This window comes from Brachionichthys hirsutus, chromosome 2 (assembly GCF_040956055.1).
Source record: "Brachionichthys hirsutus isolate HB-005 chromosome 2, CSIRO-AGI_Bhir_v1, whole genome shotgun sequence".
Classification (NCBI taxonomy): Eukaryota; Metazoa; Chordata; class Actinopteri; order Lophiiformes; family Brachionichthyidae; genus Brachionichthys; species Brachionichthys hirsutus.
Genome location: NC_090898.1, coordinates 2,237,711 through 2,298,715, shown reverse-complemented (window position 1 = coordinate 2,298,715; position 61,005 = coordinate 2,237,711). Strand labels below are relative to the sequence as shown.

General features: G+C 44.3%; 1 protein-coding gene across 3 annotated transcripts; it reads left to right on the top strand.

Annotated features, from left to right (window-relative positions):
- Positions 1-381: 381 nt before the first annotated feature.
- Positions 382-47,833, top strand: LOC137900086 (solute carrier family 41 member 1). Of its 3 annotated transcripts, XM_068744148.1 has the most exons (12): positions 18,418-18,469; positions 18,545-18,663; positions 19,140-20,014; positions 31,377-31,484; positions 31,893-31,964; positions 32,139-32,283; positions 36,477-36,623; positions 38,408-38,552; positions 38,626-38,705; positions 43,065-43,199; positions 45,347-45,495; positions 46,622-47,828. In XM_068744148.1, the coding sequence occupies exons 3-12, from the start codon at positions 20,009-20,011 to the stop codon at positions 46,793-46,795; spliced, it is 1,161 nt and encodes a 386-aa protein (XP_068600249.1). In that variant the 5' UTR covers positions 18,418-18,469; positions 18,545-18,663; positions 19,140-20,008; the 3' UTR covers positions 46,796-47,828. The 3 variants fall into 3 exon arrangements, with proteins under 3 accessions (XP_068600241.1, XP_068600257.1, XP_068600249.1); XM_068744140.1 differs by lacking the exons at positions 18,418-18,469; positions 18,545-18,663; positions 19,140-20,014 and adding exons at positions 382-432; positions 2,452-2,773 and having other exon boundaries at positions 46,622-47,833; XM_068744156.1 differs by lacking the exons at positions 18,418-18,469; positions 18,545-18,663; positions 19,140-20,014 and adding an exon at positions 388-432 and having other exon boundaries at positions 46,622-47,826.
- The last annotated feature ends 13,172 nt before the right edge of the window (positions 47,834-61,005 follow it).

Sequence of the window (61,005 nt, the reverse complement as noted above, 5' to 3'; positions counted from 1 at the left end):
TCGGTGATCTTCCTCTCTTTTTTCTTCCTTCTTTTCTGTGCACCAGATTTGTGGCAACTATGCAAATTCCTGCTGTGCACGTAGCCAGAGTTGCCAGAGAGGGATCAAACCATTTTCTTCTAAGACAGGGGTCGATGTGCAAAAAGGGAAAACATTTATATTTACAAAAAATAATGAGTTTTAATTGGCACGTATATTTTGAATAAAAAATTAAGTTAAATGTAATATTCAACAATTCCATTAAAAATAACGAGGGGAATATTAGGTAAAGTAAATTAACGGTCCCTCATGGACCCCTATGATTCTGAGGCCTGGACAACATACCCGGTTGTCTGCCCCTGTCAATGGGCTTCCGTGCATGACCTAGTAAGGAAGGATACATACAGTTATTTTTGGGAGCTGGACACTCTGCTTCTTGTTCTGGACACAGAGGTAGGGGCAACAAATCAGTGTGTGTATTATGGGTGTAAGGTTGTTGTCAGCGACTTAAAGACAGCACTAATGTAGTTTCATGCATTAATTAATCTGTGCAGTTTGAAAGTGATGTTATCAGTTATAGCTACCTCTGATTTCTGTAGTGATTCTTGCACAAATGGTTTGATTGTTACCCTCGCCGAAGGGGAGGCGAGGGTATTGCAATTGGGTGCGTTTGTCTGTCTGTTTGTCTGTCCGAGCGCATAATTCAAAAACTAGTAACCCAATCGACTTTTAGGTTCCAAGCAAGGTTCTGTCCGTGGCTTGGTCCTCCCCGAGAATGGCATTGATCCGGATCTGGATCCAGATTCTAGAATTATTTTTACATCTGGAATCGTGCCTGTGCTGTAAACTGCCACTTTAAGAGGGAGGAACACGAATGGCATGATGGGAAAAAGAGTCCAGAAGGACTCTTGTAGTACGTTCCGGAGCAGCAAGCTAGAGCAGGTTTGGCTTCTCTGATCCGGAAGCCCTGTTTACTGTCTCACAAGATCGAATAGTCTATTGGAGGTGGGGGTCTGCAATCTCTGATTGTCGTTTTCTAGTTAGATTTGGGTTAGCTCCCTGAGAGACAAAAAAATAACTCATCAGGACTGTTTTTCATGTGTTGCAATTGCACACTTCTCTTTAACTACCAATAATAAACCTTCCAGCTCTCTACTACAGTAGCTATTGTCAGTATAATAAATACTTTCAGGATCCTTGACCATTGACCTTTCCAATCCTTAAACAGTGAGTTTATAATATTAGAGAGTTTGAAAAATGCGTATTCATTATCCTACTTAATTATAATAAACAAAATTGTAAAAAGTTGCTATTGGATTCATGAACTCAAATTACTCTCAGGTTCGTGCAGCTGCTCGCTTTCTCTGCTTAGGGGGCGTTGCAATACCAGGGGGGAGGGCGCGTATAACCCTGCGAGGAGCGTGCTTTTCTTTTGCCGGTGTACGAGACTAAAGTGTAATTGCACTTCCACTACAGTAGGTGGCAGTGGCGCGCTCATTGTCAGAGTGTGCACAAGGAGTATTAGCTCTGTGGTGAATGATTGTTTTTTCACCACGCACACAGCAAAGAGCGGGAGTTATGACGTAACGAGCAGTCAGTCAGTGAACGAACGAACCCCACAAGACTCAAGAGATGGCATGGAAAAATATTTAACAGTGATGTTTAAAACCGGGCGGCCCGGTGTCGCAGTGGTAAGCACTGTTGCCTCACAGCGAGATGGTCGCAGGTTCGTCTGCGACTTGTGGCCATTCTGTGAGGAGTTTGCATGTTCTCCTCATGTCTGCGTGGGTTCTCTCTGGGTTCTCCGGCTTCCTCTCACCACCAAAAACATGCAGCCTAGGCCGATTGGTTATGCTAAATTGCCCCTAGGTGTGAGTGCGTGTGTGGCTGATTGTCTGTCTCTGTGTTGCCCTGCGATGGACTGGCGGCTTGTCCAGGGTGTACCCCGCCTCTCGCCCATTGACTGCTGAGATTGGATCCAGCTTGGCCCGCGACCCGATGACGGAATAAGTGGTTGGGTAGTGAATGAATGAATGTTTAAAACCAATTTAAAAGCAATATTAATGAAGTTATTCTTTGTTGTAAGTTGATCTATATTTCTTTATTGTAACAGAAAATAATTGAGAATCACTGGGTTTTCTAGTGTTACGCAGTCATTGGTATTCTGGTATTGGTATGTAAACATGTTCTCCTTCGTTGGAGATGCATGTCAACAGTAGATAGCCATTCATTTTATGGTTCTGTGTCTATGTCCTTCCTTCATCTATTACATTACATTGTAATATGCGCCGATCACACCACCCAAAAACAGCCATGCTGCCCCCAACAGGGGTGTAGGTCCTCATTACAGTCGAGGAGAGACTATTTGGACGTGTATATACACATTTTGGTATAGAATGAGTTAAATGTGTGACTAAACAATCTCTGATCCACCAAATCCTCAGATTAAACAAATGACCAAATTTTTGTCAGAGCCACAACAGCCATCATGCTCGCAGAGGAAAACACCCCACGGCAGACTCGCCAAAGAAAAAAGAGCAAGCCGTCACGCTCCAAGGGGAAGTGCCCAGATCCCAGTGCCCACAAGGAAGGCCGCATAGGCGGCGAAGATGACTTTCTTTTACCACCAGTATGCCAGCCTACTCTGAAAAAGCCGGCTGAAGTGAAGCCAAAGGTTGCTGTTGCCAAAGCTGAGGAGGAATCGTCTATTGCCATCTGTCTTCAGATACTGGTTCCCTACCTGCTGGCTGGGATGGGGATGGTGATGGCTGGAATGGTTCTTGACAATGTCCAGGTGAGTCCACAGCCAAATTTCAAGATTTACTAAAAATCTGATCACGTTCACATAAGTCACATGTGTCAAAGTCAAGGCCTAGGGGCCAAATGTGGCCCTCCAAGTCATTTTTTGTGGCCCGCGAGACCTGTGTGCAGACATTTGTTTTTGTAAAATGCTGCATCTATCACACATGTTCTTAACAGCCCACATGTGTTGGTTGTTCTGCCCCTCTCAACTGTGACAAGAGTTTTGAACAAAGTTAATGCCATAACTTGTGCTGGATGATATTTTTGCTGAGCGCCATATGTAGCGGGATACATATGCTGCTCAGGATCAGCACTGGACAGCTCCATATAGCTCCATACAGCTCCATAGACAACTACCTATGGAGCTGTCCATTGCTGATCATCAAAGTGCTGTCTTGCCCGCAGCATTGACTCGGGGAATGACTTCGGGTTTTTTTTGGTTTGTGCATGTCCATGACAATACACGGTGATGGTTTTTTGGTTTTGCTTTGATTTTGAATCGAATATCTTTGTTCCTGCGTGATGATTGCATTGGAATGGAACTTTTCCACATCATTAGATGTGTTAATTTATTTCCATCACAAACTTTGGTTCATACTTATGATTTTTCTCATTTACAGAATGGCTTTATCTTTAAAAAAAGTGATATCAAAACTGAATATTTTATTGTAATTACTGTGGCGGCCAAACATGCTGGCCCCAGGACTGTCAGGCGGCGTTCAACGCTCTTCGCGGGTTACTGGTGGAGTCGCCAGTCCTCGCACCACCGCATTACATGCTGTTATTTAACAGCATGTAATGGAGTAGTTAAATTTATTTTACATTAAATGACATTACACTTAGTTAAATTTTGTACAGTGTTACAGTTTACATTTGGCCTTTGGAGGGCAAAAATAATGCTAATGTGGCCCTTGGAGAAAATTAGTTTGACACCCCTGACATAAGTGATCGTGTCAACTTAATACTGGATATAAATCTTTCCATAAATAAAAAAGCCCATTTGACTCACTTCTCCTGGCCTCTGTCACTGGAAACACAAGTTAAAGGTCTCTATCACAAAACCTGTACCATTTAAATTTGGTCACAATTAACTCAGGATTTTTGAATAAATGTAATAATTACACAAGATTAAGGCCATGTACACACGTAGCTGGGTTTAAAAAATCTTTCCCGCTCCGCTTAGAAAAAAATTGTCCTCGTTTAAAAAATAAAACTCCATCCACATGTAACCGCATCAGTCTGTTGTTAAGCACATTCATAAGCATGCCAGGCCATGTGGCGGCATCCTTTTATATGGCTCCAGGCTCGTTCGTATGGACCGACAAGGAGGAATAATTGCTCCTAAACCTTTATTTTAGAATATAAAGTCAACAAGAAACAAGAAAATGTTGGGAGTCTTGCCAAAGCAAGTACCGTATTTTCCGGATTATAAGTCGCGGTTTTTTTCATAGTTTGGTCGGGGGTGCGACTTATAAATCGGAGCGACTTATATATGCTTTTTTTTACAAAATCTGTGAGCGCAGAGACAGTAGCCTACACATTTCTATAACAGGTGTTACAGGGAACTCTGTGACCCGTCAGAATCTGTCGCGGTTTCTGGAGGTTCAGAGTTATCTGTCACACCTGTTATCTAAAAACACCAATTAGACACCAATTAGAAGGGCTGAATGAAAATGGCGCCGAAAAGAAAGTCATATTCCTCGGCTTACAAGCTTCAGATAGTGAAATATGGAGCAGAAAACGGCAATCGAGCAGCAGAAAGAAAGTTTGGAGTGAGCGAAAAACTTGTAAGGGACTGGCGAAAAGCGGAGGTTACGCTTACTGAAATGAAGAAAACAAAGAAAGCTAATCGCGGGCAACAAGCTAGGTGGCCGCAGTTGGAGGAACGAGTTCACGCATGGGTGCTTGAACAACGTGCTGCTGGGAGAGGTTTGTCAACGGTGCAGTTGCGTCTCCACGCCCAGGTGGTTGCCAAGGAGGTGAATATAAACGGCTTTGCGGGAGGACCTTCTTGGTGTTACCGCTTCATGCAACGCAAACGCCTCTCTATCAGAGCAAGGACGACACTGTCCCAAAAACTGCCAGCGGACTTTTAAGCCAAGGTTGACAGTTTCCGCGCGTTCATTGAAAAGCATGTAAGTGATCATAACGTGACACCGGATTATATTATTAACATGGACGAGGTCCCCCTCACTTTTGACATCCCCATGGGCCGAAGTGTTGCAGAGAAAGGGCAAAAAAGTGTGAATATCGTTACAACTGGTCATGAGAGATCACACTTCACAGTGGTGCTGGCATGTTGTGGAGACGGATCAAAACTGCCACCGATGGTCATTTTCAAACGAAAAACCATGCCAAAAATCCAATCCTCCTCAGTTGAAGTCGCCGTGAACGAGAAAGGGTGGATTGATCAAGAAATGATGAACTTGTGGCTTACAAAGTGCTACAATAAGCGACCGGATGGCTTCTTTAGAGCACGCAAAGCTCTGCTTGTGATGGATAGCATGAGAGCGCACATCACACCACAGTTAAAAAATAAATTAAAAGTTTTCAACTCCATACCTGCCATCATCCCTGGAGGCTTAACCAAAATACTCCAGCCACTTGATATCTCCGTGAATAGGAGCTTTAAGTCAATTTTGCGTAACCTGTGGGAGCAGTGGATGACGGATGGAGAGCACAGCTTCACGGCAACCGGGAGAATGCGCCATGCAACTTTCCTGGAAGTCATTGAATGGATCGACAAAGCATGGGCTTCAGTGACAACCGCAACCATCCTGTCGGGATTCAGAAGGGCTGGAATAATTGGAACTGCAACTGACGACGAGTCTGATGTAAGCGACGTAGAAGAGGAAGCGGCGTCTTGTCTACCTGCCGAGTTGGGGGAGTTGTTCAAAAGTGACACCGAGGATGAAGATTTCCTTGGATTTCGTGATTCGGAGTAAAACCTGATATTTTGGTAAACTTGTTAGCATGTTCTTTGTGCTATATGTTGTTTGGTGTTGGATTTTATCAAATACATTTTCCCCAAAAATGCGACTTATCCTCCAGTGCGACCAATATATGTTTTTTTCTTCTTAATTATGCATTTTTTGGCTGGTGCGACCTACAATCCGGAGCGACGTATAATCCAAAAAATACGGTATATGGATATATTGACTATGCTTTTGGAGCAATATCCTGCAGAACCCTCAAATTACTCATTATGGAGGGGGAGAGCTAATGCGGCCTATCCTCACAACAAAAATTAAGACAATTAGGAGTAACTATCGCCTGCGTGTCGACAGCGGACGCAGGACCGGGTATGACTGGGTCTTTACTTCGAGTTGTGTGAACAAATATCGGGTGGTTCTCCCGCCACCACAACCATGCAGTCTGGCATTGAAACAAATGACTTGGATGATGGCTTTCCTCTTCCCTCGCCATCTACATCCACCTCGTTCACCATGGAGCCATTCGATACTGACATGGACGGTGCATGAGAATAGTGTGACGCCCGCAGTGAAACAGCGGAGAGACGTGCTTCGGGTATGTATTTTTAATGAATCATTATTCTAAATATTGGCTGTTTGGCTGAACACAGTATGTAAACCAAAACAATAAATTGCTAATTTGTTGCCATAATGTCACATGCAAGAGGTTAAAATAAAATTACACTGTTTTACAATAAGTATAAATGCTGTGATTTTGATTATTATTAAAGACTAAACTGAAGGGGCACCGGCATGATCGTTTAAAGAGAAAGCTGCCAGCTGAGACCAAGTTACTTAATGCAGTTGAAGAGGACCAATGTGTAAAGAAGAAATGCGTGAACTTTTAAGAAACATCAGAAAAACAAGCAACTGATAGTTTTGCTAAAATTACAACTACACTCAATATGCTCAGTTCATTCATTGCAGAAGGTTTTTCCTCTTCTAAGACAAGTTATGCAGCCTCCTCTGGTACAACCTTCAATTACATGCCTTGCAAAAAGAGAGGGCACATTAATTTGCACACGTCTCTACAATGAAAAAAGAATAACCCCCCTATAAACTAAAAAAAATTATTTCCAGATATCACCTCTAAAATATTTTACTTCACAGAAATTAAATGTAGTGACTTTTTAGGACCTGATTATTTTATGTTTATGCTTCACTTGAACCAACCTGAATTTATTTTGTTGCTATGATCCAAATTATTTTCTTAGGATTTTAGTTACTGAACCAAACTAATAAATTTAAATTTAACCAAACTAATTTATTCACTTTTAACTGAATTAACATGTTTATATTGACACCAGTTAATTATTTTATGTATTGTAACGTCGGTGCGAACCATGAATCAGGAGAGGAGGATTCTTTACCAGGCTTTATTCCAGCACTGAACAGAACAATTAACAGGGCCACTGTTTCGGCTGAAACCCACGCCAACTCTCACTCACGGACCGTTCTCCGCGGTAATTAACTCTCTCTCTTTTCCGTGTGCACATAACAAAATCCCTTAAAGGAACAGCGCAACAATAACACCAACCATAACCCCCTAGGGATCATTACACTGCCCCCCCAACAATACCGTATTGGCCCGAATATAACACGATGTTTTTTGCATTGAAATTAGGCTGGAAAAGTCGGGTCGTGTTATATTCGGGGTCTAGACGTTATACCCATTCTGAACGCTAGATGGCGCCAGATATCGTTACAACGAATGGTGAACTGAACTACCCAGGCTAAAGCAAACGGCAATCATTATTTTATTGCAATGTTTTTCCTTATTCATATGTTGTGAGATGTGTCTGTGTGGATGTGTGTGTGTGTGTGTGTGTTTGCGCATGTCCAGCTGGGGTGTGTCCCGCCAGAGCGAGCGAGTGTGTGAAAGAGAAAGAGAGAGAGCGCAACTAGGAGACAGAGATATGCGAGCAATAGGAGGAAACGGAGTTTTGTTTAACAGCGCAAGTAAAATAAAGCAGCTTCAGTGATTCAGCACGTCTGGCCGGCGTCCATCTTGTATTGCTGCGCTTCAGCCTTCGTCCCCAGCGTGGTCTGGAAGTTAACCCCGGAGGCGCTGGAGAACAACGATCTCCCCAGTTAGACTTCACTTTGATGGTTCATGCAGTTATTGCAATTTTGTTGTTTTATCACAGTAGATTGGTTTATTTACATTTTAAAAACCAGAAGCCATTCATTTACAAATGTGATTGCACTTTAGTTCACATATTTAAATGTTCAGATATTAAGATGTGAGACAGTTTTTGCATGATTTGAATGTGGCAAAATAACATGCTTTTTCTCTCGAATTTATTGTTATAATCATTTGTTTCAGATGTACTGTAATTATTTTCTGTATAAAAATTGAAATTGGTGTTCAAAAAGTATTTTCTCAAACTTGAGTCTTGAAAAAGAGGGGGTCGTATTATATCCGGGGTCGTGTTATATTCGGGCCAATACGGTAAGTTCCTCGTCCTCGAGGGAACAACGAAGTCTCTGAAACGGGGGGGTAGTCTCCTTCTCCGCCTTGGCCTCACGGGATTCCGAGGGACAACAGGAACTGCCGGGGAAGGAGAGTAAACACTGGGCGAGGACGACTGCTGTGGAGAGTTCACCTGCTCCGGGGGTTGGGGAGGATGAGGCCGCTCCCGTCGCTCTGCGAAGGGGGGAAGCGTTGGACCCTTGTAAGGGGCTAACCTGTCTCTGTGGATGACCACCCTCCTGCCTCTAGGTGGCAGCTGCACCCGGTAAACCACCTGCCCCACTCGCTCCAGCACACAACAGGGCCCCACCCAGCTACTGTCCAGTTTAGGACAGCGTTCTTTCTTCCTCCTCGGGCTGTACACCCACACCAGCTCCCCAGCGAGGAAGTGCCTCCCTTTAGTGGTGGTGTCGTAGTTCCTTTTCTGGCAGAGCCCAGCCTTTGCCAATTGGTCCCGCGCGAAGGCATCCATCCGGTCCTGCAGTTTCCGGGCGTAGTTCGGACCCGGTGGTGCCTCCGGCGCATCAGGGGGCTTCCCGAAAGCCAGCTCAGTAGGGGTCCTCAGCTCTCTCCCCAGCATGAGCAGGGCAGGCGTGCACATGGTGGACACCTGGACTGCAGACCGGTAGGCCATGAGGACGAGGGGAAGATGGGTGTCCCAGTCCCGCTGATGCTCGGCTGTGAGGTTGGCTAACTGCTGGGCCAGAGTCCGATTAAACCGCTCCACCAGGCCATCGCTCTGGGGGTGGAGCGGGGTGGTGCGGGTCTTTTGGATGCCAAGGTGCTCGCACATGGCAGCAAACACCTTGGACTCAAAGTTCCGCCCTTGGTCTCTGTGAAGTGTCGCCGGTGTTCCAAACCAGCTGAACATCCCCTCCACCAGCGTGTCGGCCACTGTCACCGCCTCCTGATCTGGAATCGCATATGCCTCGGGCCACTTGGTGAAATAATCCATGGCCGCGAGGACATAGCGATTTCCTTTCTCTGAGCAGGGAAATGGGCCCATCACATCCACAGCCACTCTCTCCATCGGTGCTCCTGCTGGTTGTTGCTGCAGCTGAGCACGAGACTGGTCCGGGGGGCCTTTGTGGGAAGAGCAGGAGTCACAGCTGCGGCAGAAGTCTTCCACATCTCGGCGTTGCTGGCCCCAGTAGTAGCCCTGGCGTGCACGCCGCAGGGTCTTGGAGATGCCGAAATGACCGGAGCCAGTGCCTCCATGACAGGCCTCCAGCACCGCTGACCTCAACGACCTGGGCACCACAATCTGCCACATTACCTCCCCTGTAGCAGGCGCCTTCCAGGCCCGTTGCAGCACGCCCTCGCTCAGCCGCAGAGCATCAAACTTGGCCCGCAGACCTTTGGTGAAGATGGAGAGCCCAGTGATCTCATCTGCATGGGGGCGCTGCTCCCTCTCCAACCACTGCAGGACCGGTAGCAGGTCGCCGTCTCGTTCCTGCTCCACTCTCCACGCCGCCAGATCCACAACCTGCAGCATCCTGCAAGAGAGCTTTGCAGCATTATCTGTGTCTGTGAGCTCCCTCTCCCTCTCCTCCCGCTTGTCACAGTAGCGGCAGCCGGTGGCAGCACATGGGCGGCGAGACAGCGCATCTGCGTTGCCATGGCATGAACCTGCTCTGTGCACCACAGTGAAATTGAAGGCCTGGAACTCCTCAAGCCACCGAGCCACCTGCCTCTCTGGCTCCCTAAAAGTCATCAGCCACTGAAGGGCCGCGTGGTCAGTCCTAATGACAAACGGCGTGCCACACAGATAGTATTTGAAGTGTTTTATCGCCGTCACCACTGCCAGGAGCTCGCGTCTTGTCACGCAGTAGCACCGTTCAGACTTATTCGGGACCCGGCTGAAGTATGCCACCACCCTCTCACCGCCAGGCCCAACCTGCGACAGCACCGCCCCCAGCCCCACATTACTGGCGTCTGTGTCCAAAACAAAAGGTAAGGCAGGGTCCGGTGGTGCGAGGACTGGCGACTCCACCAGTGACCCGCGAAGAGCGTTGAACGCCGCCTGACAGTCCTGGGTCCAGCTGAAGTCACAGTCCTTCTGCAGCAGGCGGAACAGCGGCGCAGCTATGCAGGAGAACCCCCTCACAAATCTCCTGTAATAGGAGGCCAACCCGAGGAAGCTTTTGAGTTGGGTCTGATCTGCCGGGGTGGGCCAGTTCTTAATGGAGTGGACTTTCTCCTCCAGAGTGCTAATGCCCTCACCACCCAGTTTGTGGCCCAGGAACTCCACCTCCCTCCTCATGAAGTGACATTTGTCTGGGTGTAGCTTGAGGCCTGCTGCAGCCACTCTCCCCAGCACCTGCTTCAGGGACTGCAGAGCCGCATCAAATGAGGCCCCGTGCACCAAGAGGTCATCCAGGTAGACCAGGCACTGTTGCCGTGGGACCCCAGACAGCACAGAGTCCATAAGATGCTCAAATGTGGCCGGAGCGTTACACAGACCAAAGCTTAGGACCCGGAACTGCCACAGCCCTCTGGTGGTGTAAAATGCTGTCTTGGGCCTGGACTCTGGGGACAGCGGGACCTGCCAGTATCCACTTCGCAGGTCCAGGGAGGAGAACCAGGAGGACCCCGCCACCAAGTCAAGAGACTGAATATATATGATGATGAATATATTTATTAGATAGAATGTTAGAGTACAAGTACAGTCACACAGTAGCATGTATTACAGTACAAATAACGTCAAACATCCTGTCTAAGAGGAGCATTTCAAAAAAGCCCTTGCGGGCTTGTTTCCGTTGAAAGTCCTTCGTACATAAATCATCCACAAAAAACAATACAAATAAAAATAAATCCAATATTAAATTACGCAATTGATGCAACGTAACATTAGAAAGACAAAAATAAAATGTTATTACACCGCCAGTGCAAACTAACAATTAATCTAAAATAAATTACACCACTGATGCGAAATGACAATAAATAACTTACATAAATTACAATAAATTACTAAAGCAATTAATACGTGCAACATCGGTGGACAAAAAAAAGGTGGGGGGGTTTGACCCGGAGAGAGTCGTGATGACTATCTCCGTTTCTGTCCCCCCAAAAGGTGTATTTTTAGGGCCTTTTTGAAGGAGGCCAAAGAGGTGCATGTTTTGAGGGCGGGAGTCAATCCGTTCCACCCTTGGGTGGCCGTATTGTAGAAAGATGATTTACCCATGTTAGTCCTATAGGAGGGGGTAATCAGGTTGTTGTTTGAGCTCCCTCTAGTGTTGTGGCTGTGGGTGTCACTAAATCTGTGGAGGTGTTCCGTCAGGTATGCAGGGATTGAGGGGACTGAGGGCAGAGCTGCATTGACTATTTTAAATGCCAATCCCATTTTGAGTTGTTTAACCCTGTCTTCTACCCTGAGCCATTTTAGGCTAGCAAAATGTCCAGGAAGAAGGTGGGTCATGGGCCCCAGATTGAGGAGTAGCCGAATCAGTTTGTTTTGGGAGGTTTGGAGCCTGGTTTTCAGGGACATTTTGATGTTTGAATACCAGGAGGTGCTAGCATAGTCAAAGAGGGGCTGAACGAGGGCTGCAGCAAGCGTCCGGAGAGCACTTTTGTTGACAAAAGCAGACATTCTGCCCAAAAATCTTGTTCTCTGATTGACTTTTTTGATCACCTTAGTTGCCATACTATCGCCAGACAGGTATTTGTCAAGAACACAGCCCAAATAGGTAATCTCTTCTTTACTGGAGATTACTGTATTATCGACTGTGACCTTGAAATCATTAACATTTATCTCACGTAGAGAGTGTTTAGACCCAAAAAGAATCGATTCGGTTTTACCAAGATGTAGTGACAGTTTGTTATCAGTAAGCCAAGTACGGATTCTGGTGAGCTCAGAGCTGAGAGCCTCCTCAACCTGCACTTTGTCCTCTCCCGAAATCAGGAGTGCTGAGTCATCAGCAAACAGGAACAATTTGCAGTTACAGGCAGCATTCATGTCGTTAATGTATAGGAGGAACAGTAACGGTCCTAGAATGCTGCCTTGAGGAACCCCGCAGCTTACCGGGAGGGACGAGGACAAGGTTCCGTTTATGTCTACCATTTGTTCTCGTCCCTCAAGGTACGATTTCATCCAGTTTGTTGATGTGCTATCAAAACCAATCGCCCCTAGTTTATTCAATAGGATTGAATGGTTAACGGTGTCAAAGGCCTTCTGGAGGTCCAGCATAACCATGCCGCAATACTTGCCCGAGTCTACTTCACGCTTAATGTAGTCGGTCAGATATATGAGGCACGTGTCAGTGGAGTGGGATGTTCTGAAGCCTGATTGGAATTCAAAGAGCAGGCTATGCTCGGCGAGGTAGCGGTTGATTTGCTCCTGGATTATTCTCTCCATAACCTTTGAGATGGAACAAAGGATGGAAACAGGGCGGTAGTTGCCAGGTTCTAATTTGTTTCCTTTTTTATACAGAGGGATAACCCGCGCCGTCTTGAATTCCTGTGGGACGTGGCACTGATTGATGGATAAATTTATCAGATGGGTTACCACGGGGGCGATAGAGACAGCTGCGTCTCTGAGGAACCGGGTGGGTATGTTGTCAAGGCCTGTGGCCTTGTTAGGTTGAAGGGCAATTAGTTGTTTTAGCACATCAACGGTATTTACAGGTGTGAAAGAGAAAGTGTCCTTTTTAGCACCTAGCTTCTCATAGTGAGTTTGGATGTGGTCAGAACCGTACAGACCTGAATGCGGGGGGAGTTTGCTGACCAACAGGGTGGCAATAGTGGTGAAAAAGCTGTTAAAACAATTTGCTACCACCAACCTGTCGGTCTGGAGCGAACCACTTGAGTTAATGCAGATATTACTGGTTTTTGTTTGGAGTCTGTTGCTGCAGCCTAATTGTTTTAGGGCCTCCCACAGTTTTTGTGGGTTGCTTTTGTTTGCCTCAATGTTCTCATTTAAGAAATTCTTTTTGGCATTTTTTATCATTTTGTTGACCTCATTGCGTAGTTTTCTGCTTTTTTCAAGTAGTTCCTCATTGTTGGTTTTTCTGTACTCAGAGTAACATTTGTTTCTGAGCTTGATGGCATTCAATATTTCCCCCTCATCAATTCTGGGGAGGGGGTAAGAGTCCTTTATAGTGACTTTATTCAGGGGCCTATAGTCCACACAGAAGCGCATCTTTGCACTATTCTTCTTAGGCACCATCACCACAGCAGAGGCACACGGGCTGTCAGATGGCTCTATGATGCCTGCCTGCAACATCCCATCCAGCTCTCTGTCCGCAGCCTCCTGATAAGCCAGAGGGAGGCGGCGGGGCCGTACTTTAATAGGGTGAGCATCGCCGGTGTCGATGGCGTGCTCAACCAGGTGTGTCAGACCCACCTCACTCTCTTTATGGGCAAAAATGTCTTTGTACTCCAGCAGCACCTGCCAGAGACTCTCCTGCTGCTGATGGGTCAGCCCCTCACAGTTTCTGGACCAGATGCCCTTCAGTGCAGACATCCTCTCGTCCTCTTCCGCTGTTGGTGCTGCAGGAATCTCTGAGGATTTAACAGCTATCATGGTGGCTGCTGAGTGTGATACAGCAGGGGTTAACTGAATCTGCTCTCCACTGGGGAGTATCAGCAGGTCTTTACCCATGTCCAGGACACCACATATGGTATGCAAAAAATCCCTCCCGAGGATGCAGGAGTCCTGTACATCAGCCACCCAAGCAGCATGGGACACAGTGAACTTTCCCACCTTGAACTGGAACACTCCCGACCTCTTATGGGGGCCAGCTGACCTTACTGTCCTTAGCTGCACCTCAGTTAGCTCCACTGCAGCCCCAGCAGGAATGATGTCGGGCCGCACCACTGTAGCGTTGGACCCCGTGTCCAGAAGCGCTGTGCAGGGCACCCCGCAGACTGTCGCTGGAATGTGGCAGAAGTCACCAATCTGGGTCCAGCCCACAGCGATGACCGGGCTCGGTGAAGTTGGTGATGGTGTGGGAGTGTTTGTCTCATCAGCCCGTGCATTCCCACGGGCCTCTGGCCGTTTCCCTGCACTGCTGCAATCCTGGGGCACTGCCTGATGAGGTGTCCTGCCTGCCCACATCCCCAGCAGCTCTGTGGTTGACGCCATGGACCCGCCCGATGAGCAGGTGACTGGATGGCAGCCGTCTGAGTCACACTGTGTGGCCCCACTGAGTTCTGCTGCTGCTCGATGGGGGCTGACATCGCCCTCACCACCGGGACATCTTCAGCCCCGCCGGTGGCTCCGCTCAGCATTTCTCTCTCCAATGCTAGCTCCAGAGCTGAGCTCAGAGTGGTCGGATGGGCCAGCTGGACCTGCACACGGAGCTCTTTAGGACTGAGGGCCTGCAGAAACTGGTCCCTAGCAAGCTCCGTTTGCACTGCAAGCGGCATGTTGTCATAAGCACGCCTGCAGAGACACTCGATGTCATGAGCCAGGATGCGGAGGGACTCGCCAGGCCGCCTGTGTCTGTTGTGGAACTCAGAGCGCAGCAACACAGACTGGTTGTACTGGCCAAAGCGCCGCTGAAGTGCCCCGGCCAGCGCGTCATAGTCTCTCCTCTCGTCTCTGTTCAGCAGCAGCAAACACTCCGCCGCATCCTCACACAGACACAGAGCTAGCTGTAGCGTTTTATGCCGCTCTGACCAGCCAGCAGCCACAGACAGCAGCTCAAACTGAGCAATAAACACTTCCCATGATGTCTTCCCATTGAATTTGGGTGTTTTAATGTTTGCTGGAGCTTGGGCGCCGCCACGCTCATTCACGCTGCGTGCTGGTGTGTCACGTGACGTAGGCTCTGCCTCTCTGCCCTCATGGCGCCGGGCATGCTTCTGCCTAGCAAGGCCGGGAGTGAATCCTGCCTCCGCACACAGCTGCAGCGTCGCCTCCCTCACTTTCTGTGCGGGTGAGAGCGCGCAGACGTCCATCTCCTCCCCCTCCTCCTTAAACTTCGCCGTGAACATGCCGTGCGTGTCGGCGGTGGCGGATAGCAGCGGCTAACGGCGCTAACAGTGGCTAACGAGACTCCGACGTCGGTTCGTTGTTAAGCTTCTGACACCAGTGTAACGTCGGTACGAACCATGAATCAGGAGAGGAGGATTCTTTACCAGGCTTTATTCCAGCGCTGAACAGAACAATTAACAGGGTCACTGTTTCGGCCGAAACCCACGCCAACTCTCACTCACGGACCGTTCTCCGCGCTAACTAACTCTCTCTCTTTTCCGTGCGCGCATAACAAAATCCCTTAAAGGAACAGCGCAACAGTAACACCAACCATAACCCCCTCGGGATCATTACAGCAGTGGCGGGCGGTCAGGGCCTGCAAGGCCTTCTCTGCTTGCCTAACATAACCAGAAATCAAGAATACATGATCATATTTATGATAAAATCAATTTAATTTTATGTATATATATATATGTTCTTCACATTCATGTCATATTATATTCCAGTGATGTATTTTTAGTGAGAGTTTTTATCCAATCAGAATTCAGCTAGCTTGTGTTGCCAGGCGGATTTCATAGTACCAGTGGCAAATACTATCCGTCCGAGACCTTCAGAATCAGCGCCGCTTGCCGTCTGTGTTGTGTGAGTGAACGGACTCGTAGAGTTGAGTTGATAGACGGTTGCAATAGGCAATCAGATCACGAGTTGGTGAAACAAGTCCTTCCTGCTTGTCCCACTTCACAACTCAATAACGCATCCTGTGATCGGCTCTTAGAGTTGATAGACAGTTGCGATAGCCAATCAGATCACGAGTTGGTGAAAGTAAGGCCTTCCTGCCTGTGATTGGATACTCCGTGTGAGAGGGCAGCACTATGCATATTGCGTCATCAACTAATGCACACCGGTACAGCGCGACCGACCGAAAATAAAACCACAACTATTCCTGCGTTTTTAACCCACAATGGCCGAAGGAGGGGAAAGTGTGGATTTGGTTGTGATGATGATGAATATATTTATTAGATAGAATGTTAGAGTACAAGTACAGTCACACAGTAGCATGTATTACAGTACAAGTACAGTCACACAGTAGCATGTATTACAGTACAAGTACAGTCAAACAGTAGCATGTATTACAGTACAAGTACAGTCAAACAGTAGCATGTATTACAGTACAAATAACGTCAAACATCCTGTCTAAGAGGAGCATTTCAAAAAAGCCCTTGCGGGCTTGTTTCCGTTGAAAGTCCTTCGTACATAAATCATTGTGGATATTCTTGAAAGGCCATTTTCAAGACGGACCTTTACAGAGAAGCTACTAGCTTCGGCTCACGAGAGCTAGCTTCAAGCTAGCTCCGGAGCTAGCTAACCTGTCCCGGGTGGGGAAAGGATTTGTACGCCACTTCCAGGCTTCAAACTTTTGGCTTACAGCTTCCGAGGGTCGCAGCAAATTGTTCTGCTGGGAATGCCTTTTGTTTGCAAGGGATCGATTTAATGTTTGGAGCAACACTGGATTTAGGAACTTTAAGAAAGGAGAATGGATTTTGTTTTCAAATAACTGGGGGACAGCTGTTTTGGTGAGTACCAACATTTTATTTATTTAACATGATAATGAAATAAAATCACAGATATACTGTAAATGCAATGTGTGTAAATAATGTGGTGCGCCGGTGCAGCTGTGTGTTGTAGTGGAAGTACAACACGTTGTGTTGCAGTCTTTCTTATATTAAACTGCAAGTTTGCAATTTAAAGCTTGCTTATATTCTTGGTGCACTTTAAAACGTTTTGGACAAATAATGTTAAATTCCCTTTTATTTATAACTTTGATAGTACCACGTATAGTGGTAAGTTTTAATTGCTGATGCAGTTTATTGATTTTTAAATGCTCTGGAAAAAATATCCTGTGTTGTACACGATTGAGGTGATGCAGCACCCAGTAGTGCGTAAGTGTGTGTTTGTACATTGTTTCTAAAGCCGTGGTGTCATAAATAATGGTATTATGAGGGGTATTTATTCAAGTCGGACTAAGTAGGACTTCACTGAAGGCCTAGGTGTAAAATGCACCGCCCGCCACTGCATTACAGTATAACCAAACTCATGAAGAGCAGTAAAAGAAGTAACAACTGGACTTGTCCAAGTTTGGTTGAAGACGTTTCACCTCTTTTCCAAAAGGCTTCTTCAGGTCTAAATTAATGGTAGAGAGTCCAATGGCCAGAATTCCCTTCGTTAATCGAATGCCGACGATGAGAAATTCTCCTATGATACGACAATAACGTATTACCATGTAAACGTCCCAAATATGCCACATACATACACACACATGACACTCACGCTGTATTTTTTATGCTGTTGCCATGGCAATGACCAAAATATCCCATATTATCCCAATACAGATTTGACTAAACTGTGAGCTACTAATGCAGCTCAAATATGATTTGAGAGGATTTGCAGTTTTTAAACTACCTCAAGTTCGAACCACGCTCAAAAGTTTTTGTTTGTCTGTACGTGGGGTTAAACTTTGGAACAGTCTGGATACACACCATAAGCAATGTCAAAGTATTCATCAATTTAAGCTAGTATATAGACATCTGGTTTACTCACAATATTCAAACAGAGGGTCTTGAAGGTAGATCTGTTACTTGTATCAGTGCTTATTGTTTCCATTACCATTGTTGGTATATGTTTATTACCATTGCTGGTACATGTTTATTAATAATGTTGGCATGACTGCATAGAAGAAACGTCCTTCTCCCCTCTTTGGTGGTCAGGGCTGCTATAGGTGGGAGATCGAGCAGATGGTTCATGAGACCCAGGGGAATCAACCCGTTCCGGAGAGCTGGCCTACTAACTGGACATTCGTCCCTCCTTCGGCCTGCTCCATCTGTGCACACAACAAGGCCTCCCATCAAGCACCCGTTGGTCTCCTTCGCCTGCTCCCTCTTCCTCAGCATGCTTGGTCTCATATAGCCATGGATTTATCACTGGAGTCCCTCCTTCTCAAGGGAACATGGCAAACTTGTCCATCTTTTCTCTAAGGCGGCACACTTTGTACCACTGTTGAAGCTCCCCTTTTCCTTAGACTCCACGGGATACCTACAGACATGGTTTCCGACCGGGGTCCCCAGTTTGTTTCTCAGGTGTGGAAGCCATTCTCTTGGCCTTGGTCAGCCTATGATCTGGTTACTACCCACAGTCCAACGACCAGACGAAGCGGGTCAACCAAGTCCTTGAGGCAGCTCCCTGGTGTGTCTCCTCCCAACATTCGGCTTAATGGGTGAATTCCACCCATCTGCCATGGGTGGAATACGGCCACAATTCATTCGGCCACAGGTATGTCAGTCGGCCACAGGTATGTCAGCATTCATGGTTTCTCTAGGTTTTCAGCCTCCCTTTTTCCCGGCCCAGGAAGGAAAAACTGGGTCTGGTGTGAAGCTTGGGAGGCCATCATGTGGACTGCCGCCCACATTCAGCAAATAGCTGACCATCACCGCAGCACGGCTCCCCGGTACCAACCTGGGCAGAAGGTCTGGCTCTCCTCACGTGATCTTCCCTTGCAGTCCGTCAGCAGAAAGCTGGCACCTAAGTATATTGGTCCCTATGAGATCGATAAGGTTATAATAATAATACATTTTATTTATATACAGTAGTCCCTCGATATAATGCGGTTCATCTACCGCGACTTCGCGGAGTTTTAATGCAATTTTTCAGATTTTGTTTTTGTTAGATAAATCTGCGAATGTGTTTATCATTAATTCACCAATGAGTAGCAGTAGTTATGTCATGGTTCTTTTAAGGCCATTTATCCTTCATAATCTTACTCAAGATTATAAAACCAGCTGGAGGGGAGCTGTTTCTCTGAGAATCGAGGACGAGGCTAGCAGAGAGCAGCTCCATTCTCCCTTGCTGAAAGAAAGAATACTAGTCTCGTTTCTTACCGCAAGTAAATTAAGTTATTGGGTTGAATCTTTGGGGCTTGGTTCTGATTTTCTCTCTTTTACAGTGTCACAAACCTGACATTAATTGGCGTTGTCGGCAGGATCCAATACACCCGTCTGCAGTGGGCTGGCTTGGAAGAATTGATTAGAGGGTGCACACTCTAATTCACTAAGACCCTTTTCCGGGGCCAATCCTTCGCGTGCCAGTCCCTGGGGATCGGGTTGACGGGATCCGAACCAGAGCAGACCAGCCTGAAGGTAAGACACCCTTTTTCTTGTTCCTCGGGAAAGCGGGTAGGGCTTAGCTAGCCCTAACGTAGAGGTTTCCGCGAGAAGGCGGATGGAGATGTTTCTCATCGCGCTGAAACAGTAATGTTTCTTAAGTTCCTTGGGAAAGCGGGTAGGGCTTAGCCCTAACGCAGAGGTTTCCGCGAGAAGGAGGCTCCATAAGGGAGACCTCATAGCGGATGGAGATGTTTCTCATCGCGCTGAAGACGAGCGAATAGGGGTAGCAGCGGTCCTATTGCGCAGTACCTGATCAGTTGATCAATACAGTCTTGTTTAAAAGGAAGCTAGTAGGGTTCCGGTACGATCCTATTGAGCAGTGCATACAAACGACGTCATTAAATTTAGAGGCCTCAATAAATAATAATAATTAAATGCGGATGTAAAAGCCTGGAATAAATTAAAGCATACAAAGTTGTTGTTGCTGAATAAAAATAAAGTACTGATCTGCTTGTTGTTGTTAAAGTCTAGACTTAAAACCCTGTATGTACGTGTCTGTGAATAAATGTTTCATGTGGATGAACGGAATGAGTCAAAGTTGTAACAGTAAAACAGCCTGAGTCCTCATGGGATCATTGCACGGCTGGACGGTCTGGAACCTCACGGTGTCAACGCAAGACCGTCACTGGGGAAGACTCTGAACTCATTCATGAAGGTTAGTGGTGATCAGACTGGAGGGTCTAAAACGACCTGCAACTCTGTGTTAGGACGCCGAGCGAGAAGCCGGAGCAAACAAAGGTTTGCTCTAGAAGATTGCATCTCGGGAGTTGCACTTCGCCCCATTAAGGGGATTCTCTCTGAGTTACGTCACGTGTGGAATTCTATATAGCAGGAAAGGTATTTAAGATAGAATAAGTAAAAACGCTGAAGAATAAATAACCTTACTACTAAACCAAAATTAGAAAAGAGGAATTTACCCATCTGCACCTCCACTCGGGAGGGGCATGAATAAAAAATGTAGCGCCCCACCGTTGTTGTCCGCCCACGTAACCAAAGTCAAACCCAGACTAAATGCAAGAGAGAGAGGTGTTTAGAGTTAACTACAGTAAAATAGCCAAAGTCTGGTGAAGTTATTGATGACTTCAGAGCAGGACTAGAAAGAAATGTTTAAACAGAACAGTGATGTTAATAATGAATGAGCTCCATCTCAAAAACAAAACCTTTAACCCAGAAATCCGCCACTGGCTGATGAAGCATTCTGTCACCTCGCTAAACTTAACTCTGTCTGAATTTATTACATGGGGAAAACATGAAGAGAGTCTAATGATATGTTTTTGATGGTAAAGAGGAAATGTTTTAGTGAGACAGAGAGGTCGGGGTGCCAGAGGAGGGGGTGGAAGGAAAGTGTGAGATAGGACACTGGGCGCATTACTGCAGGGCGCCAAGTAAAGAAAAACACACGATTCAGCATGTCTAGGTAGGAAAGAACAAGTAGATAATCATGGAGTGAAGGACAGATAGGGAAAATAAATCTAATTTTTTTTTTAAAAGGTACATACACTACCAAGTCATTGATAGCAATGACATCAACTAGGACATTTACGTCTGCCTAAATCTGTCTACATATGGGCAGCAATATTGAGCCGTGGGCGTTGCCACGCCTCAAGAGGGGGGATAGTGGCACAAATGTCTTTGTGCCTTTAATCATTATAATAAAAAAAAAAATACAAAAATAGTATTCTGTTGGAAGCCATTACTCCTGTGAGTGTTATGAGTGCTATTCTCCTGTTTGCTTCCTTCACTTTAACATGTCTCAGGTCTATGGACAAAAGCTCAGAGGTTCAAGTTGATTGATGTAATATGATATAATACAATATGCAGGAACTAATTGTTTTCCTTTGCTCCACAAACTGCTCCACTGTGCTGGAGTTTGGCCCCCGCGGGTCACTCTGTTCCAGCCACTGAGGGTTGGGTGCCTCCTCCCACCGTCCACGACCAGAAGACATCAATCACCATCACCATCAGACCAGAGTTCATCGTCCACCTCAGGGTCTACTCCACTGAGGGTCCAACGCCCCCCCCACCAGCCCACACTGCTCACTCGAGCATGATATGTGGGGCTAACAACAGACTGACCGATTGAATGCACCACGTCAAACATGCTAAGAAGAAGAAAGAAGAAGGGAAAGGCTTTCCTCCAAAGAGCATGCAACGCTCGATGTCTCAAGGCAGCGTGCCTCCCGTGAGAGGACGTCCCGTGGGAGACATCGTCACGAATGAGAAAGAGAACATGCTCTCATCCTGTGGAGGAACGATGACCAGGCGGATGCTTCAATTGTGAACAGAGGGGACGCTGGATGAGGGAGTGACCGGAACCACTGAGGGACCGAGACCAGATAAGGGGTGATCAACAGCGGTGTCGTGGATGAGGGGGCGGGGGTCCCTCCTTCTCTGTGGCTGGCTCGGATTGACTGACGGATCGCCCTCCGGTTCACGTGAGATGCAAACACAAACACACACACAGCTCAAATGATGTTTGAACTTAATGATGCAAAGAGATATGAGCTCAAACAGCAGCAATACACGTTAAAACACAAAGCTTATGAACAGCATCCTGTTGTTCTGTTATTGATGAATGGGATTCATGTTTTATGTGTAATTGATTCTGATGCTGTGACACACAAGCCTCTATCTAGGCCTGTTAAAGGGACACAGACTATTGAGGATACATGTTTTAGATTATCACAGAGTTTTTGATTTCTTCTTTATGTTCTGATAATTTTTGCTTGGTCAAGATTTCATGACGCCTTCTTTGAAATTCTTCTTCTTTTGTGATTCCAATGGCGTTGCCATTCCGCGCATGCGCCATGATGTACGTGTATAACTGATCACTGCACAACAATGAGGGGATTTTTAATGGACTCGATGAAACAGCAGGTTTCATCAACTCATGATGACATCACATTTATTGCATTCTACAGCTTATGTTCCCGAGCAGAGATGAAGCCTTTGAATCTGCATTCCTTAAAGAGACATGGGACTCTATTATGATCATTGATTGTTTTTAATTGTGTATGCCTGACTCCTCAGCAACCTGTATTTGTCAAAACTTTCTTCACTGGCAAGAAATCTGGATTTGGGGGCCCGCGCTGGGCGCCCTTGAGGACGATTGGTCCGCCCCTGACGAGAGAATGGCGTCTCCCATTCTGAAGGATCTCAAAGCACCGTCTTTGTTTGATGTTTATTATTTCCTGTTTGTTCATCCTTTCTCAATTTCACAAGTGCATTAATTGGTTACTTTTACTTTTGCACAGAGAAGAGATTCAGTTGACTCATGGGTTTGACCATGTGTCAAAGGGGAGGAGATGTTGCTATTCTCAGGCTCATTGGTTCCAAAAAAAAAAAATATATACACAAAAATATGATTTTGATGTGTGTTCAATTTTGATTGCATGGCATAATGTTGGACGGACGCGTCCAATGACTTTCCATTGACTTTTCCATTAACTTGCTCGTCTACCTCAGAGACGTTGTCAGCATCTGATGATGAACTTGGTGGAACGCTCACCTTGCTTTCGAATTTGGTTGAAGCACAAAGAAACAAAGTGCTTCAGCGATGGAGAAGATGAAGCGATGGAGAAGATGACTTTCTCTGACAATGGTTTGACAATGATTCATGTGTTGCTAACAAAATGCTTTCAGAACTTCAGAACTCAGTGACAGACTCAAGTTGGAAATGAAGACACACTGCAGTTACCAGACGCACTCTGGTGGTGCTGCAGAACAAAACAACCCCACACTCTGAAAGCCAGATGAACGAAGTTATGTTGGAATTATCCTGGACTAAATGTTTACCTTCTAACCCTAACCCACAGCATAATCTGTCGTCAACAAGTGAGGTGGTGGTTGGACGACCTCCAGACACTGGACTGGTTCCTATGGCCAAACACACTGTGTGATGATGCACTGACCCAATACTGCATGATAAATCTGACGCAGGTACTGAGAGACCAAAGAGAGAGGACGTGTCGTCTTGCCAGCAGCAGCAGCAGCAGCAGCAGATGCACCTGCCAGAACATCAGACCCAGAGACTTTGTGCGGGTAAAGAACACCCGACGAGTCCTGGGAACACCAACGGTGGTGGGATTCCTTCCGAGTTCAGCTGATGACCCACACGGCTGAAAAGGTCGCCGAAGGAGCAACTGGGATGCACGCCACCCACTGCAGGTGCTACCACAACTAACAACGGTGTCCGGTGCAACGTGTGAGTAACCCTCGCACTCAAAAGATCACACCTCCGATCCCGAGCGACACTGCGCAGATGCAGAACCTCACTGGATGACAAGTAACATTGTTAGCAAACATTTTTAGCTGCTCCAGCAGGGCGTGCTAGTAACCACTTGCTGTAGGCCATAGATGAACGCCACCATAGTCTAATAGAAGAACCTGTCAGTCGACTCCTCAACACACACTCCTGACCGAAGAAGCTGTGCCAGAAGAAAAGGGTGATTGGTGAATAAAAACGCATCACTCCACCGACCCCTCAACACACACTCCCGATCGAAGAAAAGAGTGATTGGTGAATGAAAACGCATCACTCCACCGTGCACCAACCTCAGACTGTCGTTGCCCCTCGGGGTCCCTTTGCTGGTGATTTCAGCTTTTGTAGTGTGACAGAACAAGCTAAAGCAGTCTCACCTACCGTACTGGGCAATATAAACTGCGATTTAAATAAACTTGAGGTTCTATGCTTTCACACACACTGCTAATAAGTGATTTCGACATGGGTAAAGGTCAATTATTCAAAGTATCATGTGTGCGTATGTTTTCCCTTGCATTAAAAAATCACTGCCTATTGTTTGCAAGTTGCTATTGCAGGTACGGATCTTACGGAACCTGATCCGTCCCGTATAGATACTTGAGAATGAGAATGCCATTTGAAGTTGAGTTGACATCACATGATGTTATGTTTATGTGTTCATTAATGATAAAAAGGGGGGAATTGTTAGATAAATCTGCGAATGTGTTTATCATTAATTCACCAATGAGTAGCAGTAGTTATGTCATGGTTCTTTTAAGGCCATTTATCCTTCATAATCTTACTCAAGATATTCATAAAGTATGTGACAATCGTAGATCTGTTAAAATGCTGACTAGACTGAAGAAGTGAATACTTTGTGTTGTCTGGAAGTGCTATCTGCTCAAGGTTGGAGTCTTCATGTCTGGGTGATTTACGCACGTACACATTCTTATCTGCTAATAAAACCAGCTGGAGGGGAGCTGTTTCTCTGAGAATCGAGGACGAGGCTAGCAGAGAGCAGCTCCATTCTCCCTTGCTGAAAGAAAGAATACTAGTCTCGTTTCTTACCGCAAGTAAATTAAGTTATTGGGTTGAATCTTTGGGGCTTGGTTCTGATTTTCTCTCTTTTACAGTGTCACAAACCTGACAGTTTTGCACTTGAATGCGCCTTGAAACGGCACAAGGACGAAGGCGCGGTCGGAGGAACAGTGAAATACGCGCGAGTCGCTATTAATCATTTCTCGTGTGTTCAACCTCGTAGGTTGATCATTCAAATTGAATTTGTTATTTCTAAAAGCTATCATATTTATTTAAGCGTTTGTTTTATAGCGCTCTTATTCTCTGTGTAAACGGAGGCTTTTATTTTGTAGGAGCATACACGTCACGTCCCTTTTAAGTTTCGTTTCTTCCTGTTGATATATGTGCTAAGCTATCCAATAAAGAAGCGCGTGAGAGGCTAAAGAGAGCACGAGAAGAATATTTGTTATTTATTTAGTTATTAAACCAATGAACCACTATTACACAGAAGGTCAATTTAACGATACTATCATTTCTAGAGACAAAATATCAATAATTCACTTTAACAGCAGAAGTATGTATGCTAACTTTGATCATATAAAATATTTCCTAAGCCAGTTCACACAGTCTTTTAGCATCATTGCCATCTCAGAAACGTGGATGAATAGTGAAAGGGGTATTGACTTTGAGCTGGATGGTTATGAACTGGTGTATGTGAATAGAGAAAATAAGAAGGGTGGTGGCGTTGCATTGTTTGTGGACAGGAAGATGCTTTTCAAAGTTGATGAAAAACGGTCTGTGGTAGTGGATAATGTTCTTGAATGTATTACGATAGAAATATTATCAGAGAGAAAGAAAAATGTCATTGTGAGCTGCATATACAGAACACCAGGTTCAAATATAGACCTGTTCAGGGACTGGATGGAAGATAATTTTTCCATAAATCAAAAAGTCACGTTTATTTGTGGTGATTTTAACATTGATTTACTGAACCAAAACGAACATAAAATAACAAATGAATTCATCAACACATTATACAGTTTAAGTCTTTATCCTAAAATCACCAGACCTAGTCGTATTACCTCTCATAGTGCCTCGCTCATTGACAATATTTTTACAAATCATATTGACAATAATACAGTGAGTGGATTACTAGTCTGTGATATCAGTGACCACCTGCCAGTCTTCACAATTTACAACAATAGCTATAGAAATATCCAGAATGACAACAAACCACAGTATAGAAGGGTTAAGACAGATGAGTCTTTGGATAAACTGAGGAATGATCTACTAGCGCAGGACTGGGAAGTTGTATATAAAGAAAATGAGAGTGATAAAGCATATGATTTATTTATAAATATTTTTACTGCCTCATACAATAGACATTGTCCAATTAAACACAACAGAATAAAACAAAGATCCAATAATAACCAATGGATTACAAAGGGTCTTCAAAATGCTTGTAAAAAGAAGAATACACTATATAGAGAATTCCTAAAGTACAGAACGTTAGAAGCTGAAAATAAATATAAGAAATATAAAAATAAGTTGATGAGTATTATGAGGATATGTAAAAAGGATTATTATAATAAAATATTAGAAAGGAATAAAGGCAATATGAAAGGTACTTGGGATATTTTAAACAGGATAATAAGAAATGGCTCGAGACAGCATAAATTTCCAAATTTCTTTATGGATAATGATTTAAAGATTGATAATATGAAGGAGGTTGTTAACAAATTTAATCAATTCTTTGTAAGTGTTGGCCCACAATTGGCAGAAAACATACCTAAGACAAATATGAGTGGACCCTTCAAGTTAAGTTAAGAAATTCCTCTTCAATGTTTCTAAATGCAATACAGGAAAATGAAATAATAAATACGGTTAATGAATGTAAAAACAAAACATCAACTGATGATTATGATATGGACATGAAGATGCTAAAAAAGGTCATTATAGGGATCTCTAAACCACTTACTCACATCTTCAATCTTTCATTTCAAACTGGGCAATTTCCACAACGTATGAAAATAGCAAAAGTTATACCGATATATAAAACTGGGGATTGTCACCATTTCACTAATTATAGGCCAGTCTCTCTTCTACCTCAATTCTCAAAAATCCTAGAAAAACTATTTTCTTACAGATTAGACAAATTTATAGGAAAATATAACTTACTCGCTGATAGTCAATATGGATTTAGATCAGAACATTCAACATCACTTGCTTTAACTGAACTCGTAGAAATGATAACAGATTCAATAGATAAAAAGCAATATGCAGCAGGAATATTCATTGATTTAAAGAAGGCTTTTGATACAATTAACCATGATATATTGATTAAGAAATTGGAGTTATATGGAATCAGAGGTGTGGCTTTGAATTGGGTTAAAAGATATTTAGAAAATAGAGAGCAATATGTTAAGGTTGGTGACTGTTCTTCAGAAAGACTGACAATTACGTGTGGGGTCCCCCAGGGGTCAGTATTGGGACCAAAATTATTTCTCCTTTACATTAATGACATATGCAACGTATCCAGACTGGTTAAATGTATTTTGTTTGCGGATGACACAAATATTTTTTGTACGGGTGAGAATTTGCAGCAACTTTTGAATGTTATCACTTCGGAATTAAGTAAAATAAAAATATGGTGCGACAAAAATAAATTATCAATAAATTTGAGCAAAACTAAAATTATGTTTTTTGGAGATTATAATATACAGAATCAGGTACAAATTGATGGTGTCAACATTGAAACAGTAAAGGAAACAAATTTTTTGCTAGTAATAATCGACAACAAAATTTGCTGGAAACCTCACATTAAGTATGTTAAATCAAAAATCTCTCGCAGTATTTTAGTCCTTGTCAAAGCTCGGCATGTATTAGATCATAAAGCTTTATTTATTCTTTACAACTCTCTAATCATGCCATATCTACATTATTGTTCGGATATATGGCGAAACACATACAAAACTGCACTCCAACCAATTTTTATTTTGCAGAAAAGAGCTATACGTATCGTTCATAATGTTGATTATAAAGCACACACTAATGATTTATTCTGGCAATCTCGAAGTCTGGAATTTTTTGATTTAGTACAGCACAAAACAATTCAAGTTTTATATAAGGCAAAACACTATTTATTACCACACAATATACAAAACATGTTCCATGAGAGACACCAGGGATACAATTTTAGAAATATGTCAAATCTAATGGTCCGTAGAATACGCACAACACAGAAGGGTTTTTGTATTACTGTCTGTGGAGTAAGACTGTGGAATAGACTGAGTAATGAAATGAAAAATATGTTGAGTTTGACTTTATTTAAAAGAAGGCACAAAGAAATGATTTTGCAAACATACAGGGACAATACCTAACAATATCACTTGTGACTCCAAACATGGGGTGAATTGCTATCTTTATTAGCAAATAATGTATATTTAAGTTTAGTGTATATGTTTAAGTTTAGAAGGGGTAGGGTTAAATAAGTATTTACTTCTTCCTACTCCCTTTCGCTCACGTAAATTGCATAGTTAGGGCATTATGGTTAATATTTATTGTTTGAGTTATGGTTAATTAATATTACATGTGCTGCGTGTGAATATGTCTTTACATATGTGTGTACAGTATATATTTGTATTTATGTTTATGTATATGTATTGGCATTGTTTTTTCATTTTTGGTTGTTTACGTGGTCGAAATAAAAAAAAAAAAAAAAAAAAAACTCATCAAGAGTTAACTTGACACTCACTCACCTTTTCTGCATCCATCCATCCCTTCGGGTTAGCTTTGATGACGATGCCGGCTGGAAAGTTTTCGGTTGGTAAGGTCTTCCTCTTGAAAGTAACCACATGTGGAAGTTTCCATCCATTACCCCAGCATGTGAGAACGACAGTGAACAATTACTTCTCATTCCCCGTGGTGCGCATATTCACCGTACTGGTCCCCGTTTTCTCCGCGGTGCGGGTCACAGGAATATCAAATGTGAGTGGAACCTCGTCCATGTTGAAGATGTGCTCTGGCTGGATCTTCTTTTCAGTAATCTTGCTTTTGCAGTATGTGCTGAAAGAGCCCAACTTTTCTTCGTAATCTTTTGGCAGTTGCGAGACAATAGTTTGTTTGTGGATGAAGAGATTACGTCTTTTCATAAACAAAAGCACCATTCGAGTAGTGACTGTGAAGACGCTTCTACTTTCTGCTCTCTGTTCAACAACACACTGTTCGACTTTGTCCTCCAACTCTATCCATCTCGCTTTGTTCCCTCGGAAACTCTTTTTATTTTTATTTACTTGGCGCAGCTCATCTTCTTGCTTCCTCCACTTCCGTACCATTGATTCGTTACTATTTAATTCTCTTGCTGCTGCTCTATCGCCATGCCACTGATAGCCTTGAGTTTGAACTCTGCGTCATAAGCGTGTCTCTTCGTAGGTGCCATTTTGTGACTCCGTGTTACGGGATGACCTGCACCCCCTGTACGGTCATTTTGTCTCTGGCCTCTGGGCGGAGGTTACTAGTGCCAAGGTGCCGAACTCAGCGGTACAAAAATAGCTTTGTCCCGACTGCGGTGGGTTTGCTGAATAAGCATTAGTCTGTATTTTTAGGCCCGAGCGCCTATTCTAGGCGTAAGGGGCTATTGCTTTTGCAACGCAGAAGACAAGTTGACGAGCGTAGCGAGTCAACCCTCGACAAAGTTGACGAGCGCTCGTCAACCCTCGGCATCCAACGTTGCCATGAGGACGACCAACACACTCACGCACACACAAACCGACACTCAACAGCACACACACACACCCCGACACTAAACAACACACACGCACACACACAGGCATCCACAAACACGATTTGACGAGCGCAGCGAGTCAACCATCGGGCGACCAACACACCCGCGCCCACACACACGACACTCAACAGCACACACACACACCCCGACACGAAACAACACACACGCACACACACAGAGATCCTCAAACACGAGTTGACGAACGCAGCGAGTCAACCATTGGCGACCAACACACCCACGCCCACACAAACGACACTCAACAACACACACACACCCCCCGACACGAAACAACACACACGCACACACACAGAGATCCTCAAACACGAGTTGACTCGCTGCGCTCGTCAACTCGTGTTTGTGTGTGTCTGTGTGCCCCCACAGACGCGTAGCCCTCGTCGAGATCATTCCGAAAATGTATTTTGTGTAAAAATCGCAAACTCAGAAAAAAAGTTATTTTGTTTTTTCTTTATTAGGCCCGAGCGCCTATTCTAGGCGTAAGGGGCTATTGCTTTTGCAACGCAGAAGACGACAAGTTGACGCAGCTCGTCAACCCTCAGCATCCAAATTTGCCATGCTGTTGAGGACGACCAACACACCCACGCACACACACACCGACACTCAACAGCACACACACACACCCCGACACGAAACAACACACACGCACACACACAGAGATCCTCAAACACGAGTTGACGAACGCAGCGAGTCAACCATCGGGCAACCAACACACCCACGCCCACACAAACGACACTCAACAACACACACACACCCCCCGACACGAAACAACACACACATACAGACACACACACACACTCCAATCCAAACCAAATTTTAAACACTTATTGACCCTTCCTACCTGGACACTTTAAAAGGGAAACTTTGACAATCAGCATTACAGCGCCCCCTAGAGAACGATAACAAAAATTGAATGGGAATTAAAAAATATAGTTTGCCAGAAATTATTGAAACTTACCAGAAGATTTCCTCATGTGGTCCCGATCAAAAAACCCAATCGTAACCATGTTGTTGTTTTTACGGTGTTACTATGGTAATGGCCAAAGTTCCCCATGTTAGTCTATGACAAACGACACGATATTATCCCATTATATTTAAAAAGACATATTACCATGGAAACGTCCCAAATTTGCCACATACAATCTAACCCGCATGCCGGTCGGAAAACTCAATCGTAACCATGTTGTTCTTTTGACGGTGTTGCCGTGGCAATGGCCGGCATTCCCCATGTTAATCAAATGAGTGTGACACAAAACAATCACCAATCTTATGAAAATGGCATATTAGCATGGAAACGTCCCAAATTTGCCACATACATTCTCACACACATGACGATGGCAACCCCTCCTATGGGGATGGGTCCGACGCCAACTTTGTCGGACAGCCACGAAATTCGGTACAGACATACGTCATGTCAGGGCAAAAAAAAAAGTATTGTGGCCACGCCCCCAGACACACAGGAAGGCGGCCATATTGGATTGAAACTCCTGATGGCAGATGGCCATATAATCCAAATAACGATTTGACTAAACTGTGAGCTACTCATGCAGCTCAAATCTAAACACTTGCGAAGCACTCAGGACAAAAGCGGCGTGCGTCGGCGGGTCAGCTCAACGGCCTGTCGGCCGGCGAGGGCCTACAACGCCGCTTGCGGCTTTAATAATCCTTCTTTTTTTTATTGGGTTTGATTTTAATCATAGTCGTAAATCTGGTGTTGTAATTTCTTTTATTGTGGTTTGCAAATTTTTTTTATTTTATTTTATTTTATTATGACATCTTGCTTTTACTGGCGCTGGTGAAATGTTATTTGAGCACTTTTAACGGTTGGTATACATTTTAGATGTATGTTTGCTGGTTTTAAATGGATATTGGATGTTTTAACTTTATCTCACAGCAAAACAAATCTATCTTCAGGTACAAATAAAGTAACCTTGAACCTTGAACCTTATGTGTGTGTTCCAGCACTGGGAGGTGTTTAAGGTGATCACAGAGGTGTTCATCCTGGTGCCTGCACTCGTTGGACTCAAGGGCAATCTGGAGATGACCCTGGCTGCTCGTCTGTCCACTGCCGTAAGGAGACTGAGAGTTCAGTGTGTTTATTGTTCTGTACAGATAGATTAAAATACATTCACAATCCACAGTTCTGAGTGTACAAGATTTTAAATAAACTTTTTGTGTTATAAGGGAAGTAGGAGAGAATGGTAGAACCTTTATGAATAATAGTGCAAATTATATTAGTGTGTTTGTATGAAAGGAATACAGTATAAACTTGCAGTGCCTGTACTATTATACAATCAAGTACTCATGAATATTACATTGTCAGCTTTTTTCTCTCTCGTTGTGATCATTATTGAACTTTCTAATTATATAATTACACTTTTATCCTAAAATAGTTGTACATGTCCTTTAGGTTTTTAGTGAATTGCCATTATCTACCCATTCTGATTAAAATAAATGAAGTTATCTCCATGCTTTCAGGCAAACACAGGCCAAATGGATGACCCTGATAAACAGTGGACCATGGTGTGCAGCAATTTGGCCCTTATACAGGTAACGTGCTCTATTGAGTTAATAGAAGTGAGTCATTGAGCTCATTTTTTGAGATGTTTACAGTCTAATTCATTTCTTCACTCCTTTGTAGTGTAAGATGATGGAGCCATTTCCAACATACTACTGTCAATGTACAGCATGTCATAGATCATGACAATGCCTCGCCATTTTCAGATCCAGGCGACTGTGGTGGGCTTTCTTGCAGCGGTGGCAGCTGTGTCTTTAGGGGCAATTTCTCGAGGGGGCGTTGAGCTCGACCAGGCTGCTGTTCTCTGTGCCAGCAGCATCACCACTGCCTTCATAGCGGCTCTCAGCTTAGGTTAGTAACATGGGATGCTTTCATTGTTCTCTAGTTTCAGATCGACAGCTGTGAATTAAAATACTTTTCTACACTCGGCTGTAGATTTGTCTGCATGCCTCAAATGCAGCTACAGTATAGTGAGTTCACTCAGTCCTGATTTAGTTTTGAAAATTGCCATCCTCATTTGTCATTTCAATTAAATGTTATTGTCCCTTCACTCTCAATTTCCTCATAAGTACATGTTTATTTACACTTTTTACAAAGCTTTCCTTAAAGAACCCCTAGTAACATACCTATAACCCCCCAACTAACCAAAGACTTCTTGCATATAATGGATAGTTTATGTTTTGGTATTTTAGTGTTCCTACAAGTAACAAAAGCACAATGATCCCTCAAATCATTGCAGAAGTCACCCAAAGGTGATACTTTATGAGAAACATTGAACGTTAAAATTAAATTGAGCACAGTGGACTTACTTATTAAATTTCAATTAATCAGAGACTGCATTTATCCAGTCCTAGTGTGCATCTCCAGCCATTAAAATTTAATTATAATTTAATTTGGACAAAAGATGCTTTAAAGATGTTCATGCATCATTGGTGAAAGAAAGAGACCTATAGCACCTGGCAACAGTTATAGAAAGGGACTTGGTAATGTCCATATTCAAGGCCAATTACTCCATTTGCTTTGACATAGACGGAACAATTGGCTTTCAGTGACATGCGCCTCCCTGAAGACAATATTTGACCAAAATGGATGAAAGCACGTGAAGTACAATGGCAAAGGTGACAGATCTCCCTGGCGATTTCTCTGTCATGTTTTTCAAGGATAACAATATTTCGCTGAGGAGCAAACAGAGGGGCTTCAAATATTTCAGTGAAGGCTTTTTTCACTCAGCTATTATGTTTTTTTTTGTGTGTCAAAGTACGAAAGAAATAAGCATCAGTGCAAGGTGCTACAGGAAAACAAAAACAGAGTTGCTGCGCTTCAGCCTTCGTCCCCAGCGTGGTCTGGAAGTTAACCCCGGAGGCGCTGGAGAACAACGATCTCCCCAGTTAGACTTCACTTTGATGGTTCATGCAGTTATTGCAAAGTACGAAAGAAATAAGCATCAGTGCAAGGTGCTACAGGAAAACAAAAACAGAGTTGCTGCGCTTCAGCCTTCGTCCCCAGCGTGGTCTGGAAGTTAACCCCGGAGGCGCTGGAGAACAACGATCTCCCCAGTTAGACTTCACTTTGATGGTTCATGCAGTTATTGCAATTTTGTTGTTTTATTACAGTAGATTGGTTTATTAACATTTTAAAAACCAGAAGCCATTCATTTACAAATGTGATTGCACTTTAGTTCACATATTTAAATGTTCAGATATTAAGATGTGAGACAGTTTTTGCATGATTTGAATGTGGCACAATAACATGCTTTTTCTCTCGAATTTATTGTTATAATCATTTGTTTCGGATGTACTGTAATTATTTTCTGTATAAAAATTGAAATTGGTGTTCAAAAAGTATTTTCTCAAACTTGAGTCTTGAAAAAGAGGGGGTCGTATTATATCCGGGGTCGTGTTATATTCGGGCCAATATTAGCCCCCCCGACACTATTTCTTCTTCTTCCTGCTCCTACGGCTTGTTCCGTCAGGAGTCGCCACAGCAAATCAACCGTCTAGTTGATTGCATACCATAATTGCTGAACTATAATGCGCACCTGTGAAAAAGCCGCACCCACTGAATTTTAAAAAAATATTTATTTTGTACAAAAATAAGCCGCACATATTCCTAAGACGCAGGTGTCTACCGGTACATTGAAACAAATGATATTTAACGGAACACGGCTCGTAACGAAAATAAATAGGCTTTAACGAAACACGGCTCGTAACGAAAATAAATAGGCTTTAACGAAACACGGCTCGTAACGAAAATAAATAGGCTTTAACGAAACACGGGTCATAACGAAAATAAATAGGCTTTAACGAAACACGGGTCATAACGAAAATAAATAGGCTTTAACGAAACACGGCTTGTAACGAAAATAAATAGGCCTTTAACAAAACACGGCTCGTAACGAAAATAAATAGGCAAATTCCCCGCTGAGCTGCCCTCTCCTTCATCACGCAGCAGTCCAGCCTTTAGAAACCCGTTAATGATCGTGGATTTCGTTATCCCGCTCCATGCCGTCAGGACCCACTGGCAGACCTGGCCATAAATTGCTCTTCTCATGCGCCCCGTTTTAGTGAAGGATTTCTCCCCACTTGTCATCCAAGCCTCCCACTGAATGCAACCTTAAATGCGCGATTGATGCTGATGTCGAGTTTTTGCACCGAGTCAGTTCCTCACGCTGCTGTTTCCAACGTCTTACCAATGACTCGTTAAGGCCAAGTTCCCGTGCAGCGGCTCGATTTCCTTTAACAACTGCCAGATCGATCGCCTTCAATTTGATGGCCGCATCGTGCGCATTTCTCCGTGTCTTTGCCATGATGCGGGTGACAAAATGACTGCCGTAATAAGAATGATGGGAAGATCAAATCACGCTGGATGTTGCGACTTGCTCAGTTTTTTGGCAGCAGGAAGTCCGGTGTTCAGAATATTACAGGAAGCTCACGAAAGTGGGAAAATATACGTAAATTTGCTGCGTCGTTGCATAAACCGCAAGGTTCAAAATATTGGAAAAAAGTAGCGGCTTATACACCGGGAATTACGGTACTTAATTCTGGCAACCTTTTAAGCCGGATGCCATTCCTGCTGCAACTTCTCTGCATTTATCCGGGCTTGGGACCGGCACACAGGAGACACTACCCATTCTAGCTATGAGGCTGCATTAAAGAGTCCAAACATTAATAAAACACAATAATAACTGTACTTGGATCTCTTTATAATGCGCTCCTACATTTACACCTACCTATGTTTTTTACACCCTGGACTAGTAAAAAAAAAAATAGTTAAAATGCTTTCATTAAAAAAACATGCAAACAATAGAATTTGTATAAATAAATAAAAGCGGCCCCCATTTGGGTGATATTTGAGATAAATTAGACTGTTTTTAAAACTATTGTATTGTAACAATTTAAAAATCTTAATAAAATTATAAATAAATAAGTTAAAACTGTAAACTTTGAACACTTGGCAGCGATAGCCTGAATATGACAAATGTTACTACTTCTACTACTAACTATTCAAGCTTAAAGGTTTTGGCTGGAGAGATTGACTTATCCACATTTTCTGCAGAAAGCACAGATCTGGTTGCCATGACAACATCTCCAGCAGTGGAGAAAACCCGCTCACTAGCAACAGAGATAGCTGTAATACAAAGCTAATGTTTTGATGGCCGGTGAGAGCGGTCGCACTGCAGGTGAGCTCCGGGCGAGCTCCTGCATTCCACCTCGATCACTGCTCTACAAGAGAAAGTAACATCTTCGTCTAAACACCATCCTAAAAATAATGAACTATTTCGTGCTGATCTATGCGGCCACTTTCCAGGGATTAATTTTCAGCGAGTCCCAAGAAGTACATTTACTGAGGATATCGGAAAAAAAATTACCTTTTCCGTGCGCCGCTACTTCAGCGCATTTTAAAACTCTGGGCGAGTTGAAGTGGTTTCCTGCCAGGAGGAAAACACGCACCAGCTGGACGGCAGGGCAGTAAGTAAAATAGTTTGTTTGAGTTTACTTCTGTCTGGAAATATACACCCAAACCCGGGACCAGGAGACGCGAATTCTACTTTTACGGAGACTCCGTTCGACGCCGCTCACAACAACACCTGGAGCAGCAGCACCTGGAGCACACGCACCGAGGACATCACACCCAACCTCCCGCAGACTGACGTGGAGCGTGAAGTAGACTCTGGGTGATTGGTTTTGATAGCACATCAGTAAACTGGATGAAATTGTACCTTGAGGGACGAGAACAAATGGTGGACATAAACGGAACCTTGTCCTCGTCCCTCCCGGTGAGCTGTGGGGTTCCTCAAGGAAGCATTCTAGGGCCGTTACTGTTCCTCCTATACATTAACGACATGAATGCTGCCCTTTTTTTCACTGAGCACCTGCCCCCCCCCCCCCCCCCCCCCAAAATGTCTGAGCACGCCACTGTATCCAGTCGTTCAGCTGACTCTCCCACGGCAACACCCACACTGCGAGATATTGAAAGAAATTGTCAGAAGCAAAACACACGGGAGACCATGACAAGAATAACACGTTTCTCCTATGTTCCCAAAGGCGTGGTGATGATTGGAGTGGTTATTGGCTCCAGGAAGGTGGGGATCAACCCGGACAACGTGGCTACCCCCATCGCTGCCAGCCTAGGTGATCTGATCACACTGTCACTGCTGGCCAGGGTCAGCACCACACTCTATGAGCATAGAGGTGAGGAAGGAAATGTGTTTTTATTATTAATAATAAATCAAATCTGAGGAAACATTTTGACCATTACATAAAGCACTTTCGTGTTTCTATTGCCGATTACCAGAACACAAGACGGGAACAAAAGTCATGTCTGTGTTTTCAGACAGCTCGTCAAGGCATGTATCAGCACTGAAGTATGACAGCGTAGTGTGTTTAATTACCAGTACAGTGGGACCTCTGCTGTCATATATAATATAACATAACATAATAGAATAGAAAGAATATATACATACGGTAATTAGTTCCGTATTACTATTTGAAAACAGATTTGTTCTCAAACCGAAACTATATTTCCCATAAAAAATAGTGGAAACTAGGTTAATCTGTTCCTATGCACCAATTAAATGCAAATTTACATGCCTACAGTTAGATTAATATGTAATTACTTGTATCTAAAACACAGATAACACATGAAAGTGTAAATAGTATGAAAGAAAAAGCAGAATAAAAGTTAATTTAATACAATTCTTCATTTACATACCATTCTGGCTGCGGTGTTGGGAGGGACGTGAAGGGAGGGAAGGGTTATTTAATTGAAAGGGAGGCCCTCTCCATAAAATGACTGGGTAATTTTCCTTCTTGGTTTTATTTTTCATTCTCTCTTCTTAAAAAAAAGTCGAAATATTTGATTTCGCAATACCATACTGTGTAGCAAGATCCGAGACACGCACGTCATTTTCATATTTAGGCCCGAGCGCCTATCCTAGGCGTAAGGGGCTATTGCTTTTGCAACGCAGAAGACGACAAGTTGACGACCCTCGACAAAGTTGACGAGCACAGCCTATGGGGGGTCCGACGTCAACTTTGTCGGACAGCCACGAAATTCGGTACACACATACGTCAAGTCAGGGCAAAAAAAACCCCTATTCTTCTTTTTTCTTTATTCTTTGTTCTGCTGTTTAAACGGCAATTTGACCCCCTGAACATGCTTGAAAACTCACCAAACTTTGAACCAAGCTCAGAACCGGCGAAAAATTAATTATTTTATGTGTTTCAAAATTGGGCATGAAAAAGTGGCGCGCTAGCGCCACCTACAAAAGTCACAATGCATTGTGCCTATGGGCGGTCCGACATCAACTTTGTCGGACAGCCACGAAATTCGGTACACACATGCGTCATGTCAGGGCAAAAAATATATATATTATGGCCACGCCCCCAGACACACAGGAAGGCAGCCATATTGGATTGAAACTCCTGATGGCAGATGGCCATGTAATCCAAATAACGATTTGACTAAACTGTGAGCTACTAATGCAACTCAAATCTAAACACTTGTGAAGCACTCAGGACAAAAGCGGCGTGCGTCGGCGGGTCAGCTCATCAGCCTGTCGGCCGGCGAGGGCCTACAACGCCGCTTGCGGCTTTAATTATGATTATTTTCCGTCCATATTTTTGGTCGAAAACAGAGTTGTTCAATGACAGTCGTTTGCGAACCGAGCTTCCACTGTATAAAACATCTTTCAGCTTTTGTCAAGGTAATTTTGTAAATTGCCCACCAATATCTAGTTATGAGCAACCTGTAACACCTACAGACAGTGTGTTACATAATTTCTACCTTCTGAAATATATATCTTGGATGTCTACCATCATAGAACTAGAGCTAAACTCCTTGTAACATGAGATAGAACACTTAATAACAAATAAACTTGACTTCGTTCAAGCTGTTTGTCCATTCTTACACTTATTTTGCACAATTGATTTATTTCTCATTTTTTGGACATCATCTGACTTTTCTTGACCGGCAGATATATGGTACCTGTCCACATTGGTGTGTCTGGTTTTCCTGGCTCTGATCCCAGTATGGCTACTGGTGGCCCGACAGAGCCCTCAAATCAGGGAGATTCTGCGCTCAGGGTGGCAGCCTGTTATAGTAGCCATGTCTATTAGCAGGTCTGCATTCAAGCACCTTTGATTCTCTTTTTAAAGCATGCGGATCTGATTCTTTCTGTCATGTGATTTTCAGTGTTGGAGGACTTATCCTGGATAAGACAGTGAGTGATCCCAACTTTCAGGGAATGGCTGTCTTTACGCCGGTGATTAATGGTGAGCTGATTGTTTGTTTGTTTTTTAAGATACTTGCCACAGGGTGTAGGCATTCAACTTTAGTAAGTATTTTAGCCAATTATTGGATGTTGTTGACAATTCATGAATATTGTTGATAGTGACCTGTTGCCCCGAGATTATTACAGTGCTGCAGTATTTGTACAGTAACACGGTACAGATTCTTCTATTAATCTGCTGCCTGAGACTCCAAGCACAGATTAATCTAAACTATCCATGTCACATGAAGAATATTAAAATGATATGGCAAAAGATTTAATGTCAACACTAATGCCAATGAGATTATGTTGATGTATGCAAAAACTGGGATCTGAAATACAAGATTAAAAAGGATAAGTGGTTCAGAAAATAATGAACTTAAAACAAGATTTGAATCTTTTCAAATGTTGAATCCTGGCAAATACAAAATAATTTGTAGAGTAAATACAGGGATAGAGACAAAGCAGAGCAAGACTGGATAACACAGTGGTCCGTTGAAGTTACATTTATTTCCTGTTATTTGAAGGTACACATTTTGTTATTTTGGCCAGCCACTGAGTTGATTGCACAATCCAACTCTCACAAAAGAACATTAATGCTTCTCAGTATGTTTCACTGAAATTTGGTTCTAAGTGTATCATTAATCACCCACAACATGATATTCATCTTCAATTGCCTGTTGAATATATCACGACGGAATCAAACTGCTCCAGAATCCAGGATCTCGTCTGGATTGTCACCAAAATGTAATTATCTGTTTCTGGTTCAAGATCCGTCCAGAACCTTTTGAACTATCTTGCTAGCAGACGGATGGATGGAAGGACGGACAGACAGACAGACAGACAAACGCTGCTGATTACATAACCTCCGCCTTGCGTCGGTGGACGTAATTACTGCACGGTATAACTAATTCAGGATTCAAATTACAGGTAGCATTGACATTGTTTAAGTGCATAAGAAATACAATACAATACAATACTTTATTAATCTGTCCCTTGGAGGGCAATTTGGTTTGCAGCAGTTTGAACTGCTGCTGGTCGCAGCATACGCATACGCCCGGGCAATGCGGGTGAAGTGTCTTGCCTACGGACACAACGACAGTGTACACATGCGCCTGAGCCGGGGATCTAACCGCCAACCTCTCGGTCGTAGGACGACCCTCTCAACCACTGCGCCACTGTCGCCCCAACACTACTGTTAACTGTATTCGAATACAAAAGTGTCTGTAGGCATGTGGGTGGGTTGATAACAGACAGGGAGGGAGGGTTTCTTAAAGGTAACTAGAAAGACAATCAGAGATTGCAGACCCCACCTCCAAAAGACTATTTGATCTTGTGAGACAGTAAACAGGGCTTCCGGATCAGAGGGGCCAAACCTGCTCTAGCTTGCTGATCCGGAACGTACTACAAGACTCCTTCTGGACTCTTTTTCCCATCATGCCATTCGTGTCCCTCCCTCTTAAAGTGGCAGTTTACAGCACAGGCACAATTCCAGATGTAAAAATAATTCTAGAATCTGGATTCAGATCCGGATCAACGTTATTCTCAGGGAGGACCGAGCCACGGACAGAACCTTGCTTGTGTAGAAATTTCAAGTCGATTGGGTTACTAGTTTTTGAGTTATGCGCTCGGACATACAAACATAAAAACAAACAAACAAACAGACAGACAGACAGACAGACAAACAAACAAAGGGACCCAATTGCCATACCCTCACCTCCCCTTCGGCGAGGGTAAAAATACACGTAAATAATAAAATAAAAATATGGTGTCATTAATTCGTGGATTTTCACCTATCACGGGGGGTCATGGAACATGTGGGACGACTGTTAGCGAATAACTATGAATACTTTTGTCAGTGACAAAATTTGGATGGACAATTTTGCATCAGATTGTTGCTGTGCTCTGAGCAGAAATGTGGCTTTGAGGGAATTAATGCCATCACACCAGGATGAGAGGATTAAATCAAATCTTATATCCCTTATTTTATCCACATAAGTATTTATGCTGCTTTGCAGAACAAAACATCTGTGGCGTTTTATCAACAGCAGATAGCTTAAAACAATTTGCTTGTTTTGACATAAAGAATCAAGTTGTATATAGTTGCACTGTATATTATATAAATTATTCAACCCCTACTGTGTGCTAGATTTAGTGGTGACAGCCACCATTTAGCAGCAGTTTTTGCTCAAATGAAACAGGAACAGGTTCAGTAAGTCAGTAAGTCAGATTTTAAGATTTTTCCACATTGAACACATTTTACTTTTATTGACTCAGTATTTGAATCATCTCACAAGAGCACACATTTGTAAATCAGATGTTAAAACACAGTGCCAACATTCATTTCTTTATCAGCAGTGTTTCATCCTGGACAGGCTGGGAGGGGGGGGGGGCTGGGCTCTGAAAGTAAAGCTTGTCAATATGGAGTTCTGGGACTATGATAGTCAATAAAATTGGCATTTTGTGTTCCATTTGGTAAAAACACTATGATGTGTGTTTTATTGTTCATGTGCGATTGGTTATTGAAAATAGCTGATAAATATTGTATTCTGCCAGTAAACATAAATATGTATTTGGGTGAATAAGTTTGTGTTCCAAAAGCATGGCCTCAAATTTTGAGAAATGTCCATCAAATTATCATGTTTCTAATAGTCTATTTTTTTTTTTTTTTTTTCATTACATTTTCTCACCGCTTATTCCGCTATCGGGTCACGGGCCAAGCTGGAGCCAATCCCAGCAGTCAATGGGCGAGAGGCAGGGGACACCCTGGACAAGCCGCCAGTTCATCGCAGGGCAACACAGAGACAGACAACCAGCCACACACACACACACACTCACACCTACGGACAATTTTAGGGTCACCAATCAGCCTAGGCTGCATGTCTTTGGAGGCGGGAGGAAGCCGGAGAACCCGGAGAGAACCCACGCGGACACGGGGAGAACATGCAAACTCCACACAGAATGGCCACAAGCTAGAGACGAACCTGCGACCATCTCGCTGTGAGGCAACAGTGCTTACCACTGCGCCACCGAGCCGCCCCTAGTCTATTTTTTTTTAATTTTAATTAAAAATAATTTCTGTTGTGATTTTGTCTCTGTTCATAAACTCTGCTCTCTGCTAAACTCTGGACAGACCGCATCTTAGCCAGTCCTGTGTCATTGCCTGAGATAATTTGTGTTTAAGTGATGATATAATGACAAGTAGATTATCTGATTGTTGGACAAACGTCACCAAGCACACTTTCTTTCCCACGGATTACCGTAATTGCTGGACTATTATGCGCACCTTTGAAAAAGCCGCACCCACTGAATTTTAAAAAAATATTTATTTTGTACAAAAATAAGCCGCACATATTCGTAAACTGCAGGTGTCTACCGGTACATTGAAACAAATGATATTTAACGGAACACGGCTCGTAACGATATCCGCAGCAGGTCTCCAAGCTGAACAGCCTCTGGCATGTTAGATCAAGGGAAGTCCGCAAATCAGATCCGAAACTTCGGGATAAGGATTGGCTCTAAGGGCTGGGTCGGTCGGGCCCGGCTCGAGCCGCGGCTGGGGGAGCAGTCGCCCCGTCGCCCTCCCCTCTCCGCCTGTCGGAGGCTGCGCGGCGCGTGCGCCCGCCTGGCGGGGTGTCCCCGTCACCCTTGCCCCCGTGCCCCTCATCCTCCGTCCGCGGGAGCGCGGTGCGGCAGGGGTGGGGACGCCCGGGAGGTCGAGGGGCGGGTTCCTTCCCCGCGGGGCGGCGCGTCCGACACCGCGTAGCGGATGGCGGGCAGGCGGCGGGGACCGGGTCCGGCGGCGGCGACTCTGGACACGCGCCGGGCCCTTCTTGCGGATCTCCCCAGCTACGGCGCCCACCCGGGGGGAAAGCCCTGCGCGAGCGGGGCCCGACCCCCGGCAGGCACCTAGCAGCTGACTTAGAACTGGTTTCGGACCACGGGAATCCGACTGTTTAATTAAAACAAAGCATCGCGAAGGCCCACGGGGGTTGTTGACGCGATGTGATTTCTGCCCAGTGCTCTGAATGTCAAAGTGTCAAAGTGAAGAAATTCAATGAAGCACGGGAAAACGGCGGGAGTAACTATGACTGTCTTCAGGTAGCCAAATGCCTCGTCATCTAATTTCGTAACAAAAATAAATAGGCTTTAACGAAACACGGCTTGTAACGAAAGTGGGAAAATATACGTAAATTTGCCGCGTCATTGCATAAACCGCAAGGTTCAAAATATTGGAAAAAAGTAGTGGCTTATACACCGGGAATTACGGTATATTGTCCTTAAATCAACCAGATTTGGAAAACAAGTTTGTCTGATATTGTATATGTGATTTTTCTGGTAGTATTTTCCTTTTCGTGTGTAGGAGTGGGTGGTAACTTGGTGGCCATCCAGGCCAGCAGGATCTCAACCTTCCTGCATTTCTGGTCCATCCCAGGAGTGCTGCCATACAAGATGAGGCAGCACTGGCCCAATCCCTGCATCTCCTTTTTCTCCTCAGGTAACACAGCTATGCTGAACACAACCTGGAACATATGTGCATAAAACATTGGGTATTTCAACAAAGCGGAAGGTGACTTCCAAAAAGATTTTTTGAACAAACTAGGCAAACTAAGCACTCAGAGACAGTGGCGGAGCCAGAGGGGTGGCCGGGGTGGCCATTGCCACCCTCAACTAAGCCCTGACAACCCCCGGTGCCACCCCGCTGAAAATATTCCTCTATCGGATTGAGAAGAACATTTCTGTACTAAAGTTCTATTTCCCAGCGGCTGAAATGAGCTTCCTCCGTAGGCTGTCTGGGCTCTCCCTTAGAGTTCGGGTGAGACGCTCTGCCATCCGTGAGACGCGCCGAGTCGAGCCGCTGCTGAGAGCAGCCAGCTGACATGACTCCCCGTGTGTCTGCGTTCTGCCCGTCCACGCATTTTCCCTGCATAAAGTTTATTTTTGGTGGTAATGTTCTGGCAAAAATGGTCTACAAGGTTTTGGTTTGTGGTAAACACTGAACGAGACGCTTTATGGAGCGGGAGATAGACAGCGATAAACGTCGGCGCAGTGCCGATCCGTCGAGGTGAACAAGGATCTGAGCCAAAAGGCAAAGCTCTGCACTTACCGGTCGATCGCCGTTCCTACCCTCACCAGTGGTCACGAGCTTTGGGGAGTGAGCAAAAGAACAAGGTTGCGTATAAAAGCACCTGAAATGAGCTTCCTCCATCCTGTCTGTGGACTTCAGCTCTGCTTTCAACACTATCCTCCCAGGAAAAGCTGTTCCAGCTCAATGTGCCCGACCCCCTCTGCAGGTGGATCACTGATTTCATGACGGACCGGAGGCAGCATGTGCGGGGACTGGGGACTACGGTCTCGGACACTCCGAGTTTCCTGGCTCTTCTCTCTGTGTACCAACTGCTGCACCTCCAGCCATCGGTCTGTTAAACTGATTAAGTTTGCGGACGACACCACCCTCATCTGGCTCATCTCGGACGGTGATGAGTCAGCCTATAGGAGGGAGGTGGACCGGCTGGTGTCCTGGTGTAGCAGCAACAATCTGGAGCTGAACAGCCAGAAAACAGTGGAGATGATCGTGGAACCCACCGTCCCCCCTCGCCCTCACAGACTCCCCTACCCCCGTCTCCATCGTGGACTCTTTCTGCTTCCTGGGCACCACCATCACCCAGAACCTCAAGTGGGAGCCGACCATCAGGTCCCTCATCCAGAAGTCTCAGCAGAGGATGTTCTTGCTTCAGCTGAGGAAACTCAAGATGCCAACAAAGATGTCTGTCGTTCAGTCCGTCCACACCGCCTCTATGACCGTGTGGTACGCCTGCACCAGGGACAGATACAGACTACAGTGTATTGTGTGTGCTGCGGCAAAGGTTGTAAGCTGCCATCTCTTCAGGACCTGTATGTCTCCAGGACCTGGAGGCGTGCAGGTCAGATCACAGCCGACCCTTCTCACCCTGGTCACAGTCTGTTTGTCCCTCTCCTCTCAGGCAAGAGGCTACGGTCCATTTGGACCAGACTCTTGAACACTTAATTATTCTGTATCTGCCTCATTAACACTTAGTAAGCGGCCACTTGCACTGTGTTAGTTTTTTACTACTGCTGATGTATATCTGTGGATCCACTCTTGATTCTGGTGTTTTTTTGTTCATGTTTTTTCGCTTAGTCTATTTTTACTGCATACCCTATTGCATAGCGCTGTAGTTTTACATTTTTTATTTTTCTTTATTTTATGTTTCATGTTGCACGATTGCACCAAGACAAATTCCTAGTTTGTTAATCCTGTCACTGACAATGGCAAATAAATTGATTTTGATTCTGAAAATATTGTGTAACATGGAGGTATTATAGTAAGGCTATGAGCATGACCAACTGATAGATGACAATGTGACTGATGGGAAACCTTAAAACATTTGCCATAACAAGACCAGCAGCAGAATATCCCAAGGAGCTTGTTAAATAGGTGCTGGAATGGCTCTTTACAGTGAGTGTTTACACAAACTTATATGGTGTCTGACATCCATACTCGGACTTCTCAAACTAGGCTTAGAGCTTATTCACATTTCACAGATCTAGACATTCGGTTAGCTGCAAATCACAGCAGAGAGCATGTCTGTTTGCCAAACTAAAGCTCTTCACTGTTTGTTCCAGGGTTGAACTCCAAGTCAGCAAGGGTGCTTCTGATGCTGGTTGTCCCCGGTCACCTGATCTTCCTCTCGGCCATCTTTCTGTTACAGGGTGAAGAGGCACCCATTTCTGTAGCCTTCACCATCTGCTACCTTTGTGCTGCTCTGCTGCAGGTGAACTGATGCAATCTCATACACGCATGTCAGATGTTTTCATGTCACCTTACCACAAAATGTATTATAGATCTTCATTTTAAATTATCATAAAAATGGATATATGGTGATTAGCTTGGAAAGACACTCATCCTCTGAAAGTAGAGCTTTTTACAATCGTGACCAATGATGAGTGGCACCAGATCTGCATTCAATGACTTTGTTCCAGGACAGTACTAGAACATCCCCACCAGAAACAAAGGAAAGGCCAAAGAGCAGAAACACATCTGGAATGCTCTTAACTCTTAAGACGTGTGGCAAGCTGAACTAGGCATTTGTCAAGACCAACAAATTTAACAACAAAAACAACAATGAACAGGATAGGGAAGACAAAGGGTACCAGTTATCATCCCCTACATTGCTGGTGTTTCTGAAAAAGTCAAGAGAATTTTCAGTAAACAGAAGATTCCCATACACTTCAAACCTGGCAATACACTGAGGCAGATGCTGGTCCACCCGAAAGACAAAATACCAAGACACAAACAGAGCAATGTAGTGTCTGCTGTTCAGTGGATTAAAGCCATACTGCTGCTTGTAAATATTTACTTCTGGCCTCGACCACCTTTTCCCATAACTTCATCGTATGACTCATCAGCTTTATTCCCCTATAATTTCTACAACTCTGTATGTCTCCCTTCTTCTTGAAAATCAGTACCAGAACACTTCTCCTCCATTCTTCTGGCATCTTCTTCCCCTCTAGGATCGTATTAAACAACCCCGTTATAAACTATACAGCTACCTCTCCTAGGCACTCCCATACCTCCACAGGTTTGTCGTCCGGTCCAACTGCCTTTCAATTATTCATCCTCTTTATTGCGTTTCTAACTTCACTCGTGATAATCTTTGGAACTTCCTGGTCCACAACAGGTGCCTCTACTCCCCTTCGTTCTCTCTCATTTTCATCATTCATCAATTTCTCAAAATAATTATTACATCTTCCTACACACTACTGGCCTCTGTCAACATGTTGCCATCTCTATCCTTCAGCACTCTAACATGCTGAATATCCTTCCCATCTCTGTCTCGCTCACCTGTTTTCCCATATACACTTGGAAGTTTTCTCAGCTCAGTTTTCTTATCCCTCTAGGTGACCATCCTCATTTATGCTGCTGACCTGATTATCCGAGTGATGTGGAGACGGAGTCTGGACCCTGACAACTTCTCCATCCCCTACTTGACGGCTCTTGGGGACCTGCTGGGCACTGGTTTTCTGGCCCTCTGCTTTCGCTGTGTCTCATTGGTTCATAACCTGGGTCTCTAAATCTTTCCCTAGCCTTTCCCTGTCATTCCTTTTTAACAGTCTTTTCGTTTTAATTCAATAATATAAATTTGGCATTTCAAATGCTTTACGTTAAGAAAAAACAAAATCAAAAGGTTGAACAATTTCTGTTAGCAGAAATATGCTAATGTTAGACTAAAGGCCTACGGTAATGATCGTCAATTGACAGCACTATTAGCTGCTCTAGAAAGTCTCTCACATCGGTTGATGTAGTCTGGCTCATAAAGTACTGATTTTAAATAATAAATATAAAATATGTCTGAAGATTATTAGGGCAGACCTGATGTGTCCATGAACATTTTAGCATTTGATGGCTGTAGTTTTGTACTTAGCATACAGACATGTACTTTTTCATCTATCTGTCAACAAGAAGGCAAGTTTACTTATTTATTTCCTTTACGGTTTATTAATAGGAATCTGTTCAAATAATTTGGTTAAGCTACCGTGCAGAAATCTATCACCAATGGCAGCTTTTTCTGCCTCTCTTCTTTCACCGTTCATGGCAAGTCAACAAAATAAATCCAGAATATCTAATAATGCAGATGGTGTATTACTTTAGATTGCACATACACTACGAACATTTTAAGGAATCTTATAGTATATAGTATCTATGAAGTACATATGTGTATGTATATTTCTGTAAATGTAGGAATCTTAATATATAAAAATAATTGACTGTGAATTTTGTCTTCAACTACTGTACTTTCGGCTTGTCCTGGTAGGGTTTGGTGTCTGACACACAGATATGGATGTGAAAAAGATGAAGGATTTGTCTCTGGCGGCACCCTCAGATGATAGACATTTTTAAATATTTTGATGTGTGTGTGAAATAAAATGTGAAACAAACTTTAAGAATAGGATAGGATAGGTTTGATAATGGAACATATTTCATAGTGGATTTAGGTACATTAGATCAGTGTTTCCCAACCGGTGTGCCGCGAGAGATCGTCAGGTGTGCCGTGAGAAATTTTCTAATATCACCTACTTTTTATTTATTTTTTCTTCTTCTAATATCACCCAATTAATCCTTGTCGGGTGGCTGTGCTGTAATAAAGTGTGTGTGCCGCCCGTAGATCGCTCTCCAGCGTCGCACCTGAGCACAGTGTTGCTTAGTTCCTCTCTGCCGCTAACTCTAGTACAGCAACTTCTCCTTGCAGTACAAAATAAGAGCGCACACTTCAAAATAAACGTCACCCAACTGCGCTGCATTTAGAGTGTGGCAGATAAAAAAACGCGCATTTATTAAAAATCAGAAAACAAATATTTCCCAAAAAAACAATTCTTCATGCATTGGCTTTTGCCTACTTACACTTTGTGAGTGCTTTGGTTCCCCTTTAAGGAGGGTCATCCTTGTCGCGGCACCTGACAGTGGCAGTTTGGGATCACAGCAAGATGAGCAAAGTGATGGAGACGTTTTTGAGAAGAGAAAATGCAAATGTCGAACAGGGCCCAGGACACAATTCAGATCCAGATGAAGGCCCTAGTATGAGTGGTCGACAAAAGAAAAAAGAAAAGACGGTGAGCTCGAGGCAATACAGCGAAAGCTATCTCTCATTTGGATTTACTTTCACCGGGGATGCAACGGCACTGATTCTGCTGGGCTTGGTGTGTGGTGAGAAGCTATCCAATAACTCCATGGTGCCAAGCAAGCTCAAACGCCATCTCCAAAAAACACCCTTCCATTCAAAACAAGCCGATGGACTATTTTGTACGCTTACGTACAAACAATGAGAAACATGAATACTGCCAGCTTGTAAAGCCATTGTAAATGAGCTGCTCGTCCCTGACGCGGCCAAAGAGATAGCTAAAGTGGGAGCGGAGCAAAAAGTTTTATTGTTCCACATGGAGGTCCGGTGGCTGTCGTGCGGCAAAGTGCTGGCCCGTGTGTATGAGCTACGAGAAGAACTTAAAGTTTTTCTGACAAACGAGAGGTCCGATTACTCAATGCTGGCGTACCTGTCTGATATATTTCACCATCTGAATGAACTGAACACACGGATGCAAGGCCGAAATGAAAACCTGCTTACTGATAAAATGAACGGATTCCATTTAAAGGTGCAGCTCTGGCAACAACATTTGCAGCGAGAAACTGCATGATTGCAGCACTGCTGCAATGTGCGAGGTGATTTGCACACATTTGAAAATTCTTGAGGAGAAGTTGTCATTTTATTTCTATTCAGCCTTCACAGAATGCCTTGACTGGGTTAGGAACCCACACAGCTCAGAATTCGGTGGTGGAAAGGACCTGACTTTAAAGGAGAAGAGGAACTCATTGATCCGAAACAAGATCGTGGTTTAAAGCTAAACTTTGCTGATCTTCCTTTTGGTTGCCAAGGAGTTCCCCATTGTCCCATGACATTGCTCCCGTTTTCAACCACATATCTGTGTGAGCTGAGCTTCTCAAGCTCGATGGCGATAAGAACTAAAAACAGAGAGAGACTGAGAGCTGTTGAGGAAGAGCTTCGTGTGTGTCTTTCTGCCATTACTGCCAGAATATCCATTTTGTGTTCATCGATACAGCCCCAGGTTTCCCACCAAGTATAAATACATTAAAAACTATATTATTAACTATATGTATTCTAATAAAGGTCATCTAATCTAATATGTACTGTGTTAGAGTGTCATTTTGGTTCGTGGTGTGCCGCAGGATTTTGTAAATGTAAAAAATGTGCCGCGGCTCAAAAAAGTTGGGAAACACTGCATTAGATAATAGGCGATAGGTTTTTGAAAGAGCACAAACCAATGTGATTCGAATCCCTAGAGACGTCTCGGATGACGAAATTATCTGACAAAATTACAGAATTTAAATTTCTCTTTGGATTACCCAAACAAAAACATTAATTTGATTAATTATGTGTATCCAGAGGTCAACCAATTTCATGTGCAACGGATTCTAAGCCATTCATGCTAAATTTTCTACTACACTGGTCACTTACTGGAATTGTATTGCTCTTGACTCTTTGCTAACTGAAAGGGAGGCATTTGTTCCATGTTTTGTGATGACTGCTGCTAATTTCTAATAACGCATCATCTGATGACAGTCAGACGTAAAACCCAACAAGGCCATCGGGCACTCTTGGTTAAATTGAAAGAACAGTCGGGTGTTAGAGTTATTTTGCTTATTTTCATATTGTTTAATGTAACTGTTAGGTAAAGAACAGTCCCATCTGGTGGGCAGCGATATTTGCGCCCTAAAAGTATTGTGATGTCACTGGGTCAAGAGGTGGAGCTACGAAGGTGATAAATAAACAGTTCCGGAAAGCGGAACGGAGTTGGTTTTGAGCAGCGCGCCAGACCACCCGGTCTTGGCTGCGTAAGAGAAAAAGGATCCCTGCTTCTGCCTGATTCATTTCGATGCGTTTGAAAATTAATACAACAATGTTAGAGACTTTATCCCTAACATCGGGGTCATCCAATCCTTTTAATAGGGATAATTGGTAGGCTGAGAGGGAGGCCCTCCTGGCGCCTGGCGCCTGGCTCCAACGACCCCCCAGGCCCACCTGAGGGAGCTGGGAATCATCATGCCAGAAGATCCGGATGAAGAAGGCCAACTGCTGTTGGTGTCTACAATACACATTCACTTTTTTATGCTAAAAGATGAAGAGGCTGTTTGTTTGCAGGGAAATAATTTTGATAATTGTGTGCTCATTGCTCATTGTTTTCCACTTTATTCGCACACACTCTCCACTGGCCTGGTTTGGGGTTTACGTTAACTCCCTTCGGACCTGGGGGCCACGGATGTTGTCGGTGGAGTGAACATATAAGTTACATATAGTTCCTTCACACAATGTTTTGTGAGTTGTTAGATATTTCTATGAGTAGAAATATACACGCATTCACGCTTACAATACATTTTCAGGTGATTTATAGTGAATTCACAGCATTGTCGTAGATTTTTGCTGTTATCAGTCTGAAAACTGCAGTATTGCTGAATTGCATGTTTGTTTGTTAGAAGCAGCCAGAAGATGCTTGTTCTAACTGTTTCAACTCATGTTTAGTGAATATACAGTATTTTCGCTCTAAAACAACAGTTTTACTGAAAAAAATTCTTATGGCAGAAACTGGCAGAAGTCTCATGGAGTAAATACTTTAATACTTCATCATGATGTGAGAGATGCCAGTGTTTTGATTTCAAGGTCCAATATTATACCCTTTCTCCACAAGTTAATGCAGTTCCAAAACACTCAGGCACTTATATGAAATATCTGTCCCAGTCTTTGGTCAAAATAGAAAACAGATGCTGCAGGACAGCGTCCGTCATTCCTGTATCAAACCGTTCTGCCAGAAAGGCTCTAAACCTGGAAGCAAAAGTACGTTCATAGCGAGCACGCGCGCATGCACGCTACCGTGCTAAACCGTGAGGGACATTTCAGCACACATAAAAACATTGTTGGCAATTTTCACTGGAACATTACTGTTGAGCATATTTAATAGCATGTAGCAAATTCATGTTAATTAGCATATTGAGTGATGTCATGCTGCGTGTACCTGAGTTATCCTGAGCATGCGCAGTAGTAAATAAATGGTCTGAGGTTTCGTTTTCCCAGATGAGATACAGTGGAGTTGTGCTGTCCTTCTTTTCTCCGTAAATATTAAGTTAGAACCACTTGGTGATTGCCACACGCAAGAACTGCTGCAGGATGGCAAACGCTACAGGTTATGGGCCCAGTAATGCAAGCCAGAGATGGTTCAGACTTTTATTCGACGGCGACGAGAAAAGTTACGAGCTCTGGGAAACGCGGTTCTTGGCGCACATGGAGTTACGCGGCCTCAGAGGAGTTATCTCGGAAGACCCGGAGATAAGTGAGGAAGACGAAGCGGCTCTTGAGGAAGACGCGGCGAAGAACGGAGAGGCATATGCGGAGCTGGTGCAATGCCTGGACAAGAGCCTGTCGCTGGTAATGAGGGACGCGAAGCGCGACGGGAGAAAAGCGCTGGAGATCCTCCGCGAGCATTACGCGGGAAAGGACAAACCCCGAGTCGTGAGTTTATACTGTGAACTTTCCTCGCTCCATAAAGCTAGCAACGAAACTGTCACTGACTACATCATCAGAGCAGAGACGATATTCACGTCATTGAGAAGAGCAGACGAGCACATTAGTGACGGGCTGCAGATAGCCATGGTCGTTAAGGGGCTGCCCGACGCATACAAGCCGTTCGTCGTGCACATCACCCAGACCAATGACGCTGTAACGTTCGGCGAGTTTAAAACGAAACTGCGAAGTTATGAGAGCACTGAGAAATATGGGAAGAGTGACGTGAATGTTGAAGGAGACAATGTGATGAAGACTAGCGGGGCAGCAAGGCCACGAGGAAGAGGAAGAGGAAAGAAAACAGACCTCGCTGATGTCGAGTGTTACGCATGCGGTAAAAGGGGACACATGGCCAGATTATGTCCTGATGAATACCAGGCGAGGAGAGAGGAACGGAAATGGGACACGCCACAGCGAGGAAGGGGGCACGGTCGAGGACGAGGACGGGACCAGGTGAAGAAAGCGGATGAAGAAATGGAGGCAGAGCCTGCTTCTTTCTGTTTCTTCAGGATGAGTGACTGTCCCACTCAAAGAGGAGACAAAAAGGGTCTCATGGTCGACTGCGGCACCACAACACACATGATCAACGACGCCACGAAGTTCAAAACGGTGGACAAGAGCTTCAAACCCGAGGACCACATGATCGAGCTTGCTGACGGATCAAAGGTGAGCGGAATGGCAAAGATGAGGGGAGACGCTGAAGTCTGCTTGCTGGACAGCGAGGGACGACGCGTGACAACGAGGCTTAAGCAAGCGCTCTACATCCCATCGTTCCCGCAAAACATATTTTCTGTCAAAGCAGCAACAGCCAACGGAGCAGAGGTTCGCTTCAAGGACGGCGATGACTGGCTGGTCCACAAAGATGGCACCAAATTCAAGGTGGATGTGTATGGTAGGCTGTATTACCTTAGCACAGTAGAGGTTGAAAATGTTGATGAAGCGTGTGGTTGTCATGATATTCAGACGTGGCATAAAATACTTGGTCATTGCAATTTTGATGATGTGGCAAAATTAGAAAAGGTTGTTGAAGGGATGTCAATAAAAGGGAAACATGACAAGAACAACCAAAGCTGTGAAATATGCACACAGGGCAAGTTCACACAGAGTAGAAACAGAGAGGCAGACGCTAAAGCTACGACAGTACTAGAGCTAGTACACACAGACTTATGCGGCCCTATAGAACCAGCAGATAAAGATGGGTACAGATATGCAATATCATTTACTGATGATTACAGTGGGATGATTTTTCCATACTTTATTAAAGCAAAGAGTGACACAGCAAAAGCTACAGAAAAATTCATAGCAGATGTAGCTCCACACGGAAAGATAAAGTGCATAAGGTCTGATAACGGTACAGAATTCACCGGGCAGGAGTTCCAGTCTTTACTGAGGAGGAACGGGATAAGGCACGAGACGAGTGCGCCCTACTCACCTCATCAGAATGGAACTGCTGAAAGAGGCTGGAGAACCTTATTTGAGATGTCACGATGTATGCTATTGGAGAGCAGCCTCCCAAAGCAGCTCTGGACATATGCTGTACAGACAGCAGCTCAAATCCGGAACAGGTGCTACAGCAAGCGGCTGGAGCAAACACCTTACCGTGTTTTCACAGGAAAAACACCTAACCTGTCCAACATGAAAGTATTCGGCTCTGAGTGCTACACATACAAGCAAGATAAAAAGAAGCTGGATTCCAGGTGTGATAAGGGAATTCTTATTGGCTATGATAAATACAGTCCAGCATATAATGTGTATTATCCTGAGACAGGAAAAGTCCTAAAACATAGGCTGGTAAAATTCATCACTAAAAGTAGCGCAGATAGCCACACTCAGACAGACTGTGACATGGGGGACGACCTGGAGCGTTATGGTAATACACCACAAGAGGTCGCCAACCAGGGTCAGCCTAAAGAGAGTACAGAGTCTCGTGTTGAGGTGACTGCTGAGGCAGGTCCGACCCAGACAGATAGTACTCAGGGAGAAAGGAGGTATCCTAAAAGGCAGAGAAAGGCTCCAGAATATTTAAAGGAGTACCAGTGTAAAGCTGAGTGTAATGATGACGAATGTGAAAATGTAGATTATTTCTACAGGGTGATTTATGACATGCCTAAAACATTTAAAGAGGCAATGGACTCTAAGAAGTCAAAAATGTGGGCTGATGCGATGAAAGAGGAGATGAACTCTTTAGCAGAGAATGACACTTTCACTCTGACCCCACTGCCAAGAGGCAAACGAGCAGTGGGAGGTCGCTGGGTATATGCAGTGAAAGAAAGCCCTGAAGGATCTGAGACTTTTAAAGCCAGATATGTCGCAAAAGGATACGGTCAAGTGGAAGGGATTGACTATGTTGAAACTTTTTCACCGACAGCCAACATGACCTCCGTCCGAGCGCTGATGCAGGTCGCTGTACAGGAAGACCTCACCTTGCATCAAATGGATGTAAAGACTGCTTACCTCCATGCTCCAATGGACTGTGAGGTATATATGGAGCAACCTGAAGGTTTTGAGGTAACATCAAAAACAGGAGAACACTTAGTGTGTAAACTCAACAAGTCACTATATGGCTTAAAACAGTCTGGGCGTAACTGGAACATGTTACTGCATGATCACCTTACAGAGAATGGTTTTGTACAAAATGATGCCGATCATTGTGTCTATAACAGAAAATCTGAGGACGAGAAAGTAATTCTGTTAGTGTGGGTGGATGACTTAATCATCGCGGCGAGTAACAACACCTTACTCAGTGATGTGAAAGATATGTTGAAGAGAAGGTTTAAGATGAAAGATATGGGTCCACTTAAACACTTTCTGGGAATTGACTTCAAACAGAGTGAGGGAGAGATCAAAATGACTCAAAAGAGACACATAGAGAAGATGTTAGCAAAGTTTGAAATGTCTGAATGCAAGCTGAGAGCCACCCCATGTGAACAGAAGTTAAATTTTGACAGTGAGGGTGAAGTAATTGACTCAACAGGATACAGAGAGGTTGTAGGTAGCTTGATATACATTATGACATGTACTCGACCTGACCTGAGCTGGATCATTAGTAAGCTATCTCAACATCTAGCAGAGCCAAAGCAACAGCATTGGGCTGCAGCAAAACACGTGCTGAGGTACTTAAAGGGTACTATGGACCAAGAACTACACTATCAGAAAGGTGAGAAGAGCTCACAGCTTGAGGGATACAGTGATGCTGACTGGGCAGCTGACAAGGATGATAGGAGGAGCACATCTGGTTACTGTTTCAGCTTAAGTGAGGATGGTCCAGTTATATCCTGGAAGAGCAGGAAACAGCCAACAGTGGCGCTATCCACCTGTGAAGCTGAGTATATGGCGCTAGCAGCCGCTACTCAAGAGAGTATGTACCTTGTACAACTGCTTAAAGGGATGGATAGTAACCAGCATGTACCAGTCACAGTTTATGAAGACAACCAGGGAGCGATAGCTCTATCTAAGAACCCAGTCTGCAGACAGAGGAGCAAACACATAGATATAAAGTACCACTTTGTACGGTCTGCACACACAGAAGGGAAAATATCTATCGAGTACTGCCCTACTGCAAACATGGTTGCTGATGTTTTCACTAAGCCGGTGACAAAGGCTACGTTTGAGAAGTTCAAAGGGTATTTGTTTGGAGAATAAAGTGAACTGGCAGATGTAAATGTTTTGAAGTTTTGTAGAACACTGTCAGTATGCCAAAATGTTCATTTTGGAGTTATGTTTTGTTTTTTGTTTGCTGCTATAGAGAGCTATACACATGTATTTGAGTGGGAGTGTTGAGCATATTTAATAGCATGTAGCAAATTCATGTTAATTAGCATATTGAGTGATGTCATGCTGCGTGTACCTGAGTTATCCTGAGCATGCGCAGTAGTAAATAAATGGTCTGAGGTTTCGTTTTCCCAGATGAGATACAGTGGAGTTGTGCTGTCCTTCTTTTCTCCGTAAATATTAAGTTAGAACCACTTGGTGATTGCCACACGCAAGAACTGCTGCAGGATGGCAAACGCTACAATTACCACAAAAATTTAACTTTATCCACTCTGCTCTTCTTCTTCAACTCCTGCAGGAGACAGAGGGAGAGCTGGACGTGTGGCGCAATGAAGGGGAGAGTGTCTCTACACTGCATCTGTCGTGTAATTTTTTTATTTTATTGTTATTGTTAAATGTCGATGATTTATGTACTAATGACTTTCAACGGAAACAAGACTGCAAGGGCTTTTTTGAAATGCTCCTTATAGACAGGATATTTGACTGTATTTGTACTGTAATACATGCTACTGTGTGACTGTACTCCAACATTCTATCTAGTAAATATATTCTTCATCATCACAAGCACACACACACACACACACACATCATCGAGCTGTTTAATAAAGAGACAGAGAACATCCTGCCCTGAGAAACGATTATCGTGTCCTGTCTCTTCTGTACCTGCTTCAAAACAGCTCAAAAACAGACAGAATTATGTAATCATACTTATTAAAACAGAATTTTCCTGACAAGCAACAATAAATGTCATTTTACAAAGAAAAATTTAAAGGAAAAGTCAGCAATAACGCTGAAGTTAAATCACCCTAACATTTTTAAAATAATTGTAATAATTTAACTTTGGCATTTTGCTAATTTTCCAGCCAATTTAGGAGCACAGTCATAACTTCACAACAACACAGAACTTTCACTACAATAGAGAAAGCCAGACAATGTTCTTTTTAGTACAGTATTCATTCTCCTGAGCAGCCATAACAAGTTTCCTTTATACAATTACAGCATAATCTAACTAGGAATAATTTATGCTACTTCTTAATGTGCTGATAAAAGTTTGACATGCCAGCAGTTTCTGTAAGTACTGATCCCATCAGAGAAGCAGTTCAGGACACTAAGAAGCAGCACTGCAAGGCTCAGGAACAGCTTCTTCCCAAGAGCTGTGAAAGCAGTCGTTCCCTTGCAGTGAGTTGGGACTCGGAATGGACACTCTGTGCCTGTCCCACTGTGCTGCTGTTGCTATTTTGCACTATTTGCTTGATTCTGTCTCAATCTCTCTGATGTGTATATATATATTGTTGTTTTAAGAGATTTTGGTTTTTGTTTTTCATTTATGTACCTATGTGTGCCTTAAGCCGTGGGCCTTCAAACGATTTTGTTATGTTAGCATAACGACAATAAAACTCTTGAATCTTGTATCTTGCAGAGTGTCTTTCCTTCCATGTAATTTTGCAGATGAAGGCCTGATGGTGTTGGAAACCAAACTGATTGAGCAGTTTGACACCATTTTAATGGATAATATTCCAGGGCACTGCGTCTCCTGTTGTCTTCATCCATTTGCTGTGTGCAGGGGGCATGTCCCTCCAGGTGTCACTCCAGGTGTTACAAAGACTGCGTGACACCAGGATGGCATTCTGAATTTCTCAATTATCATGATACGACTGGCCTGGTCTCGACCCGTCTTGATCAAAAATCCCGAGTCCGCGTTGTCCGAGGCCGAGACAAGACCGAATAAAAATGCCTCCCAAGATGAGACCGACCCTTAAAAATTGGTCTCAAGACCAGACGTGGTTTCTGTCCAAATTTGATTGATTGATTGATTGATTTATGACTTTGACCTTTCCGGAAGTCCCGCCCCCTACCTCCACCTCGTGATGTGACAAGGTTTAAGATGATAGAGAGGCTACTGTCCCTCCATGGTCCAGAGTTCTTTTCATTAGGCCCGAGCGCCTATTCTAGGCGTAAGGGGCTATTGCTTTTGCAACGCAGAAGACGACAAGTTGACGAGCGCAGCTCGTCAACCCTCGACAAAGTTGACGAGCGCAGCTCGTCAACCCTCGGCATCCAACACACTCACGCACACACACACCGACACTCAACAGCACACACACACACACACCGACACTCAACAACACACACGCACACACACAGACATCGACAAACACAGTTGACGAGCGCAGCGAGTCAACTGTGTTTGTAACTGTCTTCCGATGGTTGACGAGCGCAGCGAGTCAACCATCGGGCGACCAACACACCCACGCCCACACCCACGACACTCAACAGCACACACACACACACACCGACACTAAACAACACAAATGCACACACACAGAGATCCACAAACACGAGTTGACGAGCGCAGCGAGTCAACTCGTGTTTGTGTGTGTCTGTGTGCCCCCACAGACGCGTAGCCCTCGTCGAGACCATTCCGAAAATGTATTTTGTGTAGAAATCGCACACTCAGAAAAAACGTTATATTGTTTTTGCAAAAATTCTTTATTCTTCTTTTTTCTTTTTTCTTTATTCTTTATTAGGCCCGAGCGCCTATTCTAGGCGTAAGGGGCTATTGCTTTTGCAACGCAGAAGACGACAAGTTGTCAACTCTCGACAAAGTTGACGAGCGCAGCTCGTCAACCCTCGGCATCCAACACACTCACGCACACACACACCGACACTCAACAGCACACACACACACACACCGACACTCAACAACACACACACAGACATCGACAAACACAGTTGACGAGCGCAGCGAGTCAACTGTGTTTGTAACTGTCTTCCGATGGTTGACGAGCGCAGCGAGTCAACCATCGGGCGACCAACACACCCACGCCCACACCCACGACACTTAACAGCACACACACACACCCCGACACTAAACAACACACACATACAGACACACACAAACACGAGTTGACGAGCGCAGCGAGTCAACTCGTGTTTGTGTGTGTCTGTGTGCCCCCACAGACGCGTAGCCCTCGTCGAGACCATTCCGAAAATGTATTTTGTGTAAAAATCGCATACTCAGAAAAAAAGTTATATTGTTTTTGCAAAAATTCTTTATTCTTTATTCTTTATTAGGCCCGAGCGCCTATACTAGGCGTAAGGGGCTATTGCTTTTGCAACGCAGAAGATGACAAGTTGACGAGCGCAACCCTCGACAAAGTTGACGAGCGCAGCTCGTCAACCCTCGGCATCCAACACACTCACGCACACACACACCGACACTCAACAGCACACACACACACCGACACTAAACAACACAAACGCACACACACAGAGATCCACAAACACGTGTTTGTAACTGTCTTCCGATGGTTGACGAGCGCAGCGAGTCAACCATCGGGCGACCAACACACCCACGCCCACACCCACGACACTCAACAGCACACACACACACACCCCGACACTAAACAACACAGACACACAGACACACACACACACACAAACACGAGTTGACGAGCGAAGCTCGTCAACTCGTGTTTGTGTGCCCCCACAGACGCGTGGCCCTCGTCGAGACCATTCCAAAAATGTATTTTGTGTAGAAATCGCACACTCAGAAAAAAAGTTATATTGTTTTTGCAAAAATTCTTTATTAGGCCCGAGCGCCTATTCTAGGCGTAAGGGGCTATTGCTTTTGCAACGCAGAAGACGACAAGTTGACGAGCGCAGCTCGTCAACTCTCGACAAAGTTGACGAGCGCAGCTCGTCAACCCTCGACAAAGTTGACGAGCGCAGCTCGTCAACCCTCGGCATCCAACACACTCACGCACACACACACCGACACTCAACAGCACACACACACACACCGACACTCAACAACACACACGCACACACACAGACATCGACAAACACAGTTGACGAGCGCAGCGAGTCAACTGTGTTTGTAACTGTCTTCCGATGGTTGACGAGCGCAGCGAGTCAACCATCGGGCGACCAACACACCCACGCCCACACCCACGACACTCAACAGCACACACACACACCCCCCGACACTGAACAACACAGACACACAGACACACACACACACACACAAACACGAGTTGACGAGCGAAGCTCGTCAACTCGTGTTTGTGTGCCCCCACAGACGCGTGGCCTTCGTCGAGACCATTCCGAAAATGTATTTTGTGTAAAAATCGCATACTCAGAAAAAAAGTTATATTGTTTTTGCAAAAATTCTTTATTAGGCCCGAGCGCCTATTCTAGGCGTAAGGGGCTATTGTTCTTTATTCTTTATTCTTCTTTATTCTTCTTTGTTCTGCTGTTTAAACGGCAATTTGACCCCCTGAACATGCTCGAAAACTCACCAAACTTTGAACCAAGGTCAGAACCGGCGAAAAATTAATTATTTTATGTGTTTTAAAATTGGGCATGAAAAAGTGGCGCGCTAGCGCCACCTACAAAAATCACAATGCATTGTGCCTATGGGGGGTCCGACGCCAACTTTGTCGGACAGCCACGAAATTCGGTACACACATGCGTCAAGTCAAGGCAAAAAATAAAAAGTATTATGGCCACGCCCCCAGACACACAGGAAGGCGGCCATATTGGATATAATTTTAAAAACTGCAGAGTCAGCGTTTGCACACACACACAATCCAATCCAAACCAGATTTTAAACACTTATTGACCCTTCCTACCTGGACATTTTAAAAGTGAAACTTTGACAATCAGCCTTACAGCGCCCCCTAGAGAACAATAACAAAAATTGAATGGGAATTAAAAAAATACTTTGCCAGAAATGATTGAAACTTACCAGAAAAGTCCCTCACGTGGTCCCGATCAAAAAACACAATCGTAACCATGTTGTTTTTACGGTGTTGCCATGGCGATGGCAACCCCTCCTATGGGGAGCGGTCCGACGCCAACTTTGTCGGACAGCCACGAAATTCGGTACAGACATGCGTCATGTCAGGGCAAAAAATATATATATTATGGCCACGCCCCCAGACACACAGGAAGGCGGCCATATTGGATTGAAACTCCTGATGGCAGATGGCCATATAATCCAAATAACGATTTGACTAAACTGTGAGCTACTCATGCAGCTCAAATCTAAACACTTGCGAAGCACTCAGGACAAAAGCGGCGTGCGTCGGCGGGTCAGCTCAACGGCCTGTCGGCCGGCGAGGGCCTACAACGCCGCTTGCGGCTTTAATTCTTTTTCTTTTTCTTCTTTGTTCTGCTGTTTAAACGGCAATTTCACCCCCTGAACATGCTCGAAAACTCACCAAACTTTGAACCAAGCTCAGAACCGGCGAAAAATTAATTATTTTATGTGTTTCAAAATTGGGAATGAAAAAGTGGCGCGCTAGCGCCACCTACAAAAATCACAATGCATTGTGCCTATGGGGGGTCCGACGCCAACTTTGTCGGACAGCCACGAAATTCGGT

Coding starts and splice junctions, on each gene's coding strand:
- LOC137900086 (XM_068744140.1), top strand. CDS start 2,468: ATGCTCGCAGAGGAAAACACCCCACGGCAGACTCGCCAAAGAAAAAAG. Junction 38,706..43,064: donor CTTTACGCCGGTGATTAATG/GTGAGCTGATTG, acceptor TTTCGTGTGTAG/GAGTGGGTGGTAACTTGGTG. Junction 45,496..46,621: donor TTTGTGCTGCTCTGCTGCAG/GTGAACTGATGC, acceptor TTATCCCTCTAG/GTGACCATCCTCATTTATGC.